Source organism: Hydractinia symbiolongicarpus, chromosome 4 (assembly GCF_029227915.1).
Source record: "Hydractinia symbiolongicarpus strain clone_291-10 chromosome 4, HSymV2.1, whole genome shotgun sequence".
Taxonomy (NCBI): Eukaryota; Metazoa; Cnidaria; class Hydrozoa; order Anthoathecata; family Hydractiniidae; genus Hydractinia; species Hydractinia symbiolongicarpus.
The window spans coordinates 14,434,160-14,495,107 of record NC_079878.1 but is presented as its reverse complement, the minus strand read 5'-3'; the positions used below and the strand labels follow the sequence as shown (position 1 = coordinate 14,495,107).

The 60,948-nt window shown below is 33.3% G+C and overlaps 4 protein-coding genes and 1 long non-coding RNA gene across 6 annotated transcripts; 1 reads left to right on the top strand and 4 right to left on the bottom strand.

Annotated features, from left to right (window-relative positions):
- Window positions 1-10,643: 10,643 nt before the first annotated feature.
- Window positions 10,644-31,536, bottom strand: LOC130641500 (cerberus-like). Its single transcript, XM_057448315.1, has 2 exons — window positions 31,493-31,536; window positions 10,644-11,652 (listed from the first exon to the last, which is right to left on the bottom strand). Exon 2 carries the CDS (start codon window positions 11,649-11,651, stop codon window positions 11,235-11,237), a length of 417 nt encoding a protein of 138 aa, XP_057304298.1. The 5' UTR covers window position 11,652; window positions 31,493-31,536; the 3' UTR covers window positions 10,644-11,234.
- On the bottom strand, window positions 11,670-19,984 carry LOC130641501 (uncharacterized). The gene is made up of 3 exons (XR_008982464.1): window positions 19,813-19,984; window positions 12,690-12,769; window positions 11,670-12,196 (listed from the first exon to the last, which is right to left on the bottom strand). It is a non-coding gene; the product is annotated as an uncharacterized LOC130641501 (long non-coding RNA).
- A 1,980-nt stretch (window positions 31,537-33,516) lies between the features above and the next one.
- On the top strand, window positions 33,517-50,068 carry LOC130641497 (solute carrier family 15 member 2-like). Of its 2 annotated transcripts, none has more exons than XM_057448312.1 (22): window positions 33,517-33,684; window positions 35,435-35,517; window positions 35,918-35,952; window positions 36,030-36,111; window positions 36,538-36,679; window positions 37,355-37,444; window positions 40,902-41,001; window positions 41,858-41,948; window positions 43,529-43,689; window positions 43,862-43,945; window positions 44,222-44,311; window positions 44,801-44,845; window positions 45,036-45,074; window positions 45,398-45,486; window positions 45,998-46,079; window positions 46,187-46,318; window positions 46,808-46,963; window positions 47,042-47,248; window positions 48,080-48,151; window positions 48,226-48,357; window positions 48,983-49,090; window positions 49,272-50,068. In XM_057448312.1, the coding sequence occupies exons 2-22, from the start codon at window positions 35,463-35,465 to the stop codon at window positions 49,521-49,523; spliced, it is 2,244 nt and encodes a 747-aa protein (XP_057304295.1). In that variant the 5' UTR covers window positions 33,517-33,684; window positions 35,435-35,462; the 3' UTR covers window positions 49,524-50,068. The 2 variants fall into 2 exon arrangements, with proteins under 2 accessions (XP_057304295.1, XP_057304296.1); XM_057448313.1 differs by lacking the exon at window positions 41,858-41,948 and adding an exon at window positions 41,438-41,528.
- LOC130642257 (putative polypeptide N-acetylgalactosaminyltransferase 10) lies at window positions 50,027-54,264 on the bottom strand. Its single transcript, XM_057449346.1, has 3 exons — window positions 54,232-54,264; window positions 53,759-53,899; window positions 50,027-50,221 (listed from the first exon to the last, which is right to left on the bottom strand). Exons 1-3 carry the CDS (start codon window positions 54,262-54,264, stop codon window positions 50,027-50,029), a joined length of 369 nt encoding a protein of 122 aa, XP_057305329.1.
- Window positions 50,094-59,020, bottom strand: LOC130641498 (polypeptide N-acetylgalactosaminyltransferase 10-like). The gene is made up of 8 exons (XM_057448314.1): window positions 58,630-59,020; window positions 57,912-58,078; window positions 57,115-57,303; window positions 55,723-55,906; window positions 55,298-55,415; window positions 54,232-54,732; window positions 53,759-53,899; window positions 50,094-50,221 (listed from the first exon to the last, which is right to left on the bottom strand). The coding sequence occupies exons 1-6, from the start codon at window positions 58,959-58,961 to the stop codon at window positions 54,328-54,330; spliced, it is 1,395 nt and encodes a 464-aa protein (XP_057304297.1). The 5' UTR covers window positions 58,962-59,020; the 3' UTR covers window positions 50,094-50,221; window positions 53,759-53,899; window positions 54,232-54,327.
- Between the last annotated feature and the right edge of the window lie 1,928 nt (window positions 59,021-60,948).

Below are 60,948 nucleotides of genomic sequence, written 5' to 3'. Positions count from 1 at the left end.
TCATATAATAATTAGGCAAGTCAGATGACAGCTAAGTAAACGCACAGTAGCAGAAGCATGAAATTGCTCCCAACAAAACTGGGAAGAACAAAAGTCACTTACAATTACAAAATGCTGGTCAAAAACACAATTTATTGACCTTGCATTCTCAGATCTTTTGCCTTAGTGTCCAGGGGTGACTAAAATATCGCAATGTTTTGTTTTGTTTAATATGGCGATAATATATATATGTTTGGAGGAATTTATTATTTTGCATATTGGATTTAAAAAAAAAAAATTCTAGGACAATATGAGTTTAGTAAATATGCTTTATCCTTATTGTCCTTTATAGCTACACATACTTTTATACCTTATGGTCAAGACTTTTATCAATTTTTTTTTCGTATGTGTAAAAACGGTCAAATAAAAAAAATGAAAAAAAGAACTTAAAAGGCAAAATTAACGCGCTTATTTAATTAGCCAACGATTGTGAATGAAATTTTAGGAATAAAGTGTGAAAATAACGTTTTGAAAATCATTTAGCAATGGAAATACTTTTTCAATTTTTAATTCGATTAGAAGAAACAACAGGAAAGTTGTATGTAATTTGCTGGTGACACATTCGCGACAAATTCGAGGTTATGTTGAAAGAAAATTTTACGTGGGCCCTTATTTCCCACATTAAGTTAAAAAAATCCATGAATAATGTTGATCTATAATAGCTGACAGGAAGCCTTTTATAAGACATTATCCGCGTATATTTTGACTCTTTCATCCAACAGGAAGAGAGGCTGTATAAAAGCCAACAATCCGCCTATATTTATTTGACTTTTTTATATAATATTTGAACACACAAAGGGTCAGAGGTCGTTTTTTAAGTATTCTCATGGAGGTGAGATATTATCGAAGAAATATGACTAATGTAAACCGTCAACGTTTCAACGATCTGCACATTTGTATCATTAATATGAACAACACGTATTGGTTTGGATCAATATATGGATAAAATATCATATTTAAGTCAAAAGATATCTTAACCTCAACGTACTATAGCCTGTACTATAGCCAATACTATATCCCGTACTATATTTTAGAACTATATTATTCAGATATTCAGTGCATTTTTAGTACTATATTCATTAAAATGAATCTTGTTTTACACAAAACATTACTTTAAACAACAAAGATCAGATAAGTCTTGGTTTCGAAACAAACAATTATGCGCTTTTATTTATTTATTACAGTGGAATCTCTCTATTTCGACTATTCCTTATCTCGAACTTCTCTCTATCTCAAACTAAAGTCTCGGTCCCTTTGTGGTCCGCCCAAGGTATTTTCCTTTCTTCACCTCGAACTTTCTCTATCTCGAACAAATTTTTTGGTCGAGTTCCAGATAGAGAGATTCCACTGTAGTTGTAAAAATGTTAAATTTCTAAGTAAGAACCTTTCTTCACAGATGTCTCCCAGCAATAAATAGCATTCGAATAGCATTCTGGTAATATTACCTGGTATAACAAGAAATTGGACGAATAACGAGTAAGTTAACCAAGCAAAAAACTAAAATTTTTGTTGTGTCGAAATCTTGACGGAAGCTCTTATAGACCCCCTTAAGATTAACAAACTTGTTAGGGGACTTTTTCTAGTAAAATTACTTATAATTATGACTAAGCACACTGAACTCTGTAATTGGTACTGTATTAACTTTTTTATGATCTCGTATTTTTTTACCATCACTGGTGGTCCTTCAATAAAAGCGGTTAGCCACACGCAATTAGCAAATAGATAGATAGTTATGTTTTACTAGTTAATAATGGTATAGTCACGTTGTTTATCACTTAGCATTTGCTTTTCACTTCTACTTTTCGTTAGAACGTGTGAAATGTTTCTCTGTCGCCAGTAATCTAATTGACGTCAATCAACTGTTGTCTGTCGTTGGCGTCAATTGATTGCCGTTTGTTGTTGAGGATAGTAGTGATAAACAAACTTTGCTGGTGGCAGTATGTGGAGTAAATTAGATCAAATTATTTAATTTCTTTATGATTTGTTAGGAAGTTAGTTGTCAGTGTGTTTTTTTCTTTGAATGATGCAAGCAGTTTGAATGACTGCCAAAAAATTAAGCAAATTATTGTTATTACACACAGCACTTTTGGGTTATTAAAATGCAATCTAAAATTTTAGGTCGAAAAGCTGGATAACTCGTGTTTCTTTTAAAAACACTCTTAGTAAAAGTTTGCGGAAGTAAATCTCCGTGCTCCGTTACTTAGACACATGGCTAATAGACACTTAAATTTACTATGGTTAGCTAAAGTAAGTTAAAGTTAGCTATGGTGGGATTAAAATGAGTAGAGCTAATTTTCCTTCCTCCAAACACCACTTCAATCACGCAACCGATGGATTAACTGTTATTCGATCCCTGAATACAAAATTTCGTTCTCTGGCAGTGAAAAAGCAGATCCTAAACTTAGAAGGGAACAATGAGCTTTCTAAATTCTCAATTCTAACTGCTATGAAAATGTTACGAGTAGCATGGGATTCTGTTTCTAATTAAACTTTCACGAACTGTTTCAAAAAAGCAGGAATATCAAGCGAAACTGTGGAAAGAGCGCAAAATGATGGAGCTGATCCATTTGCTGATTTGGGAGTTGCAGAAAATGTCGTGAGAGAATTGGAAACGGATCTTGAAAAAATGAAGGATAAATTCCGTGTACACTACCAAATGACAGCCGATGAGCTGGTGAACGTGGATTTACTGACATCCGTCAGTGATACTTTGACTGATGCTGAGATAATTGCCGAACTGTCCGGAAATTCTGTGGAATCTAGTGATGACGAATTAGATGGCGATAAACCATATGAATTAACATTCAAAAAGCCATCATACAAAGATGTATTGAATGCTATTAGCATAATAGAAGATTACAGCATGTTTCCAAACTTTAGAGATCATGTAATGAGTATTTTAAACAATCTAAATAGGGCCGTTGATTTAGACAATCGTAGTAACAAGAAGCAAACAAGGAGTCAAAACTTTTTCGAAAATAAATTGATATTTTATGTACATATAGTTGGCTTTTTCATTCAAAATATATTTCTTAGTGTTTTCAGTTTAATACTTCAATAATACTTTAATAATTCAATACAATTACCGTCGGTAAGTTAGCGAAATTACGCATCAAGGAATTAAATACCAAGGCACCTAAATGGAATATACATACAAATGAAAACTGTCGACATCAATATTCTAGAAAACCCGTGCTCGCCTCCAATTGTGAACCTAAGTTTATAAAGTGTGCGTTGGAAAATGCAATTCCATATATATACCGCAGGTGGGTAAAAATTCTAAAGATTGTAAAGCTTGTCTTCCTAGTGAATGGAAAAACAAGACTATAACGTTAAAATGTCAGATTAATGGAGTAAAGAAGAATGTATATCAGAATCTAACTTTGGTTCACCGCTGTCGTTGTCAAGAAGTAGAATGTAATAAGAGTTAGAAGAAATCGAAAAAATGATACATTTCCCTGATGACATAATACAGGATAGGTAAAAATTTACGTAGAAAGTATAACTAATAAACTGGCTTAGATTATAATTTATTTTTACAATGTACTAGTGCACCTTATTCCATGAAATGAACGAGTTATGAAATTAACGCGGTTTTTCAAAATCTGCGTTAATTTCATGACACGTTAATTAAAGTACTGTTAATTTGGTTATTTTTTTAAAATATATAAAAGCTTTAAAAAGCATTTTTTTACAAATTTTCTACTATTTCCTCCTTATCGGACGATAGCTCAACGGTGTTCTCTCTTTAAGCGATCTATTTTAAAATAGCTTTTTTATAATCTTCATGCCCTGATCCAAGTGGAAAATTAACTGAAAGCACTTTTTCTTCAAAATTTTTAAATTTTAAAAATGTCTTTCCAAACAGCAACTGACGGATTCGACTGTTGCCTAATTTTTGCGTCGAGTGATATCGCATATTATCAAATTCGCGTTAATTAAATGTATTTTTGAAAACAACCTTGCTCAACCGCGTTACTTAAATGCCTTTTTCAAAATAAATTCATTGAACCGCGTTAATTTCATGACTGTTAGTTTAATTCGCGTTAATTTCTTGACTCGTTAATTTCATGGAATTAGGTATACACCAATTAAACCTAATGTTTAACCCCAGTGAGCTTGATAGTTCAGACTTAAAGGATTACAAAAGTTCAAAAGCTTATAGCTATTTAAGTAATGGTTGGCTTGGCCCAATATTGTACTATGTAATTAAATATATCAGCATACAGTATGCATGGCCAAAACTTTATGCCATCATTCTCACAGAGCCATCCAGAAGGAAGATACTTTGGATCAGGAAGTACAACACCAGATTCTACACCAATTCAACATAGCGTGAGACCGCGTTAATAAAAAGACTGGGACGAGTTTGGAGTAAACAAAACTAACCAAATTAGTCTTAGTTGCACAAGAAGGAAGAAGGAAAGAAAGTTGTTTTGAGTAGTTAGTGTTGTTAGATAAGTATGGAGTTTTAAATGATAGAGAAGATGAAGGTAGACGAGTTAAAGAGGTATTTGAGATTGAGAGGTCTGAAGGTTAGTGGAAAGAAAATGCGAATTAGTAGTTAGGGTGTTTACAGCTAGCGAAAATAATGTTCCAGTCATCAAAACAGCAGAGGAGGTACATATAGCTTTACATAAAGATTACCAGGCTAAGCTTACAGTCCGTGCATCTGGTGTTCATCTTTTGGCCATGCATACTGTATGCTGATATATTTAATTACCTAATGTTTAACCCCAGTGAGCTTGATAGTTCAGATTTGAAGGATTACAAAAGTTCAAAAGCTTATAGCTATTTTAGTAATGGTTGACTTGGCCCAATATTGTACCATGAAGTTGAACCAACCTCTAGTTATTGTTTTTTAAAGGCTGATTGTTGACCATCACAGCGTATCAATGACCCTCAACATAACCTTTGTGTGACAAAAAGTAATGGCAAAAACAGAGTTATTTCGTGTTCGTGTTGTCCTAAGTCATGCTTAGAAGTAAAATGTCCATACTCCATTAATTACACATCTCCAAATGATCCTAAAATTCATCTACCCTATTTAAAATATGTTGAAGGGAAGTTAGTTCTGAACAAAAATCATCAGTATTTTACCCAGTGTCAAATGCAGATGGGAGTTACTGGTTTAAACTTTTGCAACTTCTTCGTTTGGACTCAGTATGGTTATTTGGTAAAGAAAGTTCAGTTTGATCCTGAGTTTTGGAACGATCTTAACAAAAATTGTCTTCCTTCTATGTGCATTATCTGAAACACACGTTCTCACAATAAATGGTATATATGGAATAAAAACAATAAAAAGGCTATTTTTATAGCCACACATTTATAAAAAATATTATTTGGTTCAGACTGTTCCGGTAAGAAGGTAAGTAAACAGGTTTTGTTATGCATAAGTTGAGGAAAGTAAAGTAAAACTTAAAAACAAAATTTAAAAAATTTAAAAAAATTTTGTGTTTGCCAATAATGTTTTTTATAAATATGTGGCTTTAAAAAAAGCCGGGTTTTTTTGCCGCAGCACAGGTTCGAAGAATATGATCAGCATGTTAAAGCATGGTGATTGGTAACACATACTTGAGAATGCAAAACGTTTTCATGCGATTAATTGCTCGTTCAATATGAATCCGCAAATTTGCAACATCTTTAGTACGTTTGCATTCTTCAGTGGTCATTTGAGCCTTTATTCTAGCACCTGGTGGAATACTTTAATTACAAATTCATCTTTAAAAGACAATTTTTTTTCTTTGACATTTAAAAAATTTTCGCCGCACCTTTGTGCTAAGATGCCTCTTAGTTCCACGCCAATAGTTACAGCCGTTAAATTTGGCTCAATTAAGGAAAATACTGTATTGAATGCAGCCACACTGCACAATCCTGTTAAAAACACCATTTTTTGTCAGTTTTTATTTGCACCCATGTAAAGTTGTGACTTCTGTTATCGAAGATTTCTCGCCTTTTAGATATTTTCAGTTTAAGAGACATAGCTGAAAGTTCTTTACTCAAGGAATTAATTACTTCCTGCTTTTCAATACAAGAAAGACATGGCTCTGTATTCTCTTGTCTGCAATACTGGTGGTCTTCCTGACTTAACTGATCAGATGTGCCAGGTGAAAAAGTACGCTTTTTGGCCTTTTTAGGACGTGGCTGATGCTGTCGAATGAGTTCTCTTCGAGGAACAGGCTCTCTAAAATCATACCCAAGTTTTAATGATGGATATAGATTACTGCAGGTTGGCTCTGCCTCCACAAAGTGCTCACTACAAACCCAGTCACTTGGACGTGGACTCCACGAAGATTTATCATCTTTTTCTCTCTTAACTCTCTGTTCCCATTCCAAACGATTAGCTAAATAACGATTGGTACTGGGAAAACAAAACAGGCGATATGCTGGTGGTTGACAGGAGGCACAAGTTCCTTTAGTTTGAGGCTGACTATTATGCTCTGTGCAAATACTTTTCCTCCACTTTTCCAATTTCCTTGTGTTATTCATACACCCAACAACAGGACAATTCGCAGGACCCATCCTAATAAGACTAGAAAGCCAAACAACTTCTGTCACTACTTTACTCACAACACAAGGTGACTGCCAGAGCGGTTTGGTTTACCCCAAACAGCTCCCAGTCTTTTTGTTAACGCGGTCTCGCGCTATGTTGAATTGGTGTATTACATATTCTTCAGGTTTATGGTTTCGCTGAAGAGCTAAAGTACGCTTTAGAAAGCAAAATTAATTTTAATGAACTTAAAATGATACCTTGAATAGATATAATTAAAAATTTCGACAAAACGTTCAGCTTTCAAAAAAACCTTGTAATGCTTTTTATCTTACATCCTCACTCCTGTGACTTTGTCGTAATGTTATACTCATATTTTCTGGTTTTAAAAAACTTCTAGTAAAAATATTTGCACATATCTCTTATTTGATTTATTGTTTATTTTGTTAAGTTTCAAGTGATACTGGAGCTAATATTTACTTCGTTGAAGTGTACATAAATCATGCTACTTATACTTGTTATGTAGTGGATTCAAATTATACTTCCTACTCATAAAGAGTTTCATCTATGTTTGCCTTGCTAACAACTGCCACAACGTCCGTTACATAAAAAGCTCCTATATTAAATTGAATAAAAGCCCTTGAGAAAATAGAGTAAATAAGGCTAGGTAGTCAGCCAATTCACTTTAGGATGCTTTCTTAAAATCTCCGTTTGAGATTTATAAAAAACGTGACAGTATATTTATCAATTTTTTTCTTTTAAAATTTTGTTTTTGTTTTTTAATACATGTTTTTTTAACAATCTTGACCATAAATACTCTTTTAAGTATTAATAATACATTTTCAATGAATTTTGCAGCAAGATCAAGAAGCCATCACTGCTGTGGTACCATCTCGCGCATAAACAGACAGACGAAGGCTATTATTATAGAGACTAACCGTGGGCTGGTGAATAGATTTACGGGTTTGCATTACAAACAGACTACGGGTAATAATATAGGGACTAGTCGGGGACCTTTCCCAAACACTTTAGTCAAAATAAAAAACACAGTTTACAACCCGTTGTTAGCATGTCAAACAGTTGGATATTTTTTATGTTGCGGAAGAAGTTTCGGTAAAAGTCCAGAATATAACCGGACTGAGCGCTAAACTCAGGTAAACCGTGTCACGCATGCGTATGCAGGCGTAATACCCTTTTCGAAATCTACGTTTGTAGCCAAAATCTTAAAATTTGTTTAAGACTTCTACATAGCTAGAAAATGTGATAATATGTTCATCTTAACATGTGAAAACATACAGAAAATAAATATTTTATAGAAAGGAGGTGTTTAGAAGAGACAAAGGTAAGTAAGAGAGCTACTAGCCTCACATCAGCACTTCCTAACCAAACTATCCTACCTTGATTTCGAAATTAAGCCAAAACGAAGACCCTAAAAGTTGAATTCTGCTGGGATCTTTTGAAATATAGCTGAGCCGCAATCTTTCGAGCACACAAAATGTTATTAAAAAGACCAAGCATTCGCCCGTGAAAAAATCCACGGGTCTGCCCGTTCTTAAAAAATCGCATTTCGTGTTTCTGTAGCACGACATTTTTCTTGCAGACACACAGACAGAATACGTTTATTATTAGTAGAGAAATGGAAGTCAGTGCGCCTACGCAATGGCGAACTAATGAAATTTTAATACATAAACATTAATAGTCATAAAAGTAGCCATGATGCAAAAAAACAAGCTGTAACATTGACACGATCATTGGTTTACGAAATAACTTTAACTGTAACTGTAACTGAAATATTTTCTTCATGGTAACAAATTACTGATATTACTAATCGTAAACAAGTGGCTTCTCTATGGCGAGCCAACACCCTATGTATGCTAGTGGTTGTCTCCTTTTAGATAGTAGACACGAATATATCTCCAGATTAGTAATACCCGCACTTTGTCTTTTTCTCAGGCAAAAGCAGGTCATGCTAATGTTGCGTTTGTAGTCTTTTCAGTGGCTTTCCCCTTTTGGGTGCTTTCTCTGTGTGGCTTTCTCCTGTGTGCGTTCGCCATTTGCTTGTTTCTGTACACATGCGCACAGTCACACAACTGGTGTGTAGAATTTGCGTAAGCGGACAGATGTGCAGTGAAGTCTTATCAACACGTGTTATCAGTGATATTGATATCTTTGTGGTTTGGTAATTTTGTGAGCCTGGGAATATTGTGTTATTTGAGCAATTCAAGAAAGAAACGATACATTCGACGTATTTTGTTTTACTTGGATCACCATATTTCGTTAGAGACACGAAACGCAACACTAAGCCTCGAACGAAATGTACGCACATAATACGCGTGAAAGAAAATTTATCGATGGACCAATCATCTGTGTAGATCAGTTTGCTTAATTTTTCAGCTATAATTTTCTTGGAATCCATTTTGGTGCAATTTTAATATTGTTTTGTACACAAATTTTAAAAATACCGACAGCTATAGAACCTAAATGGGATTTCGGACTGCCATTTTCTAGAATTCTTTAGGCAGATTTATATTTTAACAGGTGTGCAAAAGATTGCATAGAATATTTTATTGCTAATAGTTCGCGTTCGGTCAAATTTGTCTTCATCTCCGTATTATTAAACTTGCCATGTATAACAGCTTTCCCACCCTTTTTAACATAAAGCTTCCTAAGATTTTTAGCTTGCATCAATTAACAGAATCTGCGGTATTGTTTTTTTTTATTAAAAAGAATAACCATTGTTCACACAGATATTATACAGCCAGAACTCCAATTATTGCCTTTCATCGGAATTAATTTCCATAGGTTAATATCATAAAACTCTGCTCTCAATCATCGAGTAAAGTTTTCTCGTAAACAGCCGAAAGAACCAAAAGACAAGTGCGTAGCAGACAATTGGCCTGTTACTTTCGATAATAGTTGCGCGCTTGTGGTATCTTCACATAGTATTGATTCTATCATTATAAAAAACTTACTTATTTTTCTTTCTAGGCCGTTAAATTTCATAGTGGTTGTATTAATAACAGTGTCAACCATTGACATTCTTGTCTAGGCTCTAAGTTACTTTTTTCGTAATTGATCACAAAACCTGGGTTTGTTAAATCTCGTGTAGTTAATTTAGTTGCCTTTATACATGCGGCAAAAAAAGATGTAGCAATTATGCTGTCATTGAGATAAACTACTGACTTAATAACTATTTTATCTCCACTTCCTTATTACCGGTCGCAGTAATTTTCTAAACAGGTAATATGCAGTAGCTAAACCAAAGGTAAGAATTTGAAACTGAAAGGGTGTATTTCAGACACTAGATCAGAAAAGTAAAGAAGTCTTTTTTTTCTATAATATCCTCCAACATTTTTAGATTTGAATTTAACGTGTTGTAAAATATTATTTATAAAGTCTCTTTACATTTGTTTACATTTTCATGGGTACTATTTTAATAATGGCTTTGCTGGATAGCTCCATACAAAACTCTATTAAAACAAGCCGTCGACCAATGAAATCTAACTGGTTTTAGTATCAGTCAGGTAATAAAATAAAAGACGAAACTTTTGTTGTTTAAAATTATACATCAAAGTAAAAACGAATAAGAAATACTGTATGTTGTTGGCATTGCCATTGGCACTTATATTGTGCCAACGGATCTATCTTCCTGGTCTTTAGCATGCAATCATTAAAATGCATTACATTGCCTTCTTTGAACTACAACGGCCTTCTAGACTACTAGGGGGCTTTTTCTGTCGAACACAAGTATCTGTTCTGAATGCTTCAAGTGCTCTAATTACCATTTCTTTGGTAATTTGGGGCATTCAGAATCGAATCTGGATGAACTCCTTGAGAAGCAGTTTACTTGGTGCATTTAGAGCACTCAGAACTAATAATTTGACTTACTACGGTCAAGGCCTTCTAGCTCCGAAAACCCATTTCTTTGGCGCACATTTTTTCGCTAGTGAAACTCTTGCAGTGAAAAACCATTTGGAATACTTTACAAAATTAAAAAACCACGGGAGACGGAACTTAAATATATGGAAAAATAAAAAACAGGACAGCTTCAAATGTAAACATGACTTGATTAAAAGTGAAAGCGGGATGTCATTTAACACTTATGAGATGAATGCGAAGACTACGGTTTATATTTACAGAATATATGAGGAGGATATGTGCGATTGATGCAAGCGCCATACGTCAGGTTGCCGTCTCTTCCGAAAAAAAATAAAAATGACATTTAAATTAAAAATTAAATTGCAAGAATTATGCAGAAAATATAAGCTATATTTTTAAACCACATTAAAATGTCGGAGCACTTGGATTCGGTTCTGTGTTATTTATTTATTTTTTGGTCACCGGAGTACTTGGAGCAGTTGGAGCATACAGATTTGAATCTCAGATATAAAAGAAATGTCACCTAGGTGAAAAATTATTGCTGCACCACAATTAAATTATGCGATAGATCTTCGTAAAAAAAGTGTCTATTACTGCAAGAAATATTTCGAGATATACGGAAAATGTTGCCTAGATCATCCGTACCTATCTACCTATGAAAATCTCAAAAATAATAATATTAAACAACAGTATCTTGAAAGAATAAATAATGTATTTTTGTTCATCTTTTTGAAATTTCAACCAATAATCTACGACCATTGATATATATCTGCGTAAACTATAATCTCAGTAAGATATAAGCAGCAAATTCTTTTTCTTTAGAATATTACCTTCGATTGCATTCTACTTCTTGACAACGACAGCGGTGAACCAAAGTTAGATTCTGATATACATTCTTCTTTACTCCATCAATCTGACATTTTAACGTTATAGTCTTGTTTGTCCATTCACTTGGAATACAAGCTTTACAATCTTTAAAATTTTTACCCACCTGCGGTATGTAAATAGAATTGCATTGTCCAAAACAAACCTTATTTCTTACAAACTTAGGTTCACAATTTGGAACGAGTATGGGCTTTCTAAAATATTGATGTCGACAGTTTTCTTTTGTTTCTGGCTGCCACTTAAGGTTCGGCAAAGCTACGTCGGGAGCTTTAGTTCGTAATTCCTTGATGGGAGATTTCTCCAAACCTGTGACAAAAATTGTTGTTAACTGCAGCAGTAATAGTGGAACGATATTCATCCTGAAAACACACAAAAAATATTTTTTTTAATTACAAAGCCATATGTAATTAAAGCAACTATTTTTTTATGTATTTATTTCATTAAAAATTAGCAGCTAAGCTTCTTAACAACCACTGCTCAGAATACTCTTTGTTATGTCCAATCGCGTGCTAAGTAATGTTGGTAAAACTTTGAATACACAATTATGAGCTTTGTGTCAAAATATAGCGTAAAGTAGAATACTTTTTTTGCGACAACGTTACTCTTTATGTCCTTTTTAAAATCTGCAAAAAGACACGCTCTTTTAAATCTCTTATGTAAAAATATAATTCATTTTCGTATGTACAGCCAAGGCAAGTCACGTGGTTGTAAGTTTTTAAAGGGCGTACAAGGCATGAAAGCTCTCACATCTCTCAATTAGTTCTCAAACCGTAAACATTCCAACTGTTTGCCTACCTAATATAAGCATCGTTTTATTTAACGGTATCCTTGCCATTGGAGGGTTGGTGGCTGAAGAATTGGCTGTAAAGATATGTTTCCCCCATAGAATGGAGTTTTTCGCATCTGGCGTAGTTAGAAAGTTGGAAATGTATAGATTATATATATTTAGTAGTTGTAATGTAGTTCGTATGAGATTCAGATATAATACGTGGTGTTACGGTTACCGATAGCACACGGTTCTTATAACACTAAGATGACACACTGCTAGTCGAAGTTCTTGTGTTTTCCCTGTCTTCCCTGTCTCATTTTTAGTTCAGCAGATTAAAAAATAAGTAAACATTTATTTTGATCGACGCACGCACACTATGAACATCCAAAGAAACAAAAAATTTGTTTAAATTAAGAGTTTTCGAATCAGGCTACAGCACACGCTCATGGGTTTTTACGTAGATTATACACAGTTCTTTAAATCTCGATTAACATAGTTCACGCCTACAATTTCTAACACATACGGAACTAGAACCCTTAGTCAAAGACTAAAAAACAATGAACTATAAAGAAACACACACACAGACTTATAAAAACTACATATATATCAAATAAACACTGCTCTTACGTGTTTTAAATGTTGAACTTGAATCGCTAAACAACTATTTATCAATCGTCACAGCTTGTTTCTGTATCAGCTATTATTGACTAAAAAAAGGATTTTGTTGGTAGTTGGTTTGTTTATAAGTGTCTTAATGTCCGCCCGGTAACCTTATTTAAAATTTGCTAGAAGCAAACAATTACTGTGATTACTAGTCAACATTAGATAAAACTTGACAATCTGTACACGACATCAAATCCAAGCTTATGTATGTTTTTCTAACAGTGCATATCTGCTATAGAGAAGCAGAGATCAGTCTGGTTTCCTTGGTGAGGAAAGTAAAGATATGTTAGAAGAAAATTAAAGGAATTTGAATTATTTTTAACATTAATTTAGTATTTTATTTCATGACACAAAAGTATTTTACGTGCAGCTGGCTGCAAAATATGGGCACTAGTCAGAAAAAAAAAGAATTTGTTAGACTTTCGTTTGATTGCTTTAAAGATTCATAGTAATGTATTTAGGAGGTGTTTAAGGTTCTAAGAGAAATGATCAAATATCAAGAATGACCTTTTAAATTTATTTTAGAATGCGACGGAAAGTACTGCTTATATTGAATTTTGGTTTATATTGTGCAATACAGCATTATTTTTGCAGCCATCCCGTTGCATAGTAACGACCGCAGCAACTACATGCCACTAAGTTTAATGCTTTGAAATGCTAAATTAAATTGAGTACTTACAAAGCAGACTTTACAACGTGCCCTGAAATGTGAAATACGCAGACCTTATTTCTTAGCATTAAGACTGTACTTTACAGCTGTTTTACATCATTTGTCGGTCCACAAGTCAAGAATTTTTTTAAAAAATCTTTAATTCCGTTTTTTGACGCTTAAGTTTTAAAGCGACGATAAAAAGGAAGTTTCAAGAACAAAGACCCGTACTTTACAATCTGTTCTGTTGTTGCAGCCAGTTGTTTCAGAGAGACCAATTTTCAAATTGATATTTTTTTATTTGACTCATTCTGCTGAAATTATGCATTAGAAAATTAAATTAGGAAACAGTTATAAAGCTGTGAAATTGTAAGAAGTTCTTATACACGTGGCTCCCATCAATCATCCTATTAACATTTATGCTTGGAAATCGGACGAATATGAAATAGGTTATTCTGACAAATTGAGAGACTTTGTAGAAATTGACGTTTTCAACGGAGCAGACATTATTTCATATCTTCTTGTATATATGTCGATAAGGGTATCTTTGTTGTGTCAAAATCATGTTTTTGATAAAATATACCTCTTATCTTTTTTCATTAAAAAAAGAAGATGCAGCTCTGCAATTAATAGTTAGAAATGTGCGAAGTATGTCAGACCTTTTAAAAGATTGGTATTACTACGCCATCCTGATTTAAAACTTTCGGTTTCTTAGAAATCTGTATAACTTTTAAACTTAGTACACATTATCCAGACCGAAAACAATTTTAAAGTAATCTATGTCTATAGATTCAGATTTAGATTTTATTTTTGTCTGTTTGGTTTTATAACATTTAAATTTCGTGATACTGTTTTTCGGGTCACACGACTTTATTTTCATACATATATACCATAGTCATAAGAAAAAGAGATAGTCTAGTAATTCTTGGCCGTCCATAACGCGTTCCTATTGTTCACAAGCAGATATGTTTTCCTTAAAGCGGATTACTTTGGTGAAGATGATTTTGAAGCAATCTTGGCTGTTATTAATAAATATTTATTATTAGAGAAAAATTGTTATTTAACTGAAGAATTGTCCGAAATTGTTGAAGAAATAGTTGACGACCCTTCTAAAAGCTATTTTTCCTGTGATATTTGCTCCAAAACATGCAAAACACAACGGGGACTCACAAGAAACCGAAATATGAAACATCGTCAGCCACAGAACCAGTTAAATGACGACAGCCTCCCTACTCCTGAAACCAAGCTCCATCCGTTTTACTTTAAGAATTATACACAAGTGTAAGTAAACTGGTTACAGATGAGTGCTATAAGCATGTTGAAAATATTTCTGTTTAAATGTTTGTTATGTTTACAGTAACTAACCACTTAAATGCGCCATTTTTCGACACGAGCGTGCAGTGAAAGCACTGGGTACGAGTGATATTCTGCTGACAAAAACATAAACAATGGAGCCGCGCGCTTCTCCAGACTATTTCTTTTTCTAATGACTATGTATATACTAACTATATATTTTCAATTTCAATTTAGAACCTTCTGTTCTCCCGCCAAATATTTGTAAACACTGAAAACAAGTTAAGAAAACTTTCATTTGGTCTAAAACATATACTAAGGGATCTTTAGTTAGTATAGTGTTATCATTATCCTACACTTTTTTTTGTAAGAAGCAGTAAAATCTTGCCTGAGGTCGGCTGTTCTTATTTTTTAGCTTTTTTGTCTGATTTGTTCGAATTTGAAGGTATTCGATTTACGGAGATATTCGGATTAAAGAGAGTGTAGCATACAAACATTCAATTACTTTTTAATTCTGAAACATAATGGAACATGATAGAATTCAAATATTAAAATTTTACTGTGCGGGTATTTCGAAATACAGCTGTAATCAGCTATTTTAAACAACATATGGACGAAACAATAAATAGACTAGTTGGTAACCCGTGGAAAAATCCACGCCCGTCTTTTATAAGTTGCATTTCGGCTCAATCGAATTTTTAAGCTTAGGAAAATTTATAAATGAAAACAAACTGAATAATAAGGCTAGCTAGCTGCCTTTTAAGAATGCTCCCTCGAAATCTACGTTTGTAGCCAAAATCTTAAAATTGGTGAGTACAAGATTTGTATGTGGCTAAAAAACGTGACAATATATTTACCTTGACATGTAAAAACACATAAAGACAAGAATAAAAAGCTTTTAGAAGTCAAAAAAACGTTAACAAAAACACACTCAACGCGGCAGCTTTTAATATGCTATTAACGATAGCTCAGATTGTATCATATTTTTTCCTCCGTGAAAATCAAGTTCTGCAGGGATTTTCCGAAATAAAGTTGTGCGCAACCCTTTTAAACAGAATACGGCTATTCAATGGCCCCTTCGATAAATCCACGGGTTCGCCCGTCCTTTATATGCTGCATATAACATTTTGCGCAGAGACAGACAGAATACGGCTATTATTATAGAAACTAGTCGATACCCCGTGCAAAAATCAACTAAAATTTACCCGTCGCAACAAAGTGGATAAAAATATATCGCCTTTAATATTCGTGTTTCCATAGCACGTCTTTCTAACTCAGACAAAATACGGGTATTATTAAAGAGACTAGTCGATAACCCGTGGATAAATTCACGGGTTCACCCGTCCTTTATATATCGCATTTCGTGTTTTTGTAGCATGCAATATTTTTTAAGGACACACAGACCGAATACGGTGTTTTTTTAGATGTTTGATAACGCCAATTACGCCGGCAAATCTATTTCATTTGGAAAATTAGAGAAAAATTTGTAATTAAAAAAATGTTTGATTGCATTAAAAATTTCCAAAGAATTCCTTCAGACGAACAGATAGTGATAATTTTTCATATTAGTCGCTTCCGCCGTTTCTTTTGATTCTATTATTTACTTTAATTACGTTGTATAATTGTTTATTTAACCCTGGTCCGCAGACAACTTGCATCATTGAAGATATGAGTGAAAGATTAGAGTTTCAACTTCAAAACTACTTTACGATGACGGTATTGCGGTTGAGGAAAAAGTCAAAATATTCAACAACAGGATCGATGAGTAGATGGGTGTTGTGCCCCAATTTGTAATAATTACCCCAACTTGTAATACCTTTCCCAATTTGTAATAAACTTTGCCTCAATTTGTAATAACGCTTGCCCCAATTTGTAATAATTTCCTTTCTCGAAAATATTTATTTAGAAAATCCATTGTAAAACTTCGGGAGGGAAAAAAACTTGCCTTTTATTTATTGTTACGAAACTCTAGCACAGGACAGTCGCAAAACCTGGTACAATTTTTTCATGTAACTTTAGTTTATTCTTTTCATCTTTTGCACCGACTGATATTAATAGAAAGAAAATCGTAATGCAAAAAAACCAGGTTGCGTCGCAATGTTCAATGTGTGATTTAATGAATGACTTTGGCATAAACAACAACATTAACGATGAAGTTAATTTTATTCTTTCCTATCTTGATATCTTTAACATTATCGTAAAAATTTTATATACACCCGCTTGGTGAGGAAGAATACGCGGCGATTGTCAAACTTGCAAGTGGTAGATTTAACACGCCTGTAAAAAATAGATCAAGGATTAAAAAAGCTATGTTGTGAAATTTTGAAGATCGAAGGGAAGATTCACGGTAGATGAAATTGGACATGTTTTGTTATACGACAATAGGAAGTTATGGAATCATTATTTATAATGAATAAATTTTTTTAAAACACGAATAGCATTAAAAATAAAATGAAACAGGTTAAAAGACCTTAAGCTCAAACCCAAAGTTGTTCTTATTATAAAATGAACAATTTTTGTGTTCAAAGATATTCACTTTTTACGTGCATCAATTTATACAAAAAAGTTGTTTGGACGTGTTTCTTGTTGATTGCACATTTTTTTCATTCGTTTTTATAAAACAGTGTTTTAAAAAAATGAATGAATGATGTCTAGTCTAATCTTTTTTTCTCAGAAGTGTTCTGGAGAGGTGTTTGATGAAAATGGATTGGTTAATGAGGGAGATGGTAGCGAAGAGATGTTCGACGAAAATGGATTGGTTGATGAGCGAGATGTTGGCAAAGAGGTGTTCGATGAAAATGGATTGGTTGATGAGGAAGATGATTGCAAAAAGGCTCCAAAAATTTATTTAGAGATGGTTAAAAATCAAATACCACCTTCAATGACAGTCAGAGCGAAACATTTGATTGGTGTCAGTGGTAGAAGATGCAGTGGTATTTCACAATACCACTGCATCTTCTACCACTTTTACCTGCATTTAAAACAAGTTCTATCGAACTACCCCAACCGGCCACAGAAATACAAACCAGGTAAATTGATAAGATAGAATCAAGCCGCGTTGGCGTTGTAGCCTTAGCGTATGGATGGTACGCAATCTTGCTTATCATATGGCCAAAATTGATCGAACATTTTTACTTTTGTTTATATTTTGGTATTTGTTCATTTTTTTGAAAAACTTCTGTTTGTTCTTTTAACCATTTTTCCGTTATAATACCCTTGACAGCACGTGCGCTACATTAATAAAACATTCTTGGCAGATAGTGTGTCCTGTCAAAAACTGCGGGAAAGTAATGTTATTACAAATTGGAGCAGCCTTGAGTTACTAAAAATTGGGACAAGGTGTTATTACAAATTGGGGCAAGTATTACAAATTGGGGCAGGTGTTATTACAAATTGAGCCAGGTATTACAAATTGGGGCAGGTATTACAAATTGAGGCAAAGTTTATTACAAATTGGTGCAGGTATTATAAATTGGGGCAATTATTACAAATTGGGGCACAACAGATGAGCATCAGCTAGTGGCGGTACCATTTCTTTTAAAAACAAATAGAATACAAGCAGATACAAGAGTCTACTTTAGTGAATCTTGCGGTGAATTAATAGCAACTAGTTGATAAACCCGTGGAGAAATTCACTTATGAAGTAGAACAATGGAATAGTATAGGTTGTTTTAGAAGTTTTCATCCAGTCGGAAAAAAGTTTTAAAATATTTGTTTAGCCGTGCCCTCCAATGTATAGAGCTTGAAACGCTGATTAGGAAAATGTATAGGGTCATGTGTTTTTGACGAACGATTGAAGATATATTGAGGTTTAAATGTTCGAAACGAATGGTGGACACAGCTTTAAAAAAATAGTCCTAATTTGGTCCCAAGAGATGACGTCAGTTATTTCCATTCGTTTCCAAGTTATTTTGCCTCAAACTTAAAAGTGCACTGCAATAGCTTTACTAACTTTATAAAATCATTCAATCTTTGTAATTACTTATTGTTTAAATAACCGGTAAAACAAATAAAACATGTTTTAAAATTTGCGCATTCTTTCGAAGGAAAAAACATCTCCTTTAAAAAGCCGAATTTTGGCCTAATTCAGTGTTTTCAGTCAAACCATTCGTATTAACATAATAGATTGAAAGGAACTGCCCCCAAGTAACTTATTGACGATGACTTTTTGAGAGGGGTTCCATTTATTGCATAAAACAAAAACATGGCTGGGTTCTGAAACTGTGCGCTCTCTGCATGACTGTTGTGCAGACATTTCATAAGGTTTTTTAAATTACGGAAACTTGAGTAAATGCACTGATTTGAGGATGAAATGCACTGATTTGAGGATGAAATTAAACGCTAAAAAAAGGTCAGCGCGTGCTGTCACGCGGAACAGATAATCAGCATTCCTCATTCATAGTACGCACTTTCTTTATAGGCCTCGTAATGTTTTAAAAAATATAGCCCGATTAGAGCCTTAAATATTTGTTAAATAATTTAGAAAAATTGTTAAATAATTTAGAATTTTAAACCTGTTAAAAATACAATGACATTTAAAGCATGGTTGAACAATTCAGGTAAAAAGCTAATAATTAATAACACAAACTTTTTTTCCACAAAGAACTATTCAAATCAAAATTTCGGGAATTCGTAATGATGTAAATAATAACTCCGAAAGAATCTTTATTAATTTTGTGAAATACTCTCAAAAGTCAACTAAATGTAGTTTGTTATGGTAAAAACATTTTCGTATTTTGTTTTTGTTTTGAGCAATATAAAAATTAACGTCAAAAGCCAAAGCAAGTACCAGAAAGACTGGGAACTAAGTTATCAAATTATTGTCATCTTGTTCAGCCCAGTTTTAGAATATGTTACCATATATGGCTTCTTTAAAGGGGTGTTCTTCTGGGCAAAAGAAATATTTTAGGCGCTTAACACTAAGAATTTTCATCTTTCAAAAATATTGTAAAAAGTATTGGACCTTTCAACTTTTTTCCACAAAAAAAAAAGTTTAATAAGAAATTTTTTTTAAAAAAAAGAATTTTTTTTAAAAAAACTGTTTTTTTAGCATGTCGCGAAGAAACTTTTAAGACAACACGCCTAACTAAGAAAGACTATTCAAGTAACAATGACTTCTTACAATTTAAATATATATAAACATACCTTGGTTCACTACTTGATGTTCATTTTTACCATCAAATTATATGATGCCTTTATAGGTTAATCTCTTTCTTATTTCAGTTGTGTGTTTTAATCCATATAAAAGATATCCTATTTTTCTACCCAATCCAATAATAACTAACAATTATGTTCTCTTTGTTTTTAGTAATTATTAGCTAAAGTATAAAAAAGAGGCTAAAGAAACCTACCTGAAGATCAATTAAAAACGAATAGCCAGCTATATTACTTATGACGCTAATGCTTTCTGCATATCCTTTTGCTGACACGTTCACAACGTTGAACGTTTTATCTAATATCACAGTGTTGCGTCAATGTATAAAGCACCACGTTATCGTTGAATAATCTTTTTACACCTTTTCTTCATTGATATGTGCCGCATGCTTATATTTACAGCATTACACTGCGTGCGTAAGAAAATGTTCTTTATTTCTATTAATGTGTGTATGTCTTTGGAAAACATATTTTAAGTGAAGTGACTTCACACACACTGGACTGTTATCCTGTATTTTCTGCAACGTAACAACTGCAATGTGACGTTTCTACTTTAATAAAATGACTTGACTAACAAGATGGAAGGGACATGAAAGGCGTAGTGGATGTTGTTCAAGATGAATGGAGGAGCAGCGGATTAAACAATATTTACGGAAGGGTACACGAAGCATTATTATCGCATTAGTATTTTTAGAAAATCATTTTGGATAGAGGCAGTCACTAAATTCCATCACGATGCTATTCGTGTACGCGAAGGAATCCGTTTACAATTATAAGTTAATATTGGCGCCGAGCACGAGTTAACTGACTTTATTCACTCAGGTTTATCATCATTTTGAAGTCTATTGAATTTATTTTCGTATGTATGACCAATGCCAGTCACGTGATTTTTAAGTTTTAAAAGAACAATTAGTTCTTAAACCTTAAACGTTTTACCTGTTTTGTTCATAGGGCAGTTAAAATGACCGAGGAGCATAATTTTCCTTACAACCAGGTAAATCGAAATAGTTAAGTTAGAAAAAAATACGCTGGGTCGCAAACCAATTTCCTTTGGTCCTGACACCGCTTTTTGATTGGTTATTTCTATTATTCTTCATTGACGTGGACATTTTTGAGAAAAATTAATTCTCGTAACTTTTAAGAGGGTAAGGTGTGACCACGCTAGCTTTGTACTCATTGGTTGATTGTAATTCGGAGTTTGCTCTGAACAATTATTTTGTGTTTTATTAATGGATTGTATATTTAGGGATTTGCTCTGACACAGCTTTTGTATGAGAGAAACTAAATTTTGATTTCTTCAAAGAAAGCTTAGTCCTGCAGCAGATAAAGTCAGTAAAAAATACAACATGAATTCAATAACGATTTTTTACAAAACCTCAGAACAATAAAACGACTTGAAGATAGATCAATCACGAAATCTTCAAAAAAGATTTATCTAGTCATAAATGACCTACGAAAAAACGACATAAATGCATCAGACAAAAAATAAATGGATAAGGCTAAAGAAAATGTACTCTAAACAAGAAGATAGCCACCACCAAGATAGCCACCACCAAGATAGCCACCACCAAGATAGCCACCACCAAGATAGCCACCACCAAGATAGCCACCAAGAGAAATTCAACCTGAGAACATGCTCCAAGTCGTCCACCATACTAGTCTTCATTATTCACATATCCTTCACAGCATCCAAATTTCGACCCATTTAGTGTTTCATCTGCACCTCAGGGAAGGCCATCTTTTTTTTTCTTCGCAACAGACCTTCTGCGAGTTAAACTTTGAACCTGTCACTTTCCGTGGAGAGCAATCTTAAGCGGCATAATTTTAGAAATTATTTTAGATATATAAAATATTTTAGAAATTATAAAATGCGTATACAAAATTAACCTCATCAACAAAGAAAAATGCCCCAGGAAAAATAGGTTGTTTTGTTTTTATTAGAACCTAGTTTATCAGAAAATTTATTGTGATATTTGGCCAAAATTTCAGAACAGAAAAACAGATATCTCAAATTCAAAAACCCGATTTACAAAGAAGCTCTTCACCAACAATATAAACAATACAGGAATGTCATTGTAACACTATACAACAGAACCAAATCTTTGTACTACAAACATTTTTCTTAGGAACCTCAATCAAACTTAAGGAATAAGGTCAATAATTCCCCTCCAAGAATGACAAAAAGACTAACCCTAGTTCAATGACAATTAACGATAAACTTATCCATAACAACGATATTATTGCTAACTCTTCTTAGAACACTAGTACCATTGAAGATAAAATTAAAATATCCCCAAAAAAACATAAAAAGCTATCGAGAGTTTACTTTATTACTTTATTAATCCTAAAAAGTTTTCTTCACCTCTGAACAATACGAAAGTGCTAACTGAAATCAACAAGATAGACCTCAATAAGGCAAGACGTGCTAGCAGTATACACCTTGCATGAAATTGACATATATTGCCCTAATGATCAGTGTTCATTTAGCCTCAATTTTTAATATGTCTATAACCATTGAGAACTATAGCGTCCTATATTATAAATGTTTCAAGCTACTGAAAAGGTAAGAAACTCAATTGATGAAGATGAAATTTCTTGTGGAGTTCTGCTGATCTCTCAAAGCACAAGTTTGTTATTGTGCAACACATCTAAAAAAGTTAAACACGTATACAACCATGACCTGAATCTACTGTGTCACTTGGTGGAGCAGTTTTCAGAGATATTAAGAAAGAAAAAACAACAAAATCTATCCATTCCTCAGTAAGCTTTGCCAACATCCAGGTCGGCATGTTCATACTCATTCTAATTTATACGATCGTGCTTAAATACTAAATATAACAATAAGAATAAAATTGTGACCATAGAACTATCAACATAATACTAAAGGCATAGAATTAACCGTGTTATTTATTAAAATAGAACGGTCACGCTCAATTAATAAACTCTCTATCAGAGTAAGTACTGAGAAATTGTGAAATTACAAAACATCAAATGTTCGAGAACGGCACTGGCCTGGGGACCAAGTTTAACGCGTTTACCTGTAAGTGCAGAAATACCTAAATGCTCAGACATACGGACTTCAAAATGACGCTTTGTTTTGCTATTATAAGTGGCGTTGCAGCCCAACACTTATAACAGTAAATAAGTCCGAAGCGTAATGATTTGGGTATTCTGTCCTTAAAAGGAAAGCATTTACTTAGCCTCCTCTGAAAAGAATGTAAATTCAACTTCACAATGTGCCACTTTCTGCTTAAACAAACGGTGCAAACGTGTTCTAATTTGTAAAGAAATAGATTTCTTTCAGTTATTAAGTTTATTTACTTTCTAGCTATTAGGTTAGTTAGTAAGTTATTTGTCAGCATAACTGAAGCTGTACATAAAATCGAATGTTTTTCACGTAATAAATCACTCAAATTTGTATACTTTCGCTAGAAAAAAGCATGATTTGACTGGTTTATACTTTAGGTAAATAGTTTTCGCTTTTGTGAGTTTTTTAATTGATGTTATTTTTTTAAAAAAAGTAAATTCAGTTAGTGTATATATGTTTACAGTTTTTTAGAAAATAGAATAGTAAAATACAGAAAGTTCAAGAATAATGGAGTCTGGCAATCTGTGCATTTTAAAGGATACTAGAATGTTCCACAGAAAACAAATTATTTGGAATAGAACTTTCTGAAGCCCGTAAAGTCAGGGGTGGATCCAACATTTTCAAAATGCCAGTCACATTTTCTGCAAAGCAAAAAAAAAAGCACAGCAATTTGCTGCGCCCAGAGCAGCTGGGGGTCATTGGGGGGCGCTATAAGCATTATGAATACACATAAGCGCTAGTCCGTTGAGGCGTTTAGATACCATTGTAGTGCGTGTATAATTTTCTCATAACGGAGAAAGAGCGCTCACATTTATATGTGATGACAGGAATAGTGGCTAAAATTCTTAGGGCCTCGTGCAAATTAACAAATACATTTAGATTGATAGATTTCAACGTTTGACCAATAGTTTGGGATCTATTTCCTTTAAAAATCCAATATTTCTCCCAAATTTCTAATTCGGCATTAAACCCAAGTATATTGGGAAGGTCATCTTCATAGAAAGACACAAAAGACTTGAATATTTCCTTCCAGTTTGTTTTACCACCAAAAATCAAAGAAACTATTTTTGTTGGAACAATGCATAGGCCATTATCAACATTTAAAAAAAACGGTTGAACTATTTATATGGTCTAAAAGAGGATTAGAAACTGATTTTTTATAGTAATTAGAAGTTGGAAAAGAAGGATGATTATATCTTGTGGTTTGCCTTCCAACAGTCCTCTTCTCCTCCTCTACAACTTCTACTTTTTCACAAAAAGAAAGAGCCTCCTCATATCATCAAAATGTTCCACATTATTTCTGTTTGAAGGAGAACATTTTTTAATGTCTGAATAAGCTCTATGCTGTCCATAACATCAGTTGTTTTATTTTGTAGCAATTGAGGAACTGGAAGTGTTATTTCAAATAAGTTCCTTGTAATCACCAGGATGACAAGAAATTCAAAATTTGCCATTTGGTAAAAAAAAACAACAGCTGGTTTTAATGTGTCATAATTGAACTCTCGATTTAAATTTAATTTCATCTCTTCTAAAGTAATAGAAATAGACACATATAACCCTTGAAGGAGATTCAAACCAGCAATTCGTTCAACCCATCGAGTACGGCAAACATCCTTTAATTCAGTTTTTTTAAAAGTCGGACTATATTTATCTATGTTAATCATACGGCATTGCCGTCTTTTTAAGAATAGTTAAAGAAATAGAAAATTTGTTTTTTTAGCCATCACAAGAGCAACTAAGCTGATTGTGCAAGATTTCCCAACTGCTAAATTTAAACGGTGACTGGCCTATTAAATAATTTATTTAATATACAGTCTACGCTTGTTATCTTGACTTTCCAAGGGCCTAGTGAAAAAGTTCGAGAAAGTGGATAGTCGAGATAAGGAGCGTCGATCGTGTAAAAGGTCGAGAGAAGGAAAGTTTGTAAATATGATGCACACATTAGAAAAATGATTTAAATTTTTGAACCTGGTCAGGGATGGACTATTAATCAGAAGAATCAATTATTACTATTCTCATGCTATATGTCTTAATCATTTGAAAAAATTCAAAATGCTAATTTGCTATTTAGCAGATTTTCTTTCCTTATTTACAAAGGATTTTAAACGCTGTAATAATGGGCGCATGTCGTTGCCGTTGCCGCTAAAAAGAGATAAAGTTCTTAATGTTTCTATGGCAGCATCAACCTCAATTTTAAATGACCATTTCTGATTTTCTTAGAGCAGATGAAATGGGTTGCTGTGCAGTAACTATAACAAGTAGACCTGTTAGTTTGGGAGATGGCGATGGCATTCTGGCACCGTGTAAGTTTGTTTTTACTGGTACTAAACAGTGTGTAGAAGTATTGAAAAATAAATTATGCATTTGAATAAATAAAATTCAGATCTTTTTCTATTTGTGCAACCATCCATCTGATGCACTAAAATCAGCAGAAACACCGAGTTTTTTTGTATAGCTCAATGTTTTTTCTTTTATCATATTCCCATTAATCAGAAAATTTTGGCTTACTTTAGAAATAAACCCCTTTTAATTACAGCATTAATATCTTTGTTGGCGCCTGCTCTTATTTTTCGTCGTTTATTAGAAAAAATACATATCCTTATTTTTTATCCATGTAGATATGGTGTTCCTTGATACACCTAACTTGGCAGCCACATCTTTATGTGTCACACCTTCCTTTTCAAACTCCTTTAGAGCTTTGCATTTTTCAACTAAAGTTTTTACCTCGAGCATATGATTTATCCCAGACATTCGAAATTTTCCTGATCGAATTTTTTTGTTTAATGAAAGTCGAAAAATTATTTAAAAGGTCGGGATAACGTTATAAAATGTACCTAAGGGACCGTGAAAATAGGTCAAGATAAGGAAAGTTCGAAATAACGGGTAGTCGTGGTAAAAAGCGCCGACTGTAAGTGTTTAAGATAACAATAAAAGCATTATCTCACCACAAAGCAATTGCAGAACTTCGTCTTCCCTCCACAATAACTTTGGAAAATAAACCTCTGCATTTTCGAGATATTGTACCATCGTTTATGTTTTGTTTGTAAGGATCTTTTTGGCACAAAGATTTGATTTTTTTTAATAATTTCTCATAGATTCCTTGCATACCGTAATTATTGTAATATAACGCGCCGGTAAAAATAATTATTTTAACCACCCCGCGAAAAATAATTAGAAGCGATAAATTATAAACTTTTGAGCATGGTCAACCCGCGTTAATAATTAGAGGCAAATAAACTAATCCGTTCAAAATAAGAAACATTTTTTTGCATTTTTTTTTTCAAAATAATTTTTTTACAAAGCTATTTCTTCTTCTTCTTGTTTCCCTTCGTTGGACGTTCCCTTGCAGCTTTGTACTCATTAAGAGCTTTCGCAACAAGGCCTTGTAATTTTGAATGCATCTCTGAATTCGTCGACTTGAATATGTACAAGGCTGGGCAATGGAAGTCTGACTTAACAAGCCATTTAAGTCCATTTTGAGGAAGTGTTGGGTCAATTACGTTGCAACCGTCGTTAAAAGATTCCCTGATGGAAATAGCAGTAGCAGCAAAATCCCCGTACCAACTCGCCAGCAGATGATTGGGTGGATAAAGGCGGATATGACTACCTGGCTCAGGACAAGGAAATGGTGAAACGATCATTTAAAGTGTGTGGTATTACTTCCTCAGATCCAGTGAAGATCCGCAATGGAGCATTTTACCAAAAATGTATGGAAAAAGCACATGACGAGCTTGACATGAACGAAGACGAAAATGATGATCCCTCTGCTTGATCTCAGTATCATAATATATCGAAATATATATGTTCATTTAATCTTAACCACTGCTTGTTTTTTTTTTTAAGAAAAAATACGATCCGTGTTAAATTAGAGGAAAATAAAACACGCCAAATTTACGACCCGCGTTAATAATTAGAAGCGATAAATTACAAACTTTTGGCCATTTTTTTCTGCAGCGTTAAATTAGAATAATTACGGTACACAAAAAATTATTACTTCTCATTTCAGCACGTATTCGGTCAAACATGTCGTAAGTCGTCATGCTTTCTCGAAAAGATAAACAAAACACCCTGATTACCCATTATAATGTCCTGCATGCTTTTATTTGGTTTGAAAAGCCTTTGATTCATTTAGTCTGAAAAGGCTCATTTAATTGCTTTTGTTTGGTCCGAAATCTTAATTACACGGTATCGGTTTATGAAAGCTTTAATAATTATAAGAAAATACAGGCTGGATCACAATTCGAATTCCGTAAATATGGGTCAAAGTCGTCAGTTTTTTGTAAACCAATCAAAACACGTTATTTCGGCCGGCAAGCCAATCAATTTGCATAAAAATTCTTAGGATGTCAGTCGCTTTTTGCCGTATCTATCAAATCAGTCACAGAAGAGGAAAGTTCGTAAAATAAAGGTCAACGGTCGCAGGGCCTGTAGTATCACAGTACCTTAATGTCAGTCGCGTGACGGCGCTGACATACACTGCATGCGCCCCTGAAAGTGAAAGCGATTAAATGTAGTTATAAACGTTAAAATAGTTTACAGGAATAATTGAGCTCCTCTAGTGGCAACGTTTATTATCATAAGAAACGTTACCTTACGAATACACCTACAAATCACATTAAACGAAGTCAACAAGAGCCTGAAACATTAAATGTAAACGAACGTAGCAAGCGAACGCTGTTATCATCATTGGATATATAGAAACACTGTCTTTGTGAGAAGAATTTCGTAATATCGTTAAAGATAAAAAAATCTCAATAGATGGGCGAAGAATAAAGAATTCCTTAGTATAACCGCATACCGTGGAAAAGGTTCAATATTATTGACGGTACAAAAAAATTGTGATTGTATCTGTATTCGTTAATTATGACGTACACAGACTTTATAGGGTGGACGTTATTTTCAGTGTGTTTGATTGAATCACTTGTTTTCCAGAAATCTATTGAACGTAGTGATGCTGTTAGGGATGTGGTTAGAGTCAGAAATGAAAGTGCCTGTGTTGGCATGCAACAGAAGTTAGATATTAAAGTCATGCTTTACAGAAGCAGTGAAATATTTTGTTTGGAATGATTCAATCTTTTTTTAGGTGCCATAAAAAATGTGGATGTTCAAGTATGTTGCAGTTGTGAAGAAAACTTTTTAAAATGCCTACAATGACTTTAACTGAACTAAATGTATTAATTATTTACCATCCTTGCGTATACAGAAATAATTTCTTCAACTTCAAAATGCAAAAAAAAAAAAAAAAGATTGTGCGTGTTTAAAGCTGGTATGGGCGGCACAGACTTTCACAAGTCTAGAGAAAACTGCCAAAACAAATTGAACGAGGTTAACAAGAGTGGGAACGGATTTATTTTCCGATTTTATTCACCAAATAAACTGCTTGGTGAAGTCTATTACAACAGACACTCAAATTTAATATCTGTATGAGAAAACCAGAAGAATGATATATATAACAAGCCTGTCAATATTTTCACTTTTTTGATGCGGATTTGGTGAATTTTGAATACTTTAAGTAGGGGACCAAATAGGCCAGTTACCCAGGGGGGGTGCAACGGATTTTTATCGGAACTTTATTGAATGATCCTAAATCATAAAAAAAACTCTTTCGACTTAATTCTAGCTATATTTTTGGAATTCCTATCAAGTGATTTTTATTTCTTGTGTTATTTGCCATTATCTCGAAATAATTTTGGAAGTTTTTACATACGTTTCCGTGAATACAGTTAAAAACTTGCAGACAAAGATCTTAAATATGATGCGTTTCGCTTGATTTTCGAGGTTTTCTAGTCTCTTGTAATAATACGAAGCTTCCGTCTGTCTGTCTGTGACGTTTGCAAAGTTGAATATATTTTTCATAATTTTCTTCAAAAAAGTCTATAAAACTGTTCTGTAATTTACCAAATTTTGACTTTAAAACAACATTGACGTCAAAGGAAAGTGTATATTGAAGCCATTGCATTCCACTTTTAAATTTAAGGCTAAATAACTTGGAAACGTGTGGAAATAACTTACGTGATTTCATGCGCGTGTGTGACTAGGACTTACTTTGGACTTACCCTTACCTAATACTTCCTTAACCGATGACCAAAGGCGCGCGATCCTATACATATATTTGATCAGCGTTTCAAGTTTCACAAAGCTAAAAAAAATTGTAAAAAAATATTGCTGACGTCATTCAAATTTAAATAACGGATCTTTGTTGCTGAGTTTTATGCCTAAGTGGATTTTTCCACGGGCCATATCGACTAGTTGAGGGGATATAACCAGGTATGTCAAGATACAGTTAAAGTCCACTTTGCTTTGTCACGTGTAAAGAAAGGTACATGTCAGCCAGTCAACATTAGAAACTTATTTATTAAAATTGTACGAGAATAGAATAGAATCGTACTCATACAAAGCCTTTTCCAAACTTTATTTTTAAATTCGGCAAAAAAATCATATTTCTAAACTAACTTTCTTCTTAAGGTGACAGCAATGGCGTCACACTGGTTGATCACGATGATAACACTTCAGTTGAGATAGATTTAAATAAATTAAGTAAATTACCAACTAAAATCGTTGAAATCATTCTTGTGAAGGCCGTACAAAGTTCAGATAAACTTGTATCGACCTTTAACCAGCTGTCTCAAACATATTTCAGATTCAATGCACTCCTCCAAAAAAAAGTCGTTACTTGTTTTCCCTTGTTCACCTCAAGTTAACCGAATAAGATTTACCAAATAAAATGGAAAGATTAAAGTAGAATCTTGAAGAATTGTTAGCCTCTTTGAAAAGCTAAGTGGTGCTTTACACTTGATTTTAGAAGTTGTAAACAACAGGAGGTTGAAATCTTCTTGGCTCCTTTGGGAAATAATATTATCTTGAGATTTGCTCTAAAGATAATTATTTTTTGACGACTAGACAATGAGCCTCTTCGTCGTCCGTAACATTAGGCTTCAAAGGTTATAAAAAGAACAAAGTAAAATTTTACAGTCTCTTTCTGTGTTACACAACAGCGACGACAAATCATCGTTAAACTTTAGCGTGGCTTCATCTGATAATCAACTTACGCAGAAGATTGTGGAGACAATCCAATCGTGATTTAATCGTGAAGGAGACAGCGATCCAGGTCGAAAATATGTTGGACAAGGATTTAAAACGACAAATGGAAACAGTTGAATCTAAAGCAGTTGAAGAATCGGTTAAACGAATAAAAATGTAAGCTAAATTTTGGAGCGAAGGCAATTAAGCGCAATACGAAAGGAATATCGCGTTAGAAGAATGCATTTATAAAGCAGATAAGCAGCTTGAAAACCAACAGCTCAATGAAGCTAGATAATCTCTTAAAGAAGGTAAGGAACTTCTTAAAAAGTATCAGAAACTTATTCTTAGCCTGATAGAGATTAAAGTGGTTAGTATTTTGTTAAGGAGTATTTGTCTGATGACTAAGCATCTCATTCAGCCGATGAAAAAAAAATTAAGATGGCAAGGTCGAAAGCATCAGGAAAGCGAAAAACATTCGAACAACCTAAAAGAAAAAGTACGCTAATAAGAAATATTACAATTAGGACGAGTCCAAGAATTTTTACTCTAAAAACTTTGCTCAGAGATCTTCTCGTCGTGAACCTACTGTTTTAATGAAAAAAGGTTTCGATTTGAGAAAGAACAAGTTCGATAGAAACTGTTATGTCTGCGGAAAAGCTGGACACTTACTCTACAACTGCCAAGACAAAAACAAATTCGGTTAAAGGTTGTTCAAGAAAACATATACAGTTTTGGGAAAAGAAACTTGAATGCTCTACCTTTGTATTGAACATTGTAAAGCATGGATATATCTTGCCTTTTACTTCACATCCACCATCATTTTTTGCAAAAAACAAATTGTCGAGCCTAAAACACAGTGAACTTGTTGAAACAGCTATTATAGAACTTTAGATAAGGGTTTAATACAAAAACTTACAGAACAACCTTACTGTTGAAATCCTCTCACAGTCGTCGAGGTTAAAAAACTTAGAATGGTACTCGATCTAAGACACGTCCACAAATATTTACAACAAATTAAATTTAAATACGAAGATCTGAAAACGTTGGCCGATATAATTGGATAAAAGGAGTTTTTTGACTTAGTATCCGGCTACCATCGCGTAGAAACACACCCCAACCATCAAAAATTCATTGGTTTTAGTTGGGTATTTAAAAATTGCATAACAAGATATTTTCAGTTTCTAGTGCTTGCATTTGGTTTAGCTACTGCGTGTTACGTGTTTACGAAATTGCTACGACCGTTAATAAAAAAGTAAATGCTTCATCTTCTTTTCTCGCATAGAAAACTTTACTTAGCGATCGAAAGCAGAGTTTCATGGTATTCGTCTATGAACTTGAGTTTTGGTTGCACAATATTTGTGAGAAAAATGGATATTCTTTTAAACCAAAACATACAACATCGCAAATTCTTTTTACTGACGCAAGCGAGAACTTATACGGGAGATTTATGTTAAAAAGGCTAGAAAAGATGGCATGGCAAGTTTAACAACACAGATAGGAACAAGTTCAACCTAACGCAAACTTCTAGCTATGAGATATTCTATGGAAACTTTTGCTCACCTCTTGAAAAACGAGTCAGTAAATATCAGAACCGATAACCTCTCTGCCTTAGGAACTCCAGAAATTGGAAGTACAAAGCTAGATTTACATTCTATAGCTGTGGATATTTTTAAAATTTGTGTGCAAAACGATCCAAATTTCACGTGTCCAAATTTCACCAACGTGGATACGCAAAGAACAAAATTATACGGCTGACAAATTAAGCAAGTTGATCGACACAGATGATTGATCCATTGATAATGAGGGGTTTAAACGTATTTAGTGCTCTACCCGAGAAGGGGTATGCACCACACGAGAGGGGTATGTAGCAACTTAAAAAACACAACCTCAGAGGTTTTAACCAAGATATTTGCTTGGAAGTTGTGTTTTCATGATTCATACGTTGTGTTATATGAAACCTTGGGAACTGTAATTTTTATTTTAAAAACTATATAGCTAGCTTGATATAGTTGAAAATATTATTTTTATAATCAGCATTTAAGCTGGAGAACTTAATTACTAGTTTGCCTAACATCATTCATGCAGCACTAGCTCCCCAAACCAGAACAAAATATGACAGTGCTTGGAAATCTTGGAAGTCATTTTGCGCAGTTTGTAAAAGCGTTGGTAAAGAAATGGTATTTCTGATCGTCTAATATCAAAACATGGAAGATGGTTATCGGAACAGTCACGCAACGGTTACATCATGGATTCTGCTGCAAATAGATTAAGTGTTTCAAAAACCATGGAATTTGACAACAGAATTCTTTCTAACCCCTCCGCGCGTATAATAAAGAATACCAACCTATAACAGAGAAATAGTTTGTTTTTATTGTTAGTTACCCGTTCCCTATCGTGAATAATAAGAAACAAGAACTTGAAAAAAATACAAAAAATAACATTTCGAATTGTCATCGATGACGAACCTCTAAGTGAAACACCATGTAAGGGATTCGCAATAAACGCTATTATTTTAAAAAAGGAAGATTCTGATATTTTACGCTGCAAATGAGCATAGATAATTGACAGAATTCCGGATGAATTGCAAAAGCTGATATGTGAAACACTTAGCGATAAAGGTAGTTATCAATCTGTATTAAATACACAAGACCAAACAGTATATCAAGACTATATCCAGCTTTTGTATGACGGGGGATCACACTAGTTTCTGCGATTTGGCTCAAGTGGTCGAGTTCAGATCTGTGACAGCCTAAAATCTACTCCGAACTGTTCTTCAATGAAACAAAACACAAAATGTAGTTGGTGATTCTGAGAAAGTATTAACTACTTTTTTACTAGACCAGGTGAATTTTACTGTGGTCCATTTGCAATCGCGTACACAGCAAAAATCTTGTTTGGAGAATCACCCATAGGGGCTATTTTTGACGTCAAAAAATTGCGACCCCGTTTGATACGCTGAACAAAAGAAAATATGAGAGAATTAAAAAACGTTTGAAAGACTATATAGTTTTGTTATGGTAACTCTTTTGTACTAATTAGCCTATGTATATGCTTTTATACTGGCATAAAAAAGAGAAGAGTTCATATTTTGTCATGCTTAGCATGTTTTTAATTCTTAAGTATTTTTTTTATTATTATTATTCGAAAGGGAAGTCAAATCCACCGGGGGAGAGTTAGTTTTTCCTGGAAACCAGTAACTCTGAGAAGTCTTATTACACTAGACTGGAGAGTTAATGGCTGGAGAGTCATTTTCAGGGAAGTCAGAATTTACGATGTCATCGGTAAGTCATTTTACAAAAATAACATCTTCAAAAAAGTAAAATTTAAATACTCCATCTTAGGGCTTAGAGCTTAAAAATGACTTGGCTAAATGCAGGCTAAATGAAGGGAGCGTGGTATAAAAAGTTCTAGTACATCGACAAATCTTGCAAATCTAGTATAGTCTAACGTTTTCGCAAGATTTTTTTATCTTTTTCTGTAGTCTTAATTTTTTTACTCGCATTCGATTTTTCTGCCCCGCTTTATTGCATTGCGGATTATTCAAGCGTGAAGATGTATAGATGTAGCATCATTTGCAATTATAGTTCAGCTGAGCGAAGCAAACATTTAAAATCGAATATGGCGGATGGAAAGTGTTCCGGCTAAAATGTAAACAAAGAAGAGAACCAAAAAATCAAGTCAAGAAAAAATGTCACAATTGTCAATTAAATACAAGGTTGTGTAAATGATGAAATTGACGTAATAGAAACTTGGTACGTGTATATAGCTATACATATATATTTCATTGTAGTCAAAATAACATTAGTTTTGACGATAAGACAAATGTTTCAAGGACTTCCATAAGGATATCTAACTAAAAACTCATCAGGGCTATAGAGCAAGCTAGCTAGCTAGCTAGCTAGCTATATAATGTGAGTTCACCACCAAAAGTATAGTGTTGCGTCCTGTCAAAATGAGTCAGTTGGTTGGCTGGATTTTTCCTCAAGATTTTCCAATCTTTAAAAGTAGCTAAATTTGTTTGACTGAAGATATGTTATCAAAGGTATCAAAGGCCAGGTTTACAGGATTACTTACCGACCCTGTTTCTTATAACAAAAATGTAATGTGACAGGATGGAAATCTAAAAATTATGCCAGCAGCATTTTTAATTGAATTTTTTTCGACCGCTGTGATGTAATATGACGGCAATGATAGCAAAATTTTGCTGTCATGGAAATAAAGTAAAATGGCAATTTTTACAAACTGTAAATGCAGTTTCTAAGCAAATTATCATGCTTAAAATGCCTGGTAAACATAATAAAAGTATCAGCACATCACACTGACTGAAGAAGAAGGGTTCTATAGCAACTCTTTTTGGGGAAGTGACTATAATAAGGGGCCTTCAAATTTTTTTTGGGCTCCGTTAGCAGGATATCGCCGCTAAGGTGGGAGGGGGTCTAAAGTTTGAAAAAAAGATCTGCTAAGGATTGAGAAATTTCAAAAATTTGTTTGTGGCTTGAAAATTCTTCGTCGTTCGTGAGCATAATTCCTCTTGTCGTCAATTCCGATAACTTTTATCTACAAAACACGCCCCTGAGCCTTCCAAGATTTATCCGAATGTGTGTATTTCACGGACGGAAATTCGCTAAAAGAGGGGGGAGGGGGTCCGAATCTTAGCGGCGATATCCCGCTAACGGGGCCCGAAAAAATTTTTTGAAGGCCCCTAATGACTATATGTAGCGAAAATAGATAATAATTTGTTGCAATTTATGTAACTCATTTAATAGAAAAAACAAGTGACAACAGCAGTTATTTTTGCTGTCGTTAATGTGATGTATGAAGGCAATTATAACAGTATTTCGGAAAGCTTTTGTCAATTTCCATGGCTGCACACACATTATCATATTTTCTATAGTGGTTCAAGTAATAATTCTAAAAATATTTTTAAAATTTTAAGAAAAGTCACAAAAAATCAGACTATTTTAAGGACATAGCAGAAAAGTTATTCAAAAATAAAACAGAGGTAATAGGGTGAAAAACCATAAGTAAAGTTTATAATTAATTTCAAGACTACTCAATAATCCTGTTAAAATGTTTACTTAGGCAGAAGAACAACGGAATAGATCCGTCCTGTTTTGTGGAGCTAGAAACCCTAAATAAGAATTATGTATAGGTTCATATGCTGTTCTGAAAAGGGCGTGTTGATTTATACTTAGGATATTTGCCGAAGGTGGTCTCTAGTTATCCATTCATTTACACGTTATTTGCTGGTAAAACATTAATGCACAGTAATGGATTTACTAACTCATACTATTGATATCGTTTGTGATAATGTTTATGTTCAGTTAATAAACAAATTAGATAATGAATTTGCAAATTCTTTAGGAGGAAAAAAACTTGCGTTGGAAAAATACATTTTCGCCTTGTTTAGTATTTTATCCAATTAGTATAGGGGATCTGGACTATTTTTGTGCTTTTTATATATAAGTCATGTTTAGAAAATTATTTTAAAATTTATATTAGGTTGTCATTAGAAGTGTCACAAAGTAGTATGGCAGATTATCAGAAATTAAACAATGAACACACTGGTGGTGAAGATGGCGAAGGTCTTTATTTTATTTTTTCCATTGCTTCTGTAACGGTACTTTTTTTTTGTAAAATGATAGTTTTGCAGTTAAAAACAAATTTTGGGAATAGATTAAATAAGCTACTAGCTGTAGTATCAAACAACTTTTTTTAATAAAACTTTTACACACATAAACTTTGGCATTGTTTCAGTTTTTATATCATGTTAATGACATTTCTGTCATGTTTTTTCGGAAGCAAACATTTGACAATTTAGTGGCATTGATTTTTCCACATGTATATTTTAACTTTTGCAAATGGTATCAATGCACACTTGTAAATTTTTCCATAATCCATTAAAAGTCAAAGTAAAAATTAGTACCATTAACACATTTCTCCTATTGTTGTGAGTATACATTTAATATTGATTTTTCTTTGTAGCACCAGCAGAAAATGCAGCTCCGGTGAAATCAAGGGTTTGTGAATATAACATAATTTCAATGAGATTTATAAATTATTAATTATAGACCTAAAGTATGCTTAACATGTTTAGGAATTGTGGGGATATCCAATGCAAGTATACTTTATTCTTGGAAACGAGTTCTGTGAACGATTCTCATACTATGGAATGCATGGTTAGTAAATACATTATCTCATAACCTTTAACTATGTCTTTAACTATAATCTCATGTATGTGTTAATTCTTAATAATTCACCATCATTTAATAGTGGCACAGTCTTTTTAGTGGCACAGGGTTTTTATGCTTCGGGTTTTTTCCTTTAAAAACAGGCGTGGCTTTGTGTGTCGGACAAAATAATGGAAGAGCACATTTACCATATATAAATTGCTTTGTTTTGTGTGTGTGTTTGTGTGTGTGTGTGGGGAGGGGGGGGGTTAAGTTGCCCCCATTCTTTTTGTAATTGGTATCACCTATATTTCCATAAATTTGCATGGCTGCATAGGGTATATATTTTAAAAATTTTGTTTATACATGCAGAATTTTGATCTAAATTTTTGTCAAACTTCTTATTGATCTTCTCCATTTTTTTTCCTAAACTAGCAATTCTCGTTATTTATCTCACAAGTATGTTGCATATGTCGAAGGATGATGCTACTGCTGTTTATCATGCATTCAATATGCTGTGTTATTTTTCACCAATATTTGGTGCAATTATTGCTGATAGTTTCTGGGGCAAATATAAGTAAGTGTTCTTGTTGTTCTGATACAGAGTGTAGTGGTTTTAATTTTCAATTTTTTATGCTAATTAAAAGTGACATGTGGAATACTATTTGTCTGCTTCACATTGGCAAGCTTGTGTTTTATGTTGACTTTTTGTCACCATTTATTTCAGCTGCACTCAATTTGTACTCTTTACTTATTGAATTTAATATATATAATTGTATGTCCACTTATATACCGTGAAGTATGAGGTTTTAGTGTAAAGTATAATTCACAAAATCTGATTAAAATACTAACGCCTTGTATGTCAATCTTTTGTGCTGAAGTTACATCTAAGAATCAATGTGACTCAAAATTTAAATAAAATAGAGCACATTTTGAATTTCTTTTCTGATTTGAATAATATCTTTATCACTATAAATACCATGCATTTAATATGCTGTGTTATTTTTCACCAATATTTGGTGGAATTATTTGCTGATAGTTTCTGGAGCAAATATAAGTAAGTGTTCTTGTTGTTCCGATCACTATTGTCACACTGATCACTATTAAACTTAGCTATGTACTCTTTTTGTCTGTGAGACTGGTGCTACACATCTACCAAACCATTCTCATGTCATTTTATTCCAAACTAATTTTGTTTTGCACGCTCTACATTTTGTCATGTTTTAACTATTATTAATTAATTGTATTTTAGAACCATCTTATACGTATCATTGGTGTATGCACTTGGGAATGTTGTTGTATCATTTACGGCTGTGCCGTCTATATTAAATGCAGTAAATTTGTAAGTTTCAATCCACCTTTGAATTGTAGTTTGAGTTTTGTTGTTTACATTCAAGATGATGTTATCTTGTTATGAGCATTACCCAACGCTTACCTTAAGATACTAATGTTTTTAGAAATATCATAAAAGTAGAAGGACATGTCTTGGTGGGCAATTAATGATACTTCATTAATTGTAACTATATTATAATAGCTTTGTAAACTATAGTTTATAACATTTGAATCTAATTAATACCATGTGCCTGTGGTGAAATCAGCATTTTAAAAAGCATTTTAAATTTTGTATAGCTTTAATCAGTTCTCTGACTGTCCAAATAAAAATTTAGCTTGTTATTTAATGGTAAAGTGAATTACCAATTAGATTTCTCATTGTTTTATAAGCATATGTTTTCAGCTTCTTACTACTAGCCATTTTTTTATATTTTTTTAATAAATAACCTCTTAAATAACCCTAATCTCAGTAGATTGATGTTCAATGTTTGTTGAACAGGAAATAAAATTATTGCAAGATAATATATGTAATCGCATAATTTAATTTATAATAAATTTCACTTTTTCCAAAATTTCGAATTAAAATTCTCCTTTAATGTGTTTAATCTCTCCGTGGTAGTGTGCATTCCCTCACAAACAATTGAATGACTAATGAACAAAAGAAATAATTGAACCAAGTGAATATTTATGTTTGTTTCATTAAAAAATGTTTTATTTATTTATTAATTCCCCCAAAAAAGTTCTCCTTTTTTCAGGAAAACAATAACTTAACTTCAATCTGAAAAAACCAAGCTTTTTGCATTATATTTCAATCAGAGAAAAAAATATAAAAATTTTTGCACTGCAGAACTTAAAAAGAACTAAAAAAAAACATTTTTGAACTTTTTAATTTTATCAACTTTTTAAGCTTATTAAAAGATTGGCAACATTTTTTGCCTTTAGATCTTCAAGGTAATAACAATTTTTGCTGAATCGTCTATTGAGTGTTTAGTGTTAAATGAAGTTGTTTAAAGAACCCTATTAACTGAAAGTACAAACTTTTTGCATTCAATTTTGTTACCAGAAGCTGATAAATAATTGTTTATTAATGGCAGTAGTGCTTTGTTAAAAGTAGTAATACCCTTTCATAAAATAAATGAAATGGTAAAGAACTTTCCTGTTTTCAAAAATATTTTTAGGTCTTGCCATGAATTGTGAGCAATTGTTCAGCCCTGTGTAGTGCTTGCATAAATCCTTGTTACCCAAGCATTCCATTGCTTGCGTTAATATTCACATTTTCAGATAACGTTTTTCTCAAGAATTGATTCGTCTTTTAAATGAAATTTGTTTCATGTGATTATTATATTATGAATATCCAATATTTTTTTACAAATTTATTCTATAGTGAGTCAATAATATACAGACTTTGTTCCCAACCTTTTTTTTGTTAAACTTTTTCGAAAAATCAAATTCAATCAATTTTTTCGTCATACTTTCACTTTTATATTTATTATCAGGGAAGAGATAAATGCATACCTCGCTCCCATTTTTTGTGTAAAAGAAATCCATCCAAAATCATGTGAATCATGTAATCAATTTATGCAAGCGCAAACAACCTGTGCTTCAACTGCACAGACCTATTACGACGACAACAGTGTGCAGTTTTCATCGGTGCGAATGAAGTTTGTTTCATGAGTGTGTTGTTATAGGTAGCTTCTTTCAATTCATAAGATAATATAGCAAACCTATCAATCAATCATTTAAATAGTCATTCAGACAGTTATAGAGAGACTAAAATTAACATTTTTTGTGTGAAAAATATGGCCACCAAAATTGATCCATAGGTTGTTTAATCATGGCAAGGCCTGATTTTTCACAAGGACAGTTAAAAAAATAGTTAATAGGCATTTAGGGTGTTTTTAAAAAATGCATAAATTCAATTTTTAATGAATTCTTAAATTTTAATTCATAAAAAGTTATGTTAAGGGGAACCAAGCAGGGACAGGTCTACAATAGATTTTTATATGATAGGTACTTTTGAAGCTGAAGTGATCAAAGCGACTGTAAAATACAAACACCACTTATGCTATTGTGCAAATCGATAATAACGATTTTAACATTGAATGCACTAAGTTTAAAAAATTTTGAAATAGCAAAATCTGTTTGAAATGGAACCAAAAATTCAAAAACATCTTGGACAAAATAAAGAAGACACTAGAGGTTAAACTGAGACTATATTAAATTGTGTAAAAGTAATCTTAACAGTTTTTTTAATGGGACGTCCAGTGTATGGGGTTTCCTAAATTTTTAATTCGAATCTTAGTATTTTTAACCCTCTAAGGAGGAGTTTTTTGAAGAACCACAGGTTTTGTATACAAGATGCGCTGGGGATCTCTACGCCGGGGATAATATTTCAATAGATTTCTATTGACCAGCTGAATGTGATGTTTATTTTCATGGATGCGTGTTTGTGTAAAAAAACAAGATTGAAGCAACAACATAATAAAATGTTTAAAGAGTAAATTACACTTTTTATATAAATACAATATTTAGTTGTTTTTACATGTTTGTGGACAACCCAAATTTACTTGAAAATAGCATCTTTTGAGGTCTTTTAAAGTAAATCATAATTCAAAGTTTCACCAAACTGTATAATTTCAAAAGAGAAACTTAAAAGAGAAGCTTCAATATGTCTTCTTTCCCCAGCTGTCAAACTAAAAACTTTCTACCAACACCAAACGTTTCACGGCAAAAGCCACTTGCAATTAATTAACCAGAGGGTATTTTTGTCAAGTTTTCATTCTTTGCTGTTTCATAATATAACTTTAATATTAAGTTTTCAAGGGGAATTATTTTATAAATACTCTTTAACTTATCAATAATTTCACAGAATGTTTTTTGTGCATATTTTTTGCATCTCTGTTTTCTGCATCCTTGCAGCCTCTTTACATGAAGTAATGAAATTTGTTTGGATGAGGATTATGTACTAAAATTATAAATTATATAGGTGCAAATTTTACATTGGCTCACAGACTGACAGAAAGCGATTCTAAGATTATTTTATATTTGTTGTGAACAATTATTGCATCACTAATTAAAGCATTGTTTATTTTCATTTTTGAAGGTTTTTCTTTTTTCTTTAATGAATGAAATATTCTCAGCGCACTTGTTTTATTCCTGCGGTCCCAAATTCTGCTATGGCTACTTCTCTACATTAATAATGTTTTTATCATTTTCTGCAACAGCAATTTTGGCGAATCGTACTATGCTTTTATAGTTCCACACTACTATTATTATTTTACCCCTTAGAGAAAAAAGGGAAGTAAGATTCAATTAGGGGTATAATTATTAGAATTTTATCAGAAAATTAAGTACGTCAATGCGACTAGCTTGATATACCCTCTGTTTTATTATCCAATTTAAATTTTCCTATAATCGATATTTTTCTGTTTAGTTTCAGATTTGCATATATACTGTTTTTCTACTAGGGCTGGTCCAGCTATTGGTTTATTTTTAATTGCTATGGGTACAGGAGGCATTAAACCATGTGTCTCTGCATTTGGTGGTGATCAGTTTGAAGTGGGTCAGGTAAACTGTTAAATTATTAAAAGAACTTACCTTTTTTTTTTTAAAGATTAACAGTATGTCCTCTATTATCCATAGCGATTTAATAACAAAACACGCTACACCTTTAATGCAGATAACAAATTCTTCTTCAAAATGGCATCTGTTATTGCAAGAATTGTTTAGATATAAATGTTTTTCTCCTGCAAGCTTAAAAATTGAAAAGTTTTTGCTTGATACCTGTGTGTTTTTAAAAATATCTTTGGTGTGTTTTATTGTGTCAATTTGTCTTTTTTTTTCATTTTAAATACAAATTTTCAATAAACATTGTTCTTTCTTGAAAACCACATTGTGTGTCGAAATGTCTCAAAAATATGTTACTAGGATCATAAAAAAAAATCTATGGTGTAGGGTTTTTTATTAAAACTATCCTCAAGAGTTTTTATTTGTTTATTTTCAGGAAGACAAATTAATAAAATTCTTTTCTATCTTCTACTTCGCCATAAATTTTGGTAGTTTGTCATCAATGCTTCTTACACCTATTTTGAGAGGTGAGATATCGTGGTAGGAGAATACCACCCTACTTTGATCAGCTCATTATAATACTTAGTATTCTAAATTAATAAAACTGCAGCATTAAGTGTCCATGTTTGATGTAGAGGAGTGCATACTCAATTTTTCAAGGAAAGACCAAAAAGAACACAAATAAAAAAGATTGCAGCCAAAATCTTTGTCGAAATTTTGATTGTTGGCTTCTCATTTCGTTAGTAGGACTGTGCTTCATGACTAGAGAAGTACATGAGTATTCTAGTGAGCTTGTCTAAGTGGTTTTATAATTTTTACTGCCATATTTAAAAATAAAATCTCTCTTATTATTTAGGAAGATAAACTTCAAAGTTTCTTTTCCATCTTTTACTTTGCCATAAACTTTGGATCATTAATTGCTACCCTTTTAACACCAATACTCCGTGGTAAGTTAAAATTAAAATTAAAATTAAAAGTTAAATATAATAAAGTTATAAATAAACAAACAATAAATGTAATGTATAAGCGAATAATTACACGAATAATACACGAATAATTTCAGATTTATGTCGGGTTTACATAATCTTGTTATACTTGAAAATAGGTGTATGTACGTTGTAGATTTTTGTTGATTATTTTTTTAATACCATCCTACTCGATAAAATCGCAGTCAAAATATTGGTGACAATTTTTGGCCTTAAAAAGTGTTTTTTGTTGAGAAAACAATAAATGGACATTTCTAACAAGATTGTTTTATTATGGCCATTTCACATTTTCTTCATAATGTTTTAGATTTTTGTTGTTATTTTGTTGTTAGATTTTATTTGGTTTGTTTGTTTTTGTCATTCTATTTTAGTGAAATAGTAGTTTCAAAATGTTATTCACTGAAGTAATTCAAATATTGCTATACATACACGCATACTCTCACCAATGAATACCCTAATTTATGTCTTCCCATATGCCAAAAAATTATTCTGCATATGTTGACACACTTTTTTCTCAAAATGGCTTAAACAAGGGTATTTGACTTGATGTGAAGAGTTTTGAAAACTTTTTCTTACATAAAACCTTAATTAAAGCTTGAATGAAAACAAATTTTATACATTTAGCAATTATCTTGGAATATTACTTGTACCACACGTTGGGGTACGTTCTAGACGTGCAATAATATTGCCTGTGCCAATTGTTGAGGAATGTGCTCGTATTCCATTTTTGTTAAATGCTACTTTTACCATTGTCAAAATGCAGACAAAGCCAGGAACATTTCTATTACTAGTTCCAGCCCACAATAAACCCTGTTTTATATAATTTATTTTCATCTATATTTGTTTTCTTTTCATATAACAGCCATAGTCAAGCTTTGTACGCCATAAAACTTGTCAACTTGTCTAGTCATCAAAATGAGAATATACTATCACCATCACCTTATGAAATACAAAAATATTAAGTAACATTTAAGCCTAGTGTACTAAATCTCCAGTAGACAGGCAATATCTTCTGAAAAAATATTACCAACAATATCCAAAATAATAGGACATAAATAATAAAAGTTAATAATATAGCTAGTACCCAGTTTTTGGATAAAGGTAAAAATAATTACTAGCCTTATAATCGATTCATATCTTAATACTAAACTCATAGAAAGAACCACCCTTAACCTGCATGTTATTGTTCCTATAAAATTAAAATTAAAATACACCCCAAACATGAGGTTAAGGGGTCATATTTTTAGAACTATTAAAATATTGTGCTGAAATTTTCAGGATTTATTAATCTTACTGTAACAATTTATCGCACTAATTTTTATCGAAATCTTGAGGTGGTCCACTTTGCCATGGAATGGGCCTGTTTTGCACCCTTTTTAACAACCATTTAAACGATTGCTCGAAAATTCTTTGAAACAAACTTTAAAAAGTTTATTTATAAAGAATCCAATTACATTGTATGTTTGTAGGCAAACCAGAAAAGTGATTTTTTGAAAAGTAAGTTCAAAGAACATTAAAATATTTAACTTCCATATTCTTAGGTGATGTCAATTGTTTTGGTGATGACTGTTACCCTCTTGCATTCGGCGTTCCAGCTATTCTCATGATTATTTCTGTGATTTTATTTGTTTCTGGGAGTGCTTTATATAAGAAGGTTCCACCAGAAGGAAATGTTGTCGTAGAAGTTGGATCGGCTGTTGGTGTAAGTTTTTTGTATTATTTTTATCTTTCCTTTGTAAAGAATTTTTAAAAGAGGGAGTTTAATCCATGGGAAGGTCTAATAGAAGATTATAATATTAATTTTTGTTTTAGTTTTCTGTTTGCTTGCTAATGCTAAAAGCTGTTGTTAATTTGAGCTGTGTATGTTCGTCTAGAATGCTTTAAAAAATAAACTATCAAATTGTGGTCAGGGAATAAAAAAAAGTCATTGGATGGACTGGGCGGCGGACAAGTTTTCTGTGAGTATGTCAACAACAGTTGTACCTCTGACACACATTCTTTATTTACAGGATCACAACAATAACTGCAATGCAATGTGTAGCATATAATGCTCTTGTTTTTGTCTAATCGAAGTTACGTTAATATATTATTTAATTAAGGAACCTTCATTTAAAGAGTTTTGTTAAGCTTATTTTTTACGTGTATATAATAATTTAAAATTTGCATAAAATGTCCCTACTGACGTAACATTTGTATAATTTGATTGGCATACCTTCCATATAATTCTTTTTCAGCCTGTGCTTATATCCGACATCAAAGCGTTGTTTAAGGTTTTATTTATGTTTCTGCCCCTGCCATTCTTTTGGACTTTATTTGACCAGCAGGTATGTCTTATCTTATTAATAATTGTTATTTTTTTTATCTTCATAATACCTCAACATTTAATTGCTTTATCTAAACATTACTCAAATGACCTACCTAAATTTAGATTTCTTTATGTACATATTACCTTATTGTCCAGTCAGTTCATCTCCATAACAACTTTTTATGTTAAATTTGTTTATCTTCGTAATATTTCCTTGTTTAATTATTTTAACTCCGATATTTGTTTAGTTTTCACATGGATACCTACTCAGCTTTTTTGCTGGTTCCAGGACTTTTTTTAAAATATATAGCCGGGTTTTTTTACATTTTAAAGTTATTTATTGAGGCTTAAAAATTAGTACTTATCTCCCTGAATTTTCGTTTGTCAGCCAGCGTAAGCAATTCCAATTAATGGTTTTTACTTTGCATGTTAAAACATATCGGAGTTTTGTATTTTAAATTAAATGATCACCCTATAACTGTTTTTCTTTTTATTGTTTTGTTTTTAGGGTTCACGCTGGACGTTGCAAGCAATGGAAATGAATGGAGATATTGTAAGCAGGCTTTAAATTAGCCTACTATCTTTTTTACGTCTGGTCTAAATATCTTGAGTTTTTTTTTAAACAGCTTAGTAAGACTTGTTTATCTTAAGTGATTTGACCATGGAAGGTTTGAGCTACATAATAAGCAAAGCATGTTGTGAAATAAAGGATTGTAGAGTAAATATTTAAGTATTTATTTTAGGGTTTAGGTGGGATGGTAATTAAGCCAGATCAAATGCAGGTAAGTTTTTATATCGTTTATATCGTTGCATATTGATTTGAGGTAAACGATCCGAGGGGCTCAAAAAGAGCAAAAACTGACAGATGTTAAAAAGCATATGCTAAATAATAGCATTTTGTTCTGCACCTTTGTATGTGTTTAATAGAGCGTAGTGTTTTCTCATCGTCACCTATATTTATTGTTATTTTAAAAGAATTTCATATAAACATGGGTGTGTGTGGACGCCCAAAACGTCAAAAAATACATAACGTTGCACAATGTTTTAGGTAGAAAAACATATTTTTAATTGTCATTTTTTTATGTTAAAGTTTTCTTTCTTTCAGGCTTTGAACCCTGTTTTTGTTATGATTCTCATACCCTTCGTTGAAACTGTGATATATCCAGTGGGGAAAAAATGCGGACTCTTCACAAAGTAAGTGTATTTTGCATGAGTTATTACTTGTCCGTGGTAGCTTTTCATCGTGACTCATTTGACCATTTGTTTATTTGAATTATTTTACTAGAGATTTGAAAACAGCCAAAACCTGCTTTATCATATATTTTTTTGCTTACTATTTGACTCGATGTTAATACAAGGACCTTAAATTGAAGAAAAGATCTTTATCTGGATTCTTTATTTCGAACAACTAACACAGTTTAACTCAACAGACACTACCCCTAAAGATGTTTTAGATTTCTACAATTCCACTAGATTTTGGAATTTTTGTTTTCATTATAGTAAGTAGCATAGGTATGATGTTTATGTAATGGCGATGATGGCGTTCATATGATTATGCATGTGTACACTTCATATAAGACATTTTTATCTTAAACAACCATTTTGAGCTAAAGTACACCATCTTTTGGCGCAAGAAACCAGATGGAATTCTCTTACAAACTCTTTTTTATTTTTAATGTGTCAATATATTTTTCTTATAATTCAGACCTCTCCAACGTATGGGTATCGGTATGGCATTTACTTCGATATCATTTGTTATAGCAGCTTTTCTTCAGATGAAAATGGAGGTACGTATTGCTTTTCGTGAGACTTTTTTGTTTCTAATTCAGTCGGCTAACCGTTTAATCTCGGTGTAAGGCACTGGCCCTTTGTCATCGTTTGTGTTGTTTTTCAGGCGAAATCATCTGTAGCAAACTTACCAGCCACTGGTTACTCCAATTATCGTGTCATCAACACTGTTCCCTGCGCTATTACAATTGTTGGGGAAGGCGTGAAAAATAAAAACCTCACTGTACCAACTCAATCTGTAAGTATAAGCTGTGTTTCTCAAGTTTAGTAGAGACAGTGTGGTAGAGAAATCCACTTGAAAACTTGATTGAACAGTACACATATTTTTAAAAAAGCCTCTATAAAACATTAAGTACTAGAGCCTGAACGAAATTAAGAAACTCAGTACTATCTACATTAAGAAACATAGCCCAGATGACCTGGAGGCGCTTTTGTTCGAAACGTTTTTTAGAAGGGAATACAAATGAAAAGTATATTTTTCATTCTTCTAACCTTCTTAATTACTGTTAAACGATATAGAATGATGGACAATTTTAAAGAGCTTCAGTAGGTTGAATGTACTGTGTGCACCAAAAGATTAAAAAATCCTGTTTGGGTGACGGAACCTATTGCGACAGGAAAAATCAATTTGTTTTGATCGACGAAAAATTTCGCGATTAGAAACCTGACTCTGTTTCGAACATAATGAACTAGCGTTCACATTTTCTTCTATTCAACCTGTTTATAGGCAACTGAATATTTTGCTGTACCAACAAAATTAAAAAGTTTGCTCATCAACTCCGAATGTCCGCATGACGAATTGGAAAGTCCTGTCAGTATAAGTGAAAAGAAAAGTTACAGTTTTGTAGTTGGAACCAATCACAGCAAGCTAACTGTTCTACAGGTATTTACGCGTTCTTGTAAACAAAACATAATTGTAGGACGTCCTAGTTAATGCAACCTACTTCTGTTCTTTTTGCAGCTTATGGATGAGATGACGCCAACATCACGTGGTCACGCTAAAGTACGTTTCTTTCATGCTGGCGGCTCGGTAAAGGACTCCATTAAAGTCAAGCTGAACGATTCCTTTCAACTTGATCTGTCACCGTTCGAACAGCCGAAATATATTCGTGTGTTGTCTCAAACTTACAAAGTGCGAGTATTCGATGGTACAACAAAGATGGCTGTTGTAAGTGTTTTTTTAAGTTCAACTAGAACTTATTATCAATAATGGAATGTTTTTTGTTCTAAAGCCTTTGGTTGAATTTCATTTTTCCTTGACACTAAATTTATATTTGTTAAGTTGACGTTTCATGCACCCGGTTTTCATGTTGTTTTGGCTGGGACAATTTTCTAATTTGTTGTTGCATGCGAATGCACCAGATACAATGCTCTCAAAAGATAACAAGCCCACATTTTTAATATTTTATCTATATATTTTCCTCTTCAGCGCTAGGACGGGGCCGACAACTCCCATGCCGGTAGCAATAAATTGACGATATGATTATTTTATAGTTTTCTAAAAACAAACCACACATATCAGCACCTATATATCGGTAGCTCACCAGAGTGAACTTTGAAAACAAGTTCCCTCAATCAAACTGAAACTAGATCTTGTAAGAACTTGAAAACAATATTAAAACATCACACAATAAACCAATTTGATTGTTGAATGCACGATGGATGGAGAAAATGGAAAGAAATAACACATTAATTATTTCACGCATGCTTGTAATTCTTGCTCGTCTTTCTTGTTTCATTTCAAAGGCGTGCCACCTTAGGGAAAGAAAATGAAAGAGGAAAAAAGCAATATGGTTGTTTGCACACTTAGTACGAGTTTAAAAAAATTTTATTTTGCGTACTGGCCACAGCAGTTTTTATTCCATTATTCACCATTCTATCCAAACAAGCAAGTAAGTAGTAAGTAGGCAATCTAGTTGTAGGTAAAAAGTCTAGCCGTGTTTAACCTGCTCTTCTTTATTGCATCGTTCTTTAACACGCAAATGTTTTTGTTCTTTAGAAAGAAATAAAGTTTGGTAATGGCGGTATCTACACAGTTGTCATTCAACCTAAAAATGATAAATACGAAAACGTGAGTCCCATGGGAAATTTCAACTACCTGTTTTTGCAGTGTGAATGTAGCATATAACTTTTCTTCTTCTTTAGTTTTTACTGTTTAACTATGCGGATGTGTCTCCACGGCCTATCTGTATCTTGTGGCAAGTACCACAGTACTTAATTATAACACTGGGGGAGGTCATGTTCTCTATCACCGGACTGGAATTTGCGTATTCACAAGTAAGATTTTATTTTATTTTAGTTATTGATTACTTAGTGTCTCTTCTCAGCCAGCCTGATCAACCGGGCAAGGTGACCTCATATGAACAGCCCCTAAGTGTGTACAATTATTGCTTCGTCGAGTATCATCTATATTACGAATTATCTTCGTATAAAATTGAGTAGTCGATTTGAAAAAACAACAACTTTTTCGAAGTAGTTAGTAGTTAAAAATGTATATATTTACGTTTCCTCTTGCCTTTCCTTCAAAAAAGCGTTGAATCGCTCCTTGTTCATCATCTTGCTAAACCTAACTGTTAAAGTTGCTAAATCGGATGTTAGTAATCTTTGATCTTTGCTTAATTACTGCTGAATAAAACCAAAACGTTTTGATTTTGTTTGTAGCTAAACTAAACTAATTTTATGATTTTGGTAAAACCTTTCAATAATTTTTCGGTACAATACACTATTAACTATTCCGTTAAGTATTCTATTTTTAGTAAATTTGATATATAATTTATCGAATAGTTCACTGTCTAAAAGTCAGCAAAGCTTAAATCCGTAGTCCTTTCATACAAGTCTTGTTCAAAGAATAACCAAGAATATTTTTTTTATACATCTTGTTTGAAAGGCAATGTATGTTTAGGCTCCACCCTCGATGAAATCTTGTATCATGGCAGCCTGGCTGTTGACAGTTTCCGTGGGTAACTTATTTGTAGTCATATTAGCTGGTGCCAAACTGACAGACGACATGGTGAGTATAACCAGGCATCGTTTTGTTACAACTATGTTTCTTTTAATTATCAACAGTTTTGCCTAATAAGCCCTGAACACTGATTTTCAATACACTACATAATGGAATAATAATATAAGAATGTGTTCATACTTAGCACGTTATTTTACATTCAATTTTAATTCAAGAACTCTTTTTTTAGGCGGTAGAATTTATCTTTTTTGCCATATTACTCGCCGTCGTTACCGTCATATTTGCTATAATGGCTTATTTTTACAAATACGTCAATTATGGCGCCAGTAGAAACGGTGGTGGTGATGGAGGAGATGAAGCCGAAGAAGCAAATGAGAATACGCCTTTAGTACCAATGGATAATGAGGAGGAACCAGTCCCACCGGATAATTCTGATAAACCTGCAAAAAATGTATCTCTTAATAATGAAAGCTCGCTTTAATAGTTATTTTTTTTAATTTGAGTTTAGTTTCTATTTTTCTATTTTAAACACGTGAAGAAATTTGTTATTTTTTTCAATTTTTTAGTATACACACAAATATTGTGTTTTTAACCTCTTCTTTCCATTTATAGAATGTTTTTGTTACATAATTTGTTTTTTATGGACATATTTTACACCGAGTTGGCAATTAGTGTGAGTGACGTCAACTATGATTTTTAAGAACGCTATGTTACAATCCAACAACAGTGCAATCAGGTGTTGTTAAAAGTCTATATATCATTCGGGAAACTTTTCTTTTGTGAAACCGCTTTTTATTTTAAAGGTTAAAGTAAAAAAAATTACAGCCTATCGGTTGCCATTTCGTCAATCAAGACAATATTTGGCGTTTTTTTATAACCTCACAAGTACGATAATTTCTCTGTTATTTAATATTTAAATATTTTAATTTAAGTATCTGGGATTATCATGGGAATAAAAAATATATATTCCATCATATTTTGTTTCTAAGGTTTGTAACGTTTTAGTAAGGATGCTATCTTCGCCCATTCTGGTATTGGTTTGTTAATATCTTGTAAGTTCATATGCCATTTCTGCAGTTCCGATTGTTGATCGCATAGCTCCAGTGTTATGTGACGTGACATTTTCTTGGTCAAAGCCAAACAGCGGCCTGTACCTTGATGACGAATTTGTTTTGTTTTCTAAGAATGAAGAAAAGCACTTTTTAGCTTCGTGTACACCTTCGTTTAAAACGGTCTATCGCGTTAAGTTTTTCACTACTATCGTGACAAAAATGCTGTTGATCTTTCCTACTGCTTTGTGAAAAAAAATCAAATAGCATGGATGTTAAAAGAAAAATTAGTCGTTTAGCCCGTGAAAGAATCTACGAGTTCGCGGGTCTTTAGATATTCGCCCATCGTACGTATTTCCCACATCGGTATATCGGTGCATTCTTTTTCGCCTATCAGCACGAATCTCCTTAACCCTATTCGGTCCGACGGTTTTTTTTAATAACTCCTGATTGCTTTGTTATCCTGCATGCTAAATCTTTAGGTCCCATACCTTTCAGAGGCTTTGATATTGGCCATTACTCGAAACTACCCCTCAAAATCTCTATGAAATCCTGAAATTTCAAAAATATAATAACTCCTGTTAGGATTATCCTTAGAACTTGAAACTTGCAACACAACTTTGTTTTATCAAGAAGAATCATTTTAAATAATTTGGACACGTGACTAATCCGATTTCCCGATTTTGTCGGATTTTACCCGAAAATCGGTAAAAAACGGATTTTCGGGCAAATTTTGGCAATTTTTTATCCGATCCATGTAAGATATGTTAAATAACTTGTATTTAGCTTTCAGAAACTTTAAACAGAATGAAAAAATTCGCTCTAGAACAAAAGTAATTAAATTTTAACAATTTTCAAGCTTCTGATGACGTCACAGAAAATGTGCTAACGCAAGCAAAAATTTATTGCCGCCATTTTGTTCCTTTTATGGCGTACTATAAGTGTGCCAAGTTTGATTCAATTTGAACAATCCTATGAAAAGTTATTGAGGGGGGGGGGGGGGGGCGGAATCCCCCCCGGTCATAGTATGTTCGAAAAAACCCGGACCGAATAGGGTTAATAGCCATTGACTCTCTGATCGTGCGTCAAATTGGTACCGCGAGTAACGAGAGACAGAAAATGCGGTAAATAAAGGACGGGCAATCCTGTGGATTTATTGACTAGTCTCTATAGTAATAGCCATATTTTGTCTCTTTGCGCGCAATATGGTTACCGATATCCCTTTTACCTTCTGAATTAATTTAATTATATTTATTTTTTAAACTTAGTAAAATAAATAAATTAGAGAATAAAATAAATGCATTGTTCTTTTAGTACGCCATTTTTTATGTAAACTCGTGATCTTTATCGCCTATTCCGCTCACGAACCTGAAAAAAATTAAATGCGAAATCGTTTTACCGACTCTGTTTTGATCGCTCGCGCGTAGTATACCAATCACGACACCCATTTCTCTAAAATACCAGGCCAAGATTATCGCGGACAAAGGCCATTTAGAGTTTGAAAGTGGTCGTGTGTGGTCAGTGTGAGGTGTATAGGCCTGTTTGACCTTTTTGTCCTCTGAAATCTTCATATTTTGTAATATTTAAATTTCTGTTTGTTTTACAAAGTATTTTCACGTACAGATCTTAAAAGCACCAGTTTTGGGTTTTTTGGCCAAGAACGAAGTTTTTAGGGAGCATTCTACAGCCAGCCAGCTAGCCACATTAAGAGCTAAAATTTTCGACGGAAAATCTTTTGGCATGAAAACTTCCGCGGTAAAACTTTTAAATACAATGTTTTATTTCAGCGGAAAGAATTTCGGACAAAATTTATATAGTCAAAAAATGTGTGCCTAAGTCTTTTGAACAAATTTTAACCGAATTGTAAAAGTAATTATTACGGGAAATGACACAAGAAGAAGGCTAGAAGTATTTATATTTATATCAAAATTAAAAAAAGGGTCTTCAAGATCCAACTTTATAGACAGAGCCTCAGTCAAATGTGAAAATAACGAAAATAATAAGTTCAAAAACTACAGTTTTTATTGATTTTCTGATTACCCTATATTTAAATTCTATGCACTGGTCTTTTTTTTTTAAAAAAAAGAAAAAACAAAAATTTTCGGACGAAAAAACTTTTGGCACACACATATTTCGGACAAAGAAAAAATTCTCGTTCGTAATGTAGCTAGCCTTAGTTATTACTATTCTGTGTGGTATAAGAGCTTTTTTCTCCTAGCCAACATTTATTTTATGTTGGGCTAATTTAGCTAGCTCCTTAGCCTCTGGCTAAAAAGTGAAAGTAGCAAAACGAGTGTGGGTACAACAAAGTTCTTTCTTAATCAATAATTCTCACGCAATGCCGTTAGGTAGCTATCTAGCTGATTCTTTTTTACTATCCTGAAATTTTATTCCAGAAATATTATTTTTTTAATTGAACGAGATAACGACGGGCTGTTCCTGTGATTTTATATAGCCCGTTGTTGACGACAGATTGTTTCCTGTTTTTTTGTTTAAACCAAAGCTGTGATAAGAAAAGGGTATGACGCCTATATGGAAAGCGCTTAACCCAGTATTAATAACAGAGTGTAGCCTGTGTTGTCAGGTAAACTAATGCTGCGATACAGTTTTTTGAAAAGGGGATTAAGCCTAAACGCATGTGCGGTACGGTGTACCTGTACTAAGCGCTCAGTCCAGTGTTAACGACGGTCTGTTTCCTGTGTTTCTGTTTAACCGAAGTTGCGATAACGTTGTTTTTTTCAGAAAAGGGTATTAAGCGCTCAGCCTCGAGTAACATTCATTTTTTACCAGGGACATTCTTAAAAAAATAAAAAGGTTCGCTGACTGTTTTTGATGTGACGAGTAGCAACGAGTTTTAAACTGTGTTTTTACTTTAGCTAAAGTTATAAAAAGTTTTTTTTCAAAAACATATTACACCGGAAATATATTATACCATATATTACAGCATAAAGTTGTGTGCACTTCACTCGATTTACGACAACCTGTACTAACGCGCTTCACCGGAATGTGTGGCACAGTTTACGATTCTTATTAATCGCTCTGCCGGGCGTTCAACGCTGAGTAACAAACTTACTTGTGGCTTAGTCTCGCGATTATTCTCTATTATATAAAAGCCGTATTTTTCTGTCTGTCTGCAAAAGACGCATCGTGTCACGGCCGCATTAAATTTTCATATCTGCACGAAATACCGAATGCGATATATTTTTACCGACTTTTTTTTGATCGCCTGCGTGTAGCAACCAATTACAACGCTCGAGTTTTTTTAAAAAAGCAATCCGAAATTTTTGCAGCCTCGACATGCCGACGAAGGAACGTGTAAACCAAACCACAAAGGCTATTTTTGCCTTCTAAAAGCTTTTTATTTTTGTAATATTTGATTTCTGTATGTTTTCACATGTTAAGGTAATATACCTTTTTCAAAAAATCCGTGTTGTCATAGTTGCGGCGCCGTGGTAAATAATTACAAAAATTTCGAGTTAAGGAATATGGTTAGCGACAAGGTTTGCTGGTCCTTTTAGAGTAATTGCTTAATATATTTTTATTTCTAATGACTTGTCATTTTGCAGCCCACGATTGTTGACAGATCATGTGTGGCGCAACTACTTTGAACACACAGTATACGGGTATTATGATAGAGACCAGTCTGTATAATCGGACTAGCATTTACCTTCATGTATGCAAATCTTTGATTTCCATCTTCTCTTTCGTGACATCTCTCCAAATATAAATTACTCATATCACCGTCCTTTACATCTATACAATCTTCTAATCCTCGACGAAACTCGTTTATATATGTCCAGTGAAACTTCTAAAACAAGTAGAAAAAGTTCAAGTATATTTTGTATTAGTGACATTCGTCGTAAATATCGTTCTTTTTATTCTGATACCAGATGAATCTAATTTTTGTTAGGCAGCGCAGATGATCAGTGTTAGAACATTTTCGATCCCATGGGGTCTTGTATGTTTTGCGTGTCAAGATGAGGATGGAAGCAGCTTTAGGTTTTGGGCAGCAAAATTTAAACAATTTTAACGTTGGTGACGATGCACAGAGAACCTACGAAAACTTATTTTATTGCAGAGAATTAACTAAGAAGTTGGTCTTTGTTCAAAAATACTAAATGAAATTTCGTGTACATGTACCTGGGCACCGTCGTCTTGACAACTAGAAACCATAACGGCGTCTCCATACTTTTGTCCAGTCAGGTCAAAACACTTATCTGTTTCTACATGACGGATCTAAAAACAATCAAAGAAAATAGGTGCATGCGAAAAAATAAGTACATTTTTATAGTTCCGAACATGATATAAACAACCATTCACCTTTCCCACGGCTCGGTTTGGTTCAAATCTGGTCCTCACTGTATCATTAGCAACATTATCGAGGTACCATGCAAAGTCTTTACACTTTAAATGCTCCCGTAATGCTTTTCTTTGGGACAAATCACCATGAATTTGCACCTTAATGTCTGGTCTGTTATAATAAAGAAATTCTTTGAAGCCGTCCATCCAAACTTCGGCCACGCGTTTAAAATTAATTAAAGCTGCATTCATTTTGTTTGATGTGTATGGTACCTTGTCTCTATAAACGTGGCCGACACGTGAACAGGGAATGTTCAGCATTTGTCCACCACACATCCATAACTACGAATGATTATACATACATACAAAAAAAAATCGATGCAACCTCTAGGCCTTATTACACACAAACTTTACACACAATATTACACACAAAGATTGTAATACTGTTCCAATATGAGCATACTGTTCTCATATGAGCATACTGTTCTCATATGAGCATACTGTTCCCATATGAGCATACTGTTCTCATATGAGCATACTGTTCTCATATGAGCATACTGTTCTCATATGAGCATACTGTTCTCATATGAGCATACTGTTCTCATATGAGCATACTGTTCTCATATGAGCATACTGTTCTCATATGAGCAATCATATTCGCCATTTCCTATTCATGCTAAAATACTTCTTCCTTAAGGAAATCAAAATGACGCACGTTCAACTAATAATGTTCAGACGTTTAAATATATGCTTTTTAAGCTATGCCATATTTAATTAAAAGGCAAAAGCAAGATAATTTTTCTCTCTTTTGTATTTTATATAGAGCTTTTCCTTATCTGTCATTGTTGCTGACATCTTCATGGGCGCTCAGTCTAAACACAGCATCATTTCACAAAATTTTAGTTACCTTGAATGAAATTTCATACTGTTCTCCACCCCACACATACATTCCAGGATCATATTTACCTAATTCTTCCCAAAACTTTCGTGAAATTGCAAATAAACCACCAGCCATTACTGGAGATCTGGACAGAAAAAAAAGGAACGGAAGTATATATCACAATGCATTGATAATAACACGGACACTTTATTTTTTCACATATTAGACTATTTGTTTATTCAAACAGAGAGGAGTTGATACAAGTTGCGTGCTATTTCAATGACATGAGAAAAAAAACTGTATTACTTTTATTTTTACTTTATTTCTTACTTTATTTAATTATTCCCACTTTCTTGACTTACAATCATTACGATTGTGAGCTGTTCTGGAGTACGTATTAAAATAAGATGCTTATTTGACGGAAAGAGGGGGGGGTAATACGAAAGACTGACTTCACTGGATCCGCTTCACTCCTTCTAGCAATTGATTGCTCGGCTGTTATGATTCTTTCTTTGTAATCAAACCTCCAGTTAAATGTTCCACGCTTGTATGGATCCACAGAAACATAACTGAAGTCGCCATGTCGTATCACATCTATAGATGGACACGTGACTACTCTGTAGTCTCTTTCAATTTCTACAACAAATTGTAACTTGATTATCAAATTGAAGGTTATTGTTAGCTTTTTATGTTTACGATAATTTATGGTATAAAAAGTTATTACGAACATAATCAGCGAACTTAGTCTATTATTACGGAGCGTCTTATCTGACATACCTGCCAAGAAGCAGTGAAAGTAATTTTGGTAAACATGACGTTTCGCACAATCGAATGTCAATGTTCGTATCAATTTTATTGCCCTTCTATTCTTCAACCTATAAATGCTTTTCAGTTAGTGCTTTGTTACGTAACAATTTATTTAATTTTGTATATCATTTTATTAAATTTTTGACAATACCTATAATTTGAGCTGCGTCTAATATGATCGCCGTATTCTGTCGGCGCTACGGAAACACGAAATGCCATATATAAAAGACGGCCGGCCCCAGGAATTTATCTACGAGCTATTTTGGCTTTTTGACGCCGAGTTAAGGGACAAGTCGACGTCGGGTCTGTCTCTGCGCAAAATGGCACCGCAGTAGCGAGACATGCAAAAGGCGGTATATCAAGGGCGAATCCGTGGATTTATCCACGGACCACCGACTAGTCTCCTTTACAAATACCAGTATTCAGTTTGTTCGTGCGCGAAAAATCGTGCTACAAACACACCAATAGCAAACAAGATATATATTTGTTGTGACAGACTTGAGCCAAAAATGGTAGCAAGTAGCGACATTTGATTTTTCTATCGACTAAAGTTATTCTTATAATAGTCGTGTTTGTACTAAGAACGGACACCTCGTATTTTGAATTCTGTTAGTGGTTTGTGTTTTACGTGCAAGAAGTGTTATTAAAACTAAGGCCTCCTTTTAAACCTCCATGTTTAAAATATTACAAACTTTCTCTCTGGATTGCTTTGCATAGTTAAAAAAAGCTTTTTTATAAAGTTATTTAAACAAGGGTTTAGGGCCTAAGTAGCCAAGGGCGAGGTCAGGGGAATTGAAGTTTATTACTTGTTTTTTTTAAAAAAGAAAAGAGTTGTAAAATTAAGAAGGGTCTAAATAGGATCTGCTTAAAAAAGTGCGACAGATGTGGTTTTTACACAAAGGGTTGTTACCATATTTTAGTGAATTTGTTTCTACGTGTGCGATCACACGACACATAATACAGTAAATCACTTGAAAAAGTAACGTAACGTAAAAACAAAACTAAACATCCGAAATGAAAGTTGACGAATCACATACCAGACAATAACGGCGGCAACCATCCGACATTCGCTTCACAATGTGAATCGAGGAAGAGTAAAACTTCACCAGTTGAATGATCTGCTCCATACACGCGTGCACGGATTAATCCTTCTCTTTCTTTCGTACGTACAAGTTTCACTTTGGGATAATCCTTTATGTAAGTTGCTAGTGGACCCTTTAAGTGCTCTGTAATAAAGATCAATTAGAATTTTATACCTTTTTATATATAAGTCTAAAATATTCTGACATTACGAACAACGGGAATCATAAGCCCTTATGCTATCTTGTCCAAATTTCCATAATTCTGTTGTGGAAGGTTATCAAGTCGAACACAGAAGTAATAGACACATTTTAGAACTTGATGCGATTAACAAAACCGTGAACATATAGCTAATGTCAGTGTAAAATTCTGCTTAGAAAAGGTTTTTAAGTTTAATTTATTATAATTATTTTATTTTGTGCCATTTTTTGTAAGCAATAAAAGGAGATGGCGAGTGTAAAGCAATGGGAAGCTTATTATTGCAAGCGATTCATGCGGATTTGTAACATGGTTTACATGTATTACTGATTAGCCTGGTGTCACTGACAATTAAATTGCGTACGCGTTTACTTTTATTTATGCACAAAATTTGACGTCCAACGTCTTATCGCTAAGCTCCCAGGTAGTTGATTACTGCAAATTTATTGCTTTAATTTTACATCGCGTAATTTCATGCTTAATAACAAGGAAATTTAAAATCCACAATGAAAAAAGGTAGTAAAGAAAATATATACCATAACATCAGTTTACGTACCTTTTGAACTGAAATCGTCGCAGAGAACTATTTCATGGAGCAACTCAGGAGGAGATCTGTTAATAACTGAGTGCACAGTACGCAGTAACGTTGACCAACCCTCATTATGAAAGATAATAATGACGCTTACTTTTGGAAGGATGATTTGATATTTCTGGTAGTGACAACTAAGATAGGAAATGCGTAATAATTTAGACAAGTGTATTGCGTTGTCTTATTTATGAATTTTTGAAAGATTGCGTAAGTCTGTTGACATTATAAGGATTGATGATTAGGTCAACAACAGGATCGTCACGTCCTTACATTTTTAAAATTCTAGGAAATTTAAAAGAATAAACATTAATGTTTTAGAAGGAAATGAAAAATAGTATGTCATTTTCTGATGAAACTAAGTTAAAGATAAGTTGATTTTACTTTGTCCAAAATAAAATTGCAAAAAATAACTACTTTTTTAAAAATAACACGAACAAAATATCATTAGCAATTTTAGGAAATTTTAGAAAAAAGAATTGATATATTTTGTTAGACCATTTAGTTGAAGGGTTTCTTTAGATGAGCACTTTATCGAGTATACAAGAGAAAACACTTTCGACAGTCGCCAGGAACGAATTTACTTTTGAGATCTCAAAGATGTCTTCACTACACTGCTTGATTATTTATCTGCTACTACTTTGTTACAACTACTTATGAATCATAAGAAAGAAGTCGACAAACTTACGGTATCGGTCTGTTATCGATAAGTGATCTATGCAATGAAATTTTATCACTAACCAATTGATTGAAACCATATTCTACGTATGATGATTCGCTTGCTTTTTCTTCTTCGGGTTCTGTTTTAACTCCTCTGCCACGCTCACCTGGCTGAGCAGAATCTGGACTTGAATCAGGCTCAATCCATTGAATTAACATATTATTGTTATTTTCATTCACATTCATTGTCAGGCGAGTTTGCATTCGGTTGAAATTAAGAAAAAGAAGAGTGGTGGCACAAAAAGTGCATAATATGAGAAGTGGTTTCATTTTCCATTGGATGTGCGTACCCATCTCCATCTACTGTTTGGCTCTAAACAAACAAAACTTGTTTAGGTATGAGAGCCATATTAAACAGTATGAAAAAAACCTGGTCTTCAGGGTGCTTTATTTTTATTTCATCAAAGCAAGTGTCTTAATAAAAAAAAACTTCTGTGTTTATATAACATTTTAGCGATGGAAACTAAATACCACCATGCACGTCGAAGATCTAACAAAGTACGAGCCATAGTCTATCGAGAAAACGATGCTGCAAAAGTCTTTGTCAAATATTTGAATGAAATAACAAAAAGGATGCACAACGATCACCTAAAACCCATAAGATATACCATTTAAGGGTCAATCAGTGCATTTAAAATGTATAACCAACGAAGACGATGTAGCATGTAAAGATGGGACACCTCAACAATATATTGCAAGAAATACTACACAAAACAAAACTGCTACATATGCAACAAACCAGTAAACAATTCAAGAGTAAGGGATCACGACCACTTCACGGGAAAGTTTAGAGGTCTAAAACATGACAACTGCAATCTAAACTATAAAACATCATCATTCATACCAATAATCTTCCACAACCCTAAGGATATGATTCTCACCTATTCATAAACTAACTAGGGGAAATAGAAGGAGACATCAGTCACTTTCCAATATATAATAAAAAGTACATCTCATTCTTATAATATACCCGTCGACATCAAGCAAAACGTTCAACTAAGATTCATAAGCAATTTCAAGTTCATGACACGACCCTTTGTCAAACTATTTAGCAACCTTACGTAACACAAAATAATTTTAAGTCATTATGACGGTAAGCAGCTGGAATTGATAAGAAGGAAAGGTGTTTATCCATACGATTGCATAAATAGTTTTAATAGATCTAACAAGATGTCATTACAACTCATTGAAGTGTTTTATAGTAAACTATACAAAAAACACATAACCGAAGAAGATTATCAGCATGCGAAGATCATATGGAAAACGTCCAACATCACGAACATGGGTGAATATTACGATCTACTTCTAAAATCCGACGTCTTCCTACTAGCCGATGTATTCGAATACACAGCACCCGACTTATAATAGTATTATCTAATTCCACATCGGTAAAATTAACCTCCTATCCTATGTTACAATCCACCTACATGCATGTCACAATTTTTTGAAAACTCAATACGCGGTAGAGTGTCTACCATATCGAACAGATACTCAAATACAAACAACAAATACCTGAGAGACAACGATTCAGAAAAAAACATCACAACCCCTGATATACCCTGATGCTAATAGACTATATAGATTTACTATGTTAGAACCACTACCTACAGAAGGATTCAAATGGATGACGGAACACGAACTAGAAACCATAAAGTTTAACAGCGATAACGAGGAGTATATGTTGGAGAAAGATCTGGAATATCTGAAAGAACTACATGACCTTTCCAACGATTATCCACTTGCCTCTGACAGAATGGGGGTAAACAGGGTAGAAAAATTAATCCTGAACTTGTGTTCGTAGACAAGATACCTACTCCACTACAAGAGCCTGAAAAATACATCTATCTTGGACTAAAACCGACATGATTCCAGATTCATGCATACTTTTAGGGTAAAGCACTGCGCCAATGTCGCTAACGATGCATCTTTGAATGTATGTATTGTAAACTTTATTGCTTCTTCAGGTTATAAGAGGCATCTTGATATTGAGATGTTTTGAAGATTTCTCAGGTTTTTAACCATTGGTTTGCTGTTCAACTCTGATCATCTGTCAAATCCTACTGAGTCTAACCCCCATATCTTTGCACGAACTATGTATTGAAAAAAACCCCAGTGCATCAAAAAAAAAGTGTATTCTTTTCAAAAGGTTGCTCTTGGTTCATTCAAAATCCTTTTCTGGCGCAGACAGATTGTTTGAAAACGTAGCTTTTTTAGATTTCTAAAGTGAATTCAGAGTCTCAATTGTTGGCATTTCTCAATTATCTAGATCAATTTTTGATGATCTATT

Coding starts and splice junctions, on each gene's coding strand:
- LOC130641500 (XM_057448315.1), bottom strand. CDS start 11,651: ATGAATATCGTTCCACTATTACTGCTGCAGTTAACAACAATTTTTGTC.
- LOC130641497 (XM_057448312.1), top strand. CDS start 35,463: ATGGCAGATTATCAGAAATTAAACAATGAACACACTGGTGGTGAAGAT. Junction 36,680..37,354: donor AGTTTCTGGGGCAAATATAA/GTAAGTGTTCTT, acceptor ATTGTATTTTAG/AACCATCTTATACGTATCAT. Junction 48,152..48,225: donor AAAATGATAAATACGAAAAC/GTGAGTCCCATG, acceptor CTTCTTCTTTAG/TTTTTACTGTTTAACTATGC.
- LOC130642257 (XM_057449346.1), bottom strand. CDS start 54,264: ATGGTTTCTAGTTGTCAAGACGACGGTGCCCAG. Junction 53,900..54,231: donor GTCAAGACGACGGTGCCCAG/GTACATGTACAC, acceptor TACTTGTTTTAG/AAGTTTCACTGGACATATAT. Junction 50,222..53,758: donor AAAGATTTGCATACATGAAG/GTAAATGCTAGT, acceptor CTTCATTCTTAG/AAAACAAAACAAATTCGTCA.
- LOC130641498 (XM_057448314.1), bottom strand. CDS start 58,961: ATGGAGATGGGTACGCACATCCAATGGAAAATGAAACCACTTCTCATA. Junction 57,304..57,911: donor CGACGATTTCAGTTCAAAAG/GTACGTAAACTG, acceptor TCTTTATTACAG/AGCACTTAAAGGGTCCACTA. Junction 54,733..55,297: donor AGTATGAAATTTCATTCAAG/GTAACTAAAATT, acceptor AATCATTCGTAG/TTATGGATGTGTGGTGGACA.